This window comes from Opisthocomus hoazin, chromosome 18 (genome assembly GCF_030867145.1).
Source record: "Opisthocomus hoazin isolate bOpiHoa1 chromosome 18, bOpiHoa1.hap1, whole genome shotgun sequence".
NCBI lineage: Eukaryota > Metazoa > Chordata > Aves > Opisthocomiformes > Opisthocomidae > Opisthocomus > Opisthocomus hoazin.
In genome coordinates, this window is record NC_134431.1 from 13,552,375 (window position 1) to 13,623,548 (window position 71,174).

The 71,174-nt window shown below is 51.3% G+C and overlaps 1 protein-coding gene across 4 annotated transcripts; it reads right to left on the reverse strand.

Moving 5' to 3' along the window:
* Nucleotides 1–9,230: 9,230 nt before the first annotated feature.
* Nucleotides 9,231–60,397, reverse strand: PMEPA1 (prostate transmembrane protein, androgen induced 1). 4 transcript variants are annotated; one of them, XM_075438770.1, is made up of 5 exons: nucleotides 60,021–60,397; nucleotides 44,434–44,481; nucleotides 21,136–21,290; nucleotides 15,136–15,189; nucleotides 9,231–15,032 (listed from the first exon to the last, which is right to left on the reverse strand). In XM_075438770.1, the coding sequence occupies exons 1-5, from the start codon at nucleotides 60,121–60,123 to the stop codon at nucleotides 14,487–14,489; spliced, it is 906 nt and encodes a 301-aa protein (XP_075294885.1). In that variant the 5' UTR covers nucleotides 60,124–60,397; the 3' UTR covers nucleotides 9,231–14,486. The 4 variants fall into 4 exon arrangements, with proteins under 4 accessions (XP_075294885.1, XP_075294884.1, XP_075294886.1 ...); XM_075438769.1 differs by having other exon boundaries at nucleotides 9,231–15,035; XM_075438771.1 differs by lacking the exon at nucleotides 44,434–44,481 and having other exon boundaries at nucleotides 9,231–15,035.
* Nucleotides 60,398–71,174: the final 10,777 nt, after the last annotated feature.

The window sequence follows — 71,174 nt, forward strand, 5'->3', positions numbered from 1 at the left end:
ATCACAGACCTTGTAAGCTGTTGCCATAAACTTGCAAGAAGTACATCCATCCTCCACACTCCTGGATTTCATAATTTCAAAGGCCCAGACCTCAGCGCTCAATCAGTCGCTGAGAACCTGCTCTGCGTAATCCCCAGCCTTCAAAGGGGCCAAAAACTACATTCGCATGTCACTCTTGGTGCAAGCCAAGTCATAATCTCATGGCCACTAACAAATCTCACATGGGTATGTGCAGACAGAACCTGGCCCTCAAGCAGCCACTAAATGCAACCATGTCATCCACTGCTCCATCCCATCTAACTATGCTTTCAGCTCTTTATTTCTGGATTTCACACCTCTCACAAACAGCCCCAAACATGTTGTAACCTTTTCCATCACACAAGAAGTCAAACCCAGCTCATGTCAACAGCCAACTTCCCTGCATGCAAACTCTGCTTTCCCAAATGCACTGGCCAGGTGCCATTCTGGTGGGGTGTTTTTTGCCAACAGTCCCCCTTGGAAGGGCTGAGCCAGCCACTTGGCTCCCGAGGCGCTGCTGCTGGACACATCAAAGCCCATTTGCTCCTTTTGACTTGGCTCCCTCTCCAGTCAGGCTTTCCCGCCTTCCCCTCAGCTTCCGAGTAGCTGCTGGATTTTGACTATTTCCTACATTTCCTAGAGGAAACCCCTCTCTGCTTCATGCACTGCTGGGCTAAGGCACCCAAAACAGCAAAAGGAGGTGAGGGATGCTCCTGGGTGGGACACTGACCCTGCAGCTCTCCTTTAACATACCAATTTACACACCAGCTATGTGCAGGACTTTCTTTTATCCTCCTAAAGCAACCAAAATCTCTTGTCACCTTCGAGACCCAATTTGCAGCAGGGCAAGATCTCACCTGCCTAATATGAGAGGCAATCACAGCTTTTCAGTTCTACAACTTATTTTACACAGATTTTGTACTCTGCTCCCACTCATGCAGACTGTCGGTTCTCCATGTCAGATCTCCGAGGTTTCAAGGCAGTTGGTTTGGCACAGCAGAGACAAGGGCTTTAGAGCTGAGTACATTCGCCACAGGAGGAGCCATCGATCAGCTGCTAAAAGGCCCCTGGATGCTTCTCAAAGCTGTTTTACATACTGGGCCAAATGGTGGATTTGCTGATCTCAGAGGTGTGAAGACATCAAATATACCTTCCCAACCAAGGGAGCAAGCCATCAATAGCATTCTCCCTATGGGTACACTTATTCAGGATGGTAAGCAAACTTATTACACATGAAAGCCTGTTTATAGTGATTTTCGATACTTAATTCAGCTCAAGAAACAAAAATTAGAAAAATTAACCCCCTCCAGACAGCCATGTGACTCCTAGGTGATAACAGCCAGAGGACAAGCAAACGCATCCGTTGAGTCATTATACCTGCTGAAAGAAGGGGGGTTTCAATTATGCATCGTTGATTTTCTACATGTATATCTCCTGTTATATGGGGAAAATCAATTAGCAAGAGTCATTTGTTTCCAAATGCATTGGTTGGAGAGAAAGATTAGTTCAGAAACATTAATTTCTGGACAAATGTTTACAATTAAAATACAATTTTGATTCCACTCAGGCCCTATACTGTCAACCTGTATCTCAGCCAGATCTGGAGAAGAAAGGAGAGTCTCCAGGAAAGGCGGATCAGGGGTCGCAGCGGTGGGAAGTGCCACTCGTTGGTCCGCTGTGAGGATGCCGAGATGCACTAAAGGCCCAGGGCTGAGGGACCAGGCTGTTTCTGCAGCTGAACCTTGTTCCTCAAGAGACATGAGCAAGTCCTGGGTTATCAGGAACCCAGAGGCACAGAGGAGGACAGCACACACATATAGCATGTGGGGATGGAGGACAACATGAACCTCTGAGGGTTTGGGGTTTTTTTTCCTGTGTAGGACTGATAAGGCAGAATTTCTTTAAAAGCAGCATGTACCCATAACTGGATGATACTTGTGCCTTTTGCCCAAGTCCCTAAGTCAGTCCAGAAGCTGAAGACCAGAACAGAAAGTGAGCGATGGCCATAGTCTCCTGGGGGTGTCAGAAACCCCCATGCATGGGCAGCACACACAGAAGCAGCGACTCATGGCTGCGCTTTTACCCCCACCACAGCACTGAAACCAAGAGCAGGAAAGAAAAACCAGTGCCTTTTCCCATAAACCAAAACTTTAAGAGAAAACCCAAAGCCCATTTTCCAAACTCACACTTGGTTCCAGCAATTACTCACAGCTACTTACATTTGCTCATGACTGAGTGTGAGAAGGTCTCGATTCAGGGCAGAAACCACACTGAGGAGTGGGGCATTTTCTGATGAATTGGAAGCGCTGAGTAAACCTGAATAAATTGTTTAAAGCTAGTCGATTTCCTTAAAGCTTTGCTTCATACCGTGCTTTTCTACACCACAAGGAGTCTCAGTTATATTGCTTGGTACTGTCCCTTTGTTCTCCGACACAGCTACTCAAACATCACGCACCCCGAAACCAAAGAGTTTCCTTTGAAGCATCGCCAGGCTGTAGGCAACAACAACCACATCCTCATGCGTACATAAAGAGCAAGTGTGCTGAGGGTGCCTCGCCTGCCTCGAGATCTGTTGCACATAAAGCACCTGCCTGCATCACCCTCTGTAGGGGTTTTCTGCAATAAGAGCTGCTCTTCTGCCACAGGTTACTCATCGGAGCGAAGTTCTCAGCAGCAGGGTGCAAGTGCATCCAGGCACTGTGCAAAATTTGCACAAACTGTTTATACAAATATTTTATTTGGGCATTTACAGTAAAATCTGGGCTGGAGAGGGTAAACAGAGTTCCAGTTTCATGCCCCTCTTAACACATTACTGTAAATCTAGTCGTATTTGGTATTTTTTCCTTCAAGGGCAGGAATTATGCACCCAGCTGACCTTGCACTGGCGCAGGAGGAAAGGAAGCTTTCCAGACCTCCTATTTGCAAAGCAATAAAACATAACAGGGCTCAGAGATCAGAGGGAAAATAAATAGATCCTCTTGCTCACCCTCCTCCACTCCTCTTTTTTCCTTCCCCAGTTTATATTTAGCTCCGGCTCCTCCATGCCCACGGGAGGGCTGCCCTGGGAGCGGGGAGGCAGGGCACCAGGGCCAGGCTCTTGGGGAACCTCAAGCTTTCCTCGTCAGAACAGAAAATCAACAGACCTGCTCAGCAGAGCGGAGGGAAACAGCAGCTCTCACAAGAGAAAAACAGAGATAAGAAAAAGAAAGCAGCGGGGCCCATCAGGGTCATGCATCATTTGGTTTTTCACCTGATTCTGCTCATCTGAACCTTGCAGAGCCTTGGTTTGCGGTTCAAGGAAAAAAAAATTTGTCTGTGTGCACTGTGTTGGACAAGTACATTAATTAGTTGTCTGGAGTGAACACGTGCTTACAGCTCATTATCTTCCTTGATAAAGCCATCGGTATGCACTCACCCCGAGTTCAAACCCCCCAATCCAGCCCTCTCCTCACATTCACCAGCTCTGCCAACTACTCCAGACCTGCACAGACGCTCCTCAAGAACACCACAGAGCACCCCAAAGGGGTTGGTCTTGTATGACTACATGCTTGCGTGACTATTTTAGAGCTCCTACAGTGTTTTGAATGCCTAATTCTTACGCTTCTTAATGGGCCCAAGTACTAACATGCTGTAAATGCCCCTCGCTAAGTGCTACCAGCACTTGGTACTGAAGATCCTAACTCAGCATAGGGAGGACAGGGCCAGACTCTTTTCAGTGGTGCACAGCGACAGGAAAAGGGGCAATGGGCACAAACTGAAGCAGAGGAAGTTCCGTCTGAACATGAGGAAGAACTTCTTCCCTCTGAGGGTGACGGAGCCCTGGAACAGGCTGCCCAGGCAGGCTGTGGAGTGTCCTTCTCTGGAGATATTCAAGACCTGCCTGGACAAGGTCCTGTGCAGCCTGCTCTGGGTGACCCTCCTTCGGCACGGGGGTTGGACTAGATGACCCACAGAGATCCCTTCCAACCCCGAACATTCTGTGATTCTGTGAGCTGTGGCCACAGCCCACCATCTGATGGTAACAAAGGGAACACAACATGGCAAACCAAGAACACCCACTCGTGACGCTACAGTCACTGCCTGGGGCTTGCAGCCACTGCCACGGCCTGCTGGCGAGCGACTCAGCAGAGCCACTGTGGTCCCCAGGACAGCACAGCCCTTCCCCTCCTGGGTCAGGTATACCCACCTGAAAGGTCTTTTGAAGTAGCCCAGTAGCTTCTGCGGTATTGAGAAACAAGACATGACATCTGTGCCAAGCTCCCAATGCAGCAGAAGCCGCCTTCTCCCCCTCCATTTGTGCCGTGACAATAGCAAGGCCACAGCAGAAAGAAGGTGGGAGCCTGGTGCAAAGCCACCTGCCTCGGTGCAGCACGTTGCCTGGTGAGCAATGCGGCGGGGGTGCTTCCTACTGAAGTCTCCCGTCTCTTGTTTTAAACCAGGCTGCCTATTAGCAATGCACATCAACACCAAAGCAATAGCTTTGTACTTCAGAGTTACTCTCTTAATCAAATGCAACTTCACAGAGCCGCACGGATCTAATTGTTCAACGTCCAGGTTCTCTGCCTTTGCAAGAGATAAATACTCTAAGGAGCTGCTTTTTGACTGGCATCCAAAACTCACCACTGGCTGCTGGGACTGTGATTTATTGCTGCTGCTTGCAATCAATTTCAAGGCAACAGTGTGCATTTGAACTGAGAGTCAGGACAGTGCGAGGGGGGAACGAACACCCACCAAGCGCTGACAACTAATGAATCCTGGGCAGTCAACGCTCTCCCACTTTTCTGCATTGCAAAACACGCTCCAAGAATACGGCATGAAGTGCTTGGCAGCACCTCTCCTCTACCTAGTCCGGAGCCATCAGTCTGGTCAACCAGAGCTCTAAATTTCATTTATGCACCTTTTAAACCTTACCTGACAGCTGGATCTCCACCTGCAGAGCCAGGGAGGAAGCCAGGTAGCGCTGCAGCCACCAGCCCAGCCCACAGCCAGCATCACCCAGCAGACGAGGGATGCTCTCCAGGCAGCAGCCAGCCCTGCTCACACAGGGAGCAGCAGGTCACGTTCCTGGGGGGGAAGCAGCCAGGGAGGAGGCCCTGGAGCTGCAGTGAGCCATGTAGTTTGAGCCACAGAGGCAAGAAAGTGCCCCTCTGTCTCCTGTAGCACATTGCTCTGGGCATCCCTTGAGCCCAGCTCTGCGTATGCCATAAATCTCAGTCTCAGCCCAAACAGAGCAAGCGTTGAGGTGGCTGCTGTTTGAGAGGAACTGTCTTTCCTCTGCATCACCCAGGCAGCTTCAGATACCTGGGGCCTTGCTGAACCAAAACCCATTCCCACCTCACACAGCTGCAAAGAGCAGTCAGGAGACACCCTCTCCAAAAGCCCCTCAGCTCCTCCACAGCCAAAAGAAGAGAAAACCCCCAGGGCCAACCACCACCCTCCCTGGAGCTGCTTAAATTTGCCTCCTGGGCCATGGTGGGATTGTGCCCACCTGGGTCCAAGCCCCCAGCTGCCCTGCCTGCCTTTGCCTGCCTCTGCCCGCTCTGCCTGCCTCTGTCTGCCCACTTACCAGGCAAAACCCACGAGTCTCCCTGCGCTGGGTTCAAAGCAGAGGGACAAGCTGTCTGCAGGGCTCCTGAGAAGGGGGAAGAGAGAGGGGAAGCAGTTTTGACCCCATCAGTCCTTAAATGAGTGGATCTTGAGCAGTATTTTTCCAGCCTGATCATGTCTAGGAGCACAGAGCAGGAATTATTTCCTCTTTTCTCCTGTCCAGTCTTTTGCTTTTGCTGCTAACGCTGTTACACAGTCCTGTTTTACATCAAAGCAGTGGGAATTTCTAGACTATATTTTTTTAAAGGAAAAAAAAAAGGGATAGCAGCAACTGTTTGGAGTAAATTCCCATTACAGTCAGGATAGTCAACAGCAAGGATTCCTGTGAGAGCACATTGCTTTCTTAGCAAATCTCAGGGTAACCGATCAGTGCAATGCTTGCCACGAAGGAGAATTTGTGTTTCCAGCCTCCTTACTTGAGGGTTTCCCTCCCTGGACAGTGAGGTTCGTCTCAGCCGGCACAAGGGCTTCAGGGTCAACAGCATGATGCAAAAAAAAAAATTCCGATAAATCAACCTGAGGGAAAAGCAGCCCAAACATGTTAAAAAGCAAGGGGCTGACTCCAGGTTTCACACCTTCCATGCTTCAAAGCACCCCAAGCCATATCCTCCACCTTTGCTGGGAATCACTGGTGGGGACCATCCCCAAACCCCGGGACTGGAGCGGAACAAGCCCTGGGGAATATTTTGCTTTGTGGCCCCCAGGCGCAGGCAGCGAGGAGGTGCGAGCTACTGCCGAGACTGCACGAGAAATGAATCATCTGCCAGGGAGAGCAGGAGCAGGGATTAACGCAGCTCCCGAGCAGGGCGATGGCAGAGAGGAGACATCGGCAGACAGAGGGGAAGAGGTTGGGTTAGGACAAGCAGATAAAATATGGAGACAAAAAGTGAAAAAAACCCCAACCTACTGTGAAGTTCAGATACTTTGAAGTTGGAATTTACACCTTCCAGGGAGGGCCAGAAGCACTGCAAAAGGGTTTGGATGCTGGAAGCACAGGGGGAAGCTGAATCTGATTTCTTAAATCCTATTCTTTCTATTTGCAGCACAGAAATCTGTTTAAAATCAAAGGCTTTATCGCTTGTGGCTTCCAAAAGTCACAAAATTGTTTCTTCCGCTGCGCTGTGGAAAAAAAAAAAAGAAAAAGGGTTAAAAACAGTCTTTCGCCAATCAATCAGCCATGCTGCAGTGTCCCCAGATCACCTCATTAGCCACAGAAAGGTAGCTTAGTAACAATATTTCTCTGCCCATTCCCACGCACTGCGCTGGTTGAACTTGGCTTTTTCTCTTTATTGAAAAAAATTCCCCTTTGGAAAATGTGATTTCAGCCAAGTTCCCCTTTTCTGTGGGAAGATGTTGGTTTCAGCCATGAATCCAAAAATGAAAAATGTCAGTTCAACACAGCGATTCAGACCAGCCCCTGCCCTGTCCTCCGCCTTGCCGCGCCTGGAGCAAGGTGGATGCTTCCCGCTTGGATGCTTGTGATCCTGAGGCTGAGGCAGGGGCATTGCCCCCCTCTCAGAAACAGGGCAGTCTGGTGCTTCTTGGCACGTGGGATGGGAAAGTGGGTTTGGAGCAGCCCGAGCCAGTGCCAGGGCCATCAGCGTCCCACCACAGTCACCGAGCTCCTCATCCTGCCCAGGCCGTTCTGCCCCTGTCAGTCAACACACGGTGCTGGTAAAGCAAAGAAACTCAGCCCCGCCACGGGTTTTCGCCTTGTTTCTTCCTGTCCCACAAGACTCCTGCGCACAGCGTTACACACCGAGTAAGGCATTTGAGTTGTTATCTGTGCATAATATGAGATATCTGTATCTTTCCAGGATGGGGGCCTGGGTTTCCACCCCTACAAAGTTCCCACTGTGTCGAGCATTAATCCCGGCTGTGCTTGCACGCACACAGCAGCTGAGACAGGAGCAGGGCTAATGAAGATTGCAGCAAAGATAAAACTCGCGTCTTCGTTACCTGTTTGATCCCATGCAAGAGGGGAAGTCACTTGGTTTGGTCCATGCACTCAGGCTGAAATGCAGATTTTGCTTCCTAAAAGCTACTCCACAGCACATCACCCCCCCACACACCTCCCTTCCCCAGGAGCTGCCACCGGCCTCCTCACAAGCCTGCTTGAGCTGCCAAGGTACCGTCCCAACAAGAAACAGGACACCCAGTCCTGGAGAGCCCAGCTGCAGCACAAAGCATCACTCTTGATTGAAAACGGGTTAAAAAATTGAGCTCCAGAGACTCTTGTGAAAGGCAGCTGGTCCCTAAAACAGAGTGAGCAGGGCTCTGCTCCTTTAAAACATAGTTTAGAGGAAAAAAGTCTTCCTAATTACAGCTGATGGTTTGTAAACGGACTGGAAGGCATCCAATGCTGGAAGTGCAGAGCCATATTGAGCACAGCACGCTCTCCAGTACCTCTGACTGCAACATCAGCCCAACTGCTCTGTGACGCCTCGAGAATCCCTCTTGGACCTCCAAATAATCGCTCACCGATTCATCCTGGAGCCCAGACTGCTGGGGCCAGTGTCCTGCAGTCTAAAATGGCAATGAGAGCAGTTTAACACATAGTGCTGCTTATGAACCTCGCCAGCACAGCTATGCACTCTTCCTCCAAGCCGTACCCCAGCTCTCTGGGAACCTCTGGCTCCCTCAGGGCATGGGGACGGTGCCAGGCTTGAACACCCACCACTCGCAGGGGCCCTGACAGCAGACAGGGACGGTCCCCTGCCACCAGCCCCTGGTCATGTTACAGCTGCTGACACCACAGCGTTGTGAGTCATTTGGGTCTAAAGGTAGAAGGGCTCCAAACTGGACTTGGGTGGGTATTTGGCCCATCAGAGCCCATGGTCAGTTACTGGCCAGCATGCCCTGAAGCCAGGAGAGCCCCACCAATGAGCCAGGCAACGGCACGGCCTTAAAAGCAGCTGATTGCTTACCATGGGGAAAATTCAAAGTGTTCCAACCCAGGGCAGCTGCTTTCCAGTCCTGTATCATCCCAAGTTGTCTTTCCAGCAGCAACGCACAGAGGACACCAGGAATCCGACAAGTGAAACCACAACCAAGAGGCGAGTGACACAGTTCCAGGATCAGAGCCAGAGGGCTGGATTTGGGATTCTCCTTCCTGAGCTGCGATTAAGCTGCTTTCAGTCGTTACTAGTGATATTCTCCCAAGTGGCCATCAGCCGGGGCTGTGTTGCAAGCAACCAGCTGTGCAGAACATCCAGGCATCCCACTGAAGCCCACAGGAGCTCCTCGTGCTCACAGCTCCTGCAGATTAAAGCCAAGTTTCCACCACTTGCCCACCCAAATCAGCCGGAGGGGCCACTTCTAAAAGCCAGGGGCCACTTTCAAAGATGCTGCCACCTTAAATGGAGGTTTGCCATCAGCCAGAGAGCAGGGCTAGGCAGACCGAGGGCCCACATGGAGCTGCCAGCCTTCAGGCGAAGACCAGGGGTTAATTACTACACACTCCTTACTCCCCAGAGGCAACCCATTGTCTGGGTGAATCTACAGGACATCCTTCAGAAACAGAAAGAAAACCCCCTGCAAACAGTTAGGTTTTCAATCATTTTAATGTGATGACTGCAATTTGACCACAGTCTCAGAAAGGAGAAAGTCTCACAAATTATCTGTGCTTCGGATTTGAGTCAATTTACACAGTTCTTGTTGATTGACAGTTATTCAAGTTAAGACCTTCTGACCATCAGTCATGTTCTCGGCTGAAAGGCAGGATCGCAAGTGTTGGACATATTGGTGCAAACCAGGAATGCTTCTTCTGGGATTAAAGCTGCGACACCTGATCTCCTCTAAAGAAAACAGAATTGTACACGCACACACGCACGCATGGACCGAGCATGCAAATACGCCGGGAACCAGCTACAGCTTCACGGGAAAAAACACGTCGTGGCAATACAGAGGTTGGTCTGGTATTCAAAAGGCTACTTAACATGGAAGAGGGGAAACCACACAAATACCAAAAACTGAGAATATTCATTTTCCAGTATTTGAAAAGAAAATAGGAAGAGCTTTTGAAATTACATCGTGTTGGCAAACTCTGATTTTTGGGTAACAAAGCAAAAGGTGAAGGCAAATTTTCCAAAGTATTGTAAAATTTATTGTATAAGTATTGCAGCTTTTAGAATGACATATAATTGCCACTATTGGTTACTGTTACACAATAAGCGTTTACAACAGATTTTTGTAAATTGGCATCAGAGTACATATTCATACTAAAACAGCAAAATATAGATAAGTACTGCATTGCATGTGCTGTCAATAGTTTACATAAGTTTAAACTTCAACAGAACTCAGGATACAGGACTGCCTATAACAAACTCCAAAGCCAAAGCAATGCAACTGGAAGTTTAAGAAAATATTAATACAATGAAATGTGTCTATAAGGCAGGCAAATTAGGACTTTAATGTTGTCCTTCATGAGCTTCTATAGTACAGCAAAAATCTGAAGCGCGGTTTCTGGAAAACTTTGTTTTTCGTAGTTTTGTGTTGTACATAGAAAATCTCTGAGCGATACAGAGACAGAAGAGATTAAAAATTCATTCCGTTTTTCACCTAGCACTGTTAATTCTACACATCTGGATTCAGTCTCTTTCCAATCCGTAGTAAAAATGTTGGGCTTTTATTTCTTTATTTTTTAATATAGCAGTTAGTGCAATTTTGTAGTTCAATACACATATAAAAGAGTGATTCTCCAGAAAGCAATTGGATTTCCTTATACCCCCACTTAAGATAGAACGAATTTTGTGACATGTATGGAAACAACGCACTAGATGAGTAAAGCTGAATCTTCAAACCGGTGAAATCGAGGGTTGTGAAGGGAACGCAAGTTTTACCAGTGTCAGCCCCAAATAAAACCCATCCTTCCTCACCATCCTGATCGACAAAGCCACATTCCCATTCCAGGCCATTAAGAGCTGGGGGCACTTTCAGGATGCTGTTTGCCGTACTTTAAGCTAAGAAACACCGTGAGATTAACAACCCCTTTTAAAGCTAACTTGGCTTCAAACTTCGAGCAAAAAGGCAGGCTAGGACAAGAGGTTGCTAAGAATTAGCAATGCCTTGTTTCTTCTGCATTTGTTTAAAAAGAAATCATTCTTAAGGGGTCTGAATCTCTCTGCTGGCAGCTGCAAGATGCTAGCGACTGCTCCGGGGCAGGCCCGCAGCCCAGCTCCCAGGGCAGCGCTCTCCTGAGCTGCACCAAGGCCAGAAGGAAACGAGCAGAGACATCAGCAAGAGTGTGCAAAGCAAATTCTCTGCCTTGGCAGCAATACGGGACATGGGAGTTGGGAAGAAATGGATCCCGAGGCAAAAAGTAACATTAAATAGTAATAATAATAATAACAACAACAACAATAACAATAATAATATAAAAGAACAGACCATTATTTCTAAACACCCATTCAGAACTTGGAGTTGATCTGGGCCCCAGATCTGGTATCTGCACTTGAAATACACAGTTCTCAGGACTGCAAAGCAGAGGGATGGACAGAAGAAAGACAAAAGGTGACAACTTGGCTCTGTCGAGGTGGACTCGAGTTGCACCCGCTGCCTGGGACCCGGGGTCCCCCCCCTGGGGCTGCAGCTGCTCCCCAGGCACCCGCACCGGGAAAGGTGGCAGCTCGGTTTTCCTTTGTGCATGGCACGGACTGAAAGGCAGTGTTTGCAAAAGAAATTTGGTGCTGATGAGCCACCCCGCTTCACACCCATTAAATTCCCCAAACTAGAGAAAGAGGTAAATGAAACTGGACCCAGGAACTCAACAAACTGGTCACTGAACTGCAGATGCTTGGGGTGACACTTGAGAAATAAAAGCTCATGATGGGAGCAGACTGGGGAGAAAGAAAAAGATGGGGGAAAAGAACCCAGAGAATCGGTTGAAATTTTGAGGACTTCAAAGCATAACAGCCAGGTTTAATTGCACTGCATTTTCAGACCCTCTCCCAGTACCCCCCTGCGTCTTTCCAGACCCTACCCACCTCCCTGACCTCTCGATGGGGTTTGGTGGCTGGGTGACAACACGCAAGACAATCCCGACACTTAACAACCTCCAGTCCCCATGACACCTATTCACTGCTCAGTTTCAAACGTGTGATGCATATTCCACCCAAAACCTGCTGAGGTAACCAGGTTTTTTGTAGCAAACAAACTATTTCCGATCACAGAACAACACCCACCCCCCAAAAAAAAACCCTCCCCAACCCCAATAACACTATTCACGCATTTTGGCTCAAGAGGGCAGTAGATATATTTCGGTTTCTCTTTTGGTTGGTATCTCACAATATCCACTACAGTTTCCTACATCCCGGGGCAGGATGATGTGCATAAACATGTTCAAGTTCCCTTACAAAGAGTCGGAGAAGAGCAGCGGCCGAGGGAGCAGCCGGCGCTGGCAGGCACACGGAGCTGCTCCGGGGAGCCAGCAGCGCTGCCAGGAAAGAAGGGACTGGAAAATTGAATGCAAGGTCCAAAGGAGCAAGAGACCAGACGCTGGTTACTTGTGACGCTAATGATGATTTTGTTTTCCCCTCTCTAAAAAGGGAGGGTTACTGTTTCTTTAATAAGGCACTAAATAGACATGTTACATAAAGGAAAGATACATTTTAAAAACTCGTATAAATTCATCACTTTTGTACCTTTCATGACAAACTAGATTTACTTCTTTGCATGACTTTTTTTTTTGTGGCTTTTTTTTTTCTAGGTCATCAAAATTTAGGTTACACGACTGTAAAGCTATGAAGATTTCAAGAGCTGTGGAAAAGCAGTTTGAAATATTGAGAAGGTACAGGACTATTTCTAGGCAAAAACAAAATAAAGCAAAAAATAATGATCAAACTTCAAGTTCAGCTATTCACCGTCTTCTTTAAAATATATATAAATATTGTTCAAATGGTCAGAACTTCAAAACTGTTCTCATGGTTATTTTTTTTTTTTCAAGTAATAGAAAAGTTGCTTAAAAACAATAGTTATTGCCTTTATATCTTTCATTTATGTCACTCTACTAGATAGCATCCTGCGGAAAATGAGATCACACTTCCTTGTAAAACCTTCGCTCTCTACGGTTCCCCTACCGCCCTTCCTCGAGCTCGGAGAGACGGGACCGAGAACGGGTTTTCTCCCTTTTGCTTTCTCTCTCATGCGCTCTCAGGTTTCTCACTCGCTCGCTCCGTCACATACAAATGCACCACAAGGGCAAAACACCTACCAGACACCTACGAAATATAAAAATGTAAACAATAGCATAGTAAGACAAAATGCTTCCGAAACCAAGATAAATTAAAGACGCACAACGCCCGGCGGCGGGAGGGCAGGTGGGACCGTGCTGCTGCGGATGAGGGCATCTTCAGAAGAGGTAAAGGGGGGTTGCTTCTAAAGCGTTAAGCGTATTTCTTTAGCCTTTAATTAATACATCACAGGAGCAGATTCATTTCCATCTACTGTATCTGACACCTCTTTAGCTAGGGTAATAAAGTAAAAAACAGCGATGACCAGAGGCAGCCCGGAGGACGGCGGAGCTGCGAGACATGGCTGCGCCCGTTTATCCTGAATAGAGGTCTGGGAGGTTAGTACAAAACGAACGTGACTTTCACCACCGCCACATTTTTCAGCTCGTACTTTTGTTGAGATATTTAAACCCCGGCTGAGAGGCAGCTGGTGGGTACGTTACCATTTACTCACATTAACTTCCATAATCACTGCTTTAGCTCCAAATAGGGCCCCTTCAGTTGAACATTGAAAGAAATAAACCAAAAAACACTTTGTTCCTTCAGACACAGAAGTTTATTCTCATCCCCACCACCCCCCTCCAAAAAGTTAGAGGCTGTCCAAAAAAAAAAAAAAAAAAAAAAAAAAAAATCAAGTAATTTTTGTCTGCTTCAGTCCTTACTGACTCTCAGAAGCAGGGAGTTTTTATTTTACTTTTTTACTCCAATAATCCTACCGGATGACACACAGACACACACCAACTCCTCTTGCTTTGCAGGGAATGTATCAAGCCGTGACTGTCAGCGGCCACGCGCAGGGACTCTGGAAATTAAGGATTTGCATAAGACGCAGTCTCGCTCACCGCTCCTCCCAGGGCTGGCATCTCCACTTCAGTGCTTTTCCACCCCCTTCCAGCTACTTTGTTCTTCACTTCGACATATATCCCTTAACAGGTTCATGGTAGACATGATAGAGGCTTTGACCAACACAAGCACTGACATATTTATATTAAAAAATAGTGCAAAATTTCAACATTTATATAAATAACTCTAAACCCCTGCTTTTGATTTTTTTTTTTGTTTTTTTGTTTTTTTACAATGTAATACACGCTTTTTGAGTTGGCACTCAAAAAATTGCCATTTTTCTTCTAGTTCAGAAAACAATTTTTTTTTGAATAGGCCTCTTCTAATACAAAAATACTCCTGCTCCTTACACATACACTTTCTCTTATTTTTAATATATATTTATATATTTATATTGCAGATCTTTAAACAAAATGTTTTTGTGCAAATATTTTGTCTTTAAAGATACGTGAAATAATCAAACAAAAAAAAAAGCATTCACACAGCTCAACTAGAAACAAAAAAAAATGGACTACAGTTGATTTTTTTTTTTCCTTTTTAAACGTCTAGACACAGCTCAATAAAGAAATGTTTTTGCAAGCTTGGTAGGCTTGTGCATTCAGACCAGACATAACAAGTAAATATTTATACATGGAGAGATGGGGAAGGGTGCTTTTTTTTCTTTGCTCATCTTCCTCAGCTCTCTCTCTCTCTCCTTTTTCTTTTAATGAGAAGTGCAGAGTGTTTCATTTACTTTCTTGCTTTTTTTTTCTCTCCTTTTTCTCCTCCCCCCCCCCTTTTTTTTTTTTTTTAAAAGGGGTGCCCTTTTTGTTTCTCTTTCTCTTTGTTCCACGCGGTTGTGCTCTCAAGGCCATTGATTTGTGAATGATGGAGTCTGCTGCCCTCCAAGATGGAGGGCATCCCGTTGTTGTTCTGCTGGTGCTGGTAAAACGTTGACCCGGGGTAGTGCCCTATCACCTCGCTGTACGTCGGCGGCGGTCCCTCCATCCTCCCATTGCTCCCATAGCAGGTCGCACTGATGCCAGAGTTACTGCTGGGGGGGCACGGCCCCCCGTACACGGAGTTATCTATCAAGTCACTGTCGAAGATGGTTCTGTTGGGGGGGGCCCGGACTGACTCCCTGTTGAGCTCCATTTGCTGCTCGGGGTCTCGCAGCTGCAGCGTGCAGGGTCCCTGGTACGGGGGGGGCTCCTCGCCGTCCGACAGCGAGATGGTGGGCGGCAGGTCGATCTCGTGCTGCATGTAGGGGTAGGTGGGTTGGAATCTGTTAAAGCGGTCCCTCTGCAGAAACGACGGCACTGCCAGGCGGTCGCTGGGTCTCGGGGTGTAGATTTGCTGCTGAAAGGGAGAAAGAGAGACAAAGAGGGCGAGAAGCGTGAGACGCCGCAGCCTGGGACAGCGGGAGAGGCAGCGGCACCCGCGCCCGCATCGCCCTCACCTCTGGTATTCCGTTCCCCGACACGGTGCTTTCCGAAGGCCACAGGCTTCCCTCCTGCATTGGAAAGGAGAAGAGAGTGCCCAGTGAGTCTGACTGCCAGCCGCGGTCCAGCTCCTCCCGCAAACAGCTCGCGCCAGAGCCCAGGTGAGACGCTGCCCACCAGCGCATCCCTGCCCCGGCTGCGGCCACGCACGGACGCACCCTCTGCTAGGCAGGCAACCAGCTCTCCCAGGGGTATCAGCTACTACCAGATATGCTGGGTCTCTCACGGGTATAGGCTAAGGGTATTAGCGTACTGCCACTGAAAACAACATTCTGATTAAAACTTCCCTCCATTTTCACCTCCATTTTTATTTCATAAATCACTTGAAGAATGAATGATGAGAACGACACCGGCAAACAACGCTCTCCCAGTTGCAGACTTCCCCCCTCCCGCCCACACCCACCCAGCATGTTTCTCTCCTTGGTTCAAACGTGCCAGAGGAATATTTTTCAATTTGCGATCCATGAGCCGTGGGTGATTCACAAGACATCAGAAAATGCTCCATGAAATAATGACAAGATTTTTTTTAAAAAAACAAACCAAAAAAACCCCTCACACCCACATTCTGATGCACACAATCAAGGAAATCATGGGAAAATCAAGATAATAAGCGAGTAACTAAATGTTAAGCCTAATTTTGATTTCTCTAAAAAAAGAAAAAAAACAGAAATCTGTAGCAACAGGATGGTTCTAGAGTATTTTTGCCCCAAAAGGATAAGTGGTCCTTGGCTTAACCAGACTGAGGAACTGTGGTCTAAAGGCTTCTTTACGGTGCAAGCAAGACCCCGCGATCTGAACCCCGGCGCCAGGAACCCCAAGCATGATAAAGCCACGAGCCAATTTCCCCCAAACCATGAGATTAGTTTACAATTCATGATCAAAACAAACCAAGGTTCTTCCCATTTGCTGGTGATACTCTAAGCACACACAGTTCATCCCAGACACTTCTGCCTTAAGAACTAAAATATTTAAATATTGCCAATACTCACGCACAGCAACAGCCCTTGGGCAGGCAGGGCTGGAGGAACACAAGCCAGAAGGTTCCTAATTATAACCTGCAAGAGCTGGCACTTCTCAGTTCCTTGCAGGTGACTCTCCAGTTCTGGCACTAGTAGGTCAGGCCCAGGCAGAAGTATTTACCACCAGCAGAAAGCAAATGCCAGGGGTGTTTCTTTTTCCCCTTCAAGGTGTCCCATCCGAAGGCCATTCTCGGGCCCAGCCTACGCAGCAAGGCTTTCCGGATGAGCAAACCACAGGCTTTCCCACTATGAAAATACCAATTTCTACAATAACCGTGGTGACGGTCCGGGCAGCCTGGTGCCCCAGTGAAAGCCTGTAAAAAGCTGCAACGGTACCGCAGCATCACAGACCCCTTCGCTGATAAGGTCAGAAGGGATTTTGCTTGTCTGATGCTCCCTGGACCTCACCCAGCTGTGCAGCACATCTGGCCTCATACTAGGCTGCGGCACGTAACAGGAAACGTTGCTGCACCCCTCTGCAGCTACCCCGGTAAGTGGCGGAGCAGCATCTCCGCTCCCCCCCAAAGCGCCTCGACAGAGACAGACCAGGCAGTCCCCACAGCAGAGCCAGCCCCCAGCCCTGGGGCAGGAGCAACGCGCCCGGGCACCCCGCAACATGCATCCGACTGTCCGAACCGCAGCACCAGTGCCGCATTAACATCTCCAAAGAAGCCATCCATTACACACCCCACGCCCTCCTTCCCTCTCCCTTCCTTTTTTCTTCTTTATTTTCCCCAGCTTTGGAATGTATTTTCTCATGTGGCATCACACATGGTATCGGAGACGGAGAGAACCCCGCCAGGTTCCTGTTTTGGAAGCTCTGCACATAAACCTCAAGGCGGTCCTGTTGCTGGTGCAAGGAAAACACTGATTTATATGGAAATGAGACGGCCCAGATTCTTTTCGGTGTTTTTTAGTTAGCATCCCCTTGGAGCAGAGGTTAAGCGCTGCCATACTGGCACCCTCCCCGGCTGGAGCTAATGAACGCGCTGGCTGAGCTGTGTGCCACACAGCCCTTGCTGAGCAACGCCACGCCGCGTGCTATACAGATCTTCAGACTTCAGTGGGCAACTGTGTACACGGGCATCAGCCTTTTAGGCTGGTCCATGTTACGCGTGCCTCTTCCCTGCAGGGATGGTCTACAGGCAAATTCCCCCAGCACCCAGAGACCCACGAGGAACTGCATCTGCTCAGATCAAATCCTCGCCTCTAACCCCCCGCTCAGCCCTGGCGCTGACAGCAAAGGGCACGGGCAGGGTTTCCAGTGCTGCCACGTGCACTGCCAGCCCTTCAGCTCACCCCGAAGGACGCCGGAGCAGCGGGCAGGAGCGGGAAGCACTCCGAAAATTGTGTTTACTTTGCCATGCCCCCGTGGCAGACTTCCTGAGCAGCGAGTACCCCGCTGCCTTCTGCTAGATGTTTTATATTTAACTTGGCAGTGGGCAGTGCCATGGCAATATCCCATCTGCTTCCCCCTTTCCCGGGAGTGATGTCAGCCAGCTCCCACGACGGCGGCTGCAGCCCGGTGCTTCCCAGCGCGCGGAGCATCACCACGCTCGGCTGGGGCTTCCCGCTGCGGCAGGCGATGGCAAAGGCACCTACACACCCTGACGTGAGCTGCTGCACCCAAAACGTCCCCTACCACTAAGCACCCACCCACCCAAAGCCTGCACCCAATACCCCACCCAGGCATTCAGAAGAAAAGCTCTGGCTCACACATTAACTCATCCGTTTGTGCAGATGAGATCCAGGAACGATGCTCCAGGCAACACGTGGATGCAAGAGTAGCAAACCAGGAGAAACACCATTAAAATGGGATCCACAGAGAGGTAAGGAGCAGACAGGAGACCCGTTTTCTGTAGGAGCTGGATCCCTGCAGCTATTATTAACCACTTCTCCTGGGACTCCGGGGCTTGACCTGGGCATGCTTACACGCCCGCAGCTGACCGACCACAAGCACGCTCGCCGCTCACCAGCCCTCGGCCTCACACACTACTGCGAAGCCCACTCGGGCAACAGCTCCTCTCACCTAAAAATTCAACAGTGGGATTAAAATGGCTGGAAACCAGTAGTCAGAGGAGGGCAAAGCCTCAGAGAGAGAAGACAGACATACTTTTAGCCTTTGTGCTTTGGCCATGGGACGGCTACACAGCCCCACTGAGCCAAGCAAAACTGCGCTGCCCCAGGAGGGAGAGTCACCGCTGTAAATCCTTGTCCTCAGGGCTCTCCTCACTCACCTTTGATTTTCAGAATATTTAGGACTTGAATTCATCTCAACAATGGCCGAGTCTAGAAAGCTATGGTTTTCTGAAATGAAAGCTGAGATTCTGCTGTCTGATGAGCAATATAGCTGTAAAAGCCTCCACAAGTATTCTAGGACTCACTGCAGAACCTCAAATTACTTTTAAATTTCTTTTTAGAGATCAATCTTTGACTTTTATAGAACCGCTTGTTTTAGCAATGTCATAGAATTTTCTCTGTAAAGCTGCATGGTGCAGATTAATCTCTGAGCCTTCAGGAAGATTTCTATTTTCCACTTTGGGGGATGAAGGTATGCTTGGAAATTGCATTTAAACCACTTTTTCTCGGGGGAGTGGGACATCACTGTTCCTAAGGTGCAGGGACAGTGCCACTCAGTGCAAAAAAATTTTTAGTAGCGTTTCTCAAAGTACTCCTTATAGGGAGACAGAGTTTAAGCACAGTGAGAACAGTGATGGAGAAACATACGACGTAATACAACAATTCCTTGCTAGCAAGAACTACGCTTAAAAAAAAACCTTTAGGGAAATTAACTTCTCCTTCAGTTGTAATTTTTGAGCTACAACAAGAAAGAAGGACAACTCTGGCAGACCTAGCAGCATCCTGACCATGGCATGAACTACTTTAATATTTCAAAAGATGAAAAGCATGTATGCAGCTCTGGTGCCCGTCTGCAGTCACGACAGCAAAATTAAGTTTGGGATTTAAAAAGCCCAACACCAGTTCAGCGCAAGTTTAACGGATTACATAAACGGGTACCCAGTTCAGTGTACCTCTGCCTGCCAACCTTCAGCACTCGTTTAGACTGGAGCTGTTTTCTACAAAAAGGCATGCTGTGCTGAACCCAAAAGAGCTACTTTTAAAATCTTTGTCATGATTGATCTCATTGTAACAAGCTTCCCACTTCGCACATGAGGGGCTCCTCTTCCCGTCAGGAGGGTGCTCGGGCCACGGGGAAGCTTGGCTGCCACTCCAGCAACACGGTGCTCACAGCAGAGACGGGGCAGGGAGAAGGGGAAGAATTATAAAGAGGGGGGGAGGAAAGCCAGAGGTGCGGAGGTGAACCTTTGCTGAAAAGCCATTTAATTGCTAATGTGTCTGAAGACTGAATAAATAACAGAGCTGTTCTGGTGTGGAGACTGAGCCAGAAAATATCTGTAAATTTTGGCCTGGTGAAATTCAAGAGAAGAAATAAACTTAAAAAAAATTAAAAAAGGGGAAAAAAAGCATTAAACAGTCAACAATTTTTGATTAATCTGAACTTTTTGTTCAGCCTCCATGTGATTTTCTTCTTCCACATTAACCTTCTTTCTTCTTTTAAAAGAAAATAAAAACCAGGCCACTTCAGAAAACAGAAATTAGTACATTAAAATAAAAAAGGCTTGATCTGATATTTGCTTTGAAAATGTAAAATGAAACATTTTGGTATTGCTCAAGTAAAACATTCTGGACATGGTAAAACAGTAAAAATATCTGAAAATGGAAAAATAATCTTTCTGCTGTTTTCAAAAATTCATGTGCTTGGGTGCCTACATTCTGCTACTGCTAGAAGCAGGTGCACAGGATGGTAAGGAGAGACATAGGATTTCTGTGAGCCGGGAGCCGTGCAGGGAGCTGAGCTCTGATCCCCAAAGCAGGCAGGTGTCTGAATGCTCCCCACCCTCGTGCCAGCTGGTTTAACGCAGGATCACGCACTCCCAGCACTTTGACCACGTTGCATGGTGTCAATAAACGAACACGAGCCGGGCTCAACGCCGGGCTCTCTGGAGACGCCCTCCACAGCCCACAAAACAAAGGGTGGTTTAATTGAGCTTGGGGTTTGCAAGCTCTCCTTCCCAAGGGGTGTCTTCTTCACTCCGGCCTGATAAGGGACCTTTGTCTGCTGTAACGTGTGACAAGAGAGCAGCTACGGAGCAGAGGGACAGCCTGCGCCCTGGGCATCTACTGGCTGGACAGCCTGCAACAGTGCTGTGCTGGAGACTTAATACATCAGAGGTTAGAGAGCTGTCTCTCACTCAAAAGAAGGAAAAAAAGGAAGAAAAGAAGGAAAAAAAGGAAGAAAAGAAGGAAAAAAAGGAAGAAAAGAAGGAAAAAAAGGAAGAAAAGAAGGAAAAAAAGGAAGAAAAGAAGGAAAAAAAGGAAAGAAGCAGAAAAAAAAAAAAAAAGAAAAAAAGGAAAGCAATCCCAGTGTTTCATCTTTTTCCTGCAGCGAGCATGGGTTTGAGACAAGAGAGAGCAGCCCCACACCGAGCAGCACAAGGCAGCACGGGTGTGTGCAGCCTGCCCTGGAAGCCTGCAAAGGAGAGGATGCGAAGCAGTGACCTTAAAGAAGCCCTATCGTTTAAACAGCTTTACGATCCTTCAGGCTGAACACTAAAAAAAAACAAAACGTATAGGTACAAGATATGCCTGCACTGAAGACAGAACCCTGTAGGCAGTGGTGAACAGTACGTGCACCTTGAAGAGCCAGACGCATCCCTAAAAGGGCCCCCCCATAACAGAGGCAGAAGATGACACCAAGACCCAACCCGGAGGGTGTCTCTCCATGCAGTGCCAAGCGGCACATCGGCAAACACCAACCAGAAGAACAACGCCCTTGGCTCCAACGTCTCCCCAGTGTCACGTCATTTGTCAAATGGCGCAGGATGACGCGGGCTGGAGGAGCAGGGTGTGACTTACTGATGAGAGGTTCTCATCTCTCCGCCTCCCCTGGCTGTGCCGGCTGATGAAGGATCGCGCAGAGAGTTTGTAGTGGTTCAGCAGACACGTGATCACCACCACCATCACCATCATCACCACCACGATTATGATTATCTGTACAAACTCCAACTCCGCTGCAAGAGAGAGAGACAGACTTTAAGCCAACAGCAAAAGCAGCATGTAATTGAGCACAAGAACTAATGCGGCCAAGATGCCAATGACACCATCACATCCTTCCCCCATAAAGCTCTCAGACGTGGATATGTGGGCTCTGTATGCTTTGAGCCCAGCTACTTAATCAAAAAGCTCATTAATTCACTTTTTCAGCGTCACAGAAGAGTCTCTAAGAGGGATCTTTAAAGACAATTTGCAAAGCAGAGTGTTTCCAAGCTACGATGCAGACAGGACTTCCCAAAGCCCTCCCAGCTGCAGCGTGCCCCCCACCACCCGGTACAAAACCCGCGGCATCCCAGTGCCAAAGGCGCCTTGCTCCAAGCTGTGTAACAAGCCAGTGTTACTGCTTTTAATGGAACAATTTAACTAAATGCAAACTAGATTTCTGCAACTCTCTTCCCATCACCACCACTCCTTCCTCCAGGGAGGACCAGGCTGAAGACCTCCTCGGCACAGCCTCGCACCAGGCACATGTCCCCTCTGTCACAGGGGTCGGATGGTGGCACGAGGAGCCTGGGACACGGCAGGGCACAGTAGGCACTGGCAGACCCCTTTTGCCATCCCATCAGCCACAGGGTGCAGGCAGGGAGACCTCCTGCTTTTTGGGGAGACACCAAACAGGCACGACGCAGCTGCCCGCAGGGGCTGCATCCCGGAGCTCCAGACATCCCTCAGCTCCAGGCTCGGCCAGCTGACAGCGGCAGCTTGAGTGGCTTGAACTGGCATAAAGGAAAACTGCCAAAAATCGTCCAAACAAACAAGAACAAGCAAACAACAGACTATCCAGTTAACTCCGGAGGCACTTGGCAGGAGGCAGTAAGAAGCCACTCCTAAAATTTCCTAAGGAAATAATTCCTCACACTTCTCTGAGGCTAAGGAAAACTGAGTACTGGAGGCAAACATTGCCCTGGGGTCATTATTTCCATGTGTTTGGCACCCAGAGAGCGGATGCCGCCCCTGAACCACTCTTGGGTTGCCACCCCCGAGCCCCCTCATGCCAGCAGTGCCCAGGGCCAGGCAGCAGCAACTCCAGCACTCATCATAAAGGAGGAACCAGACCAGCAAAATTCAACAGTCCTGGAAATATGAGCCTTGCTCCTCAGAAGGGACAGCTATAAAACCCAGTTTTGGAAAGCTGTGCCCTAAGCTACCACAGATGCGGCCATCTGTATTTAATACGTACAGACACAGACACGTATACATCCGTGCGTGCATAGGAAGACCCATCAGCGCAGCATCACACTGCTTGGACCAGCTGGGGTGGCTGCTGCTTAGTCAGGCAATTTTTTTTTTTTTTTTTTTTTAATGGAAAGTTTTCTCCTGGCAGGTGGCATTTAAGTGCCAGTAAAAGCAAATAAATGTCAAGAAAACAGTCCAGGTGGTGAGTGCTGCCAGTTACCTTGGCACTCATTCTGCTAAACTGCAGCTATTTCTGCCATTGCCCAAAACGTTTAACCAGCTCTGCCCACCACCTTCAAAAAGCAGAATTATGCTGTGAAAGCAGGAGCCTTATCTGTCACTTAAAGTGAGATGTATGAGTGACCTGGAGCCCATATACTTACAGCACCCCTGAAGCACAGCTGTCTACACCAGAAGATTGCACATGCAGTGCGAAGAGAGGGATTAAAAGCCAAACGCCGCAAAGGAGTTTTGCCTTAAAAATGCCTTTTAGCTAAAGGCATCTTCTTAAAAGAGGAGGTCTAGGTCTTTCACAGCAACCCCAGCAAGGTGCCCGAATGCCTGGAAAAAAAACATGATCCCAGCAATTTATGATCCATCCCAAAGTCAGCGGCACAGCTTGCCCGTGGGAACGACAGGCGACCGGAGCCGAGAGCTGCCACGGGTGCCCTGTGCTGGAGGAACAGGCTGAAACAGGAGCTCGTTTCTTCTGAACACAAATCAGATTAAACAAACACCCCCCCCCCCCAACTTAAAATGGCTGGGAAAAGAGAATGACAAGAAAACACTGAAAAAAAGGTGCAACGTCTCTTCCCATGTCATCCTCCCTACGTCGGAGTGTCCCTACACAGCCTAAAGGCACGTCCTAGTGCCAGCCGCACCCAAGGGCACAGAGACCATCCCTGCCGACTTCCAGCATGCGATCAGAGGGGTGAAGGCCCAGGACCCGAGCCAGGCATGGGACAGCCCACAGCTCCCCCGGGTGCTCTCCAGGCCACCCCGAAAAGTGAGACCCCGGGGGAGCCCTGACCCAGAGCTCCTCTGTCCCATCTCGCGCGGGCAGCAGAGCCCACAGGCAGCCATCCAGCTTGGATGCGGAGCCCGCTTTTTGTGGAATTCATTACAGAAAAGAAAAAAACAAAACACAAAACAACGAAGGTTTTTAGGAAGATGAGTCAATTTAGCCTCAAAACGCAGCATGTGCTTTGGCCACGGTAAGAAAACACAAGAAAAAATTTGAGGCCAGGGATGGAAAACTTCCTTTTCTCTTCAAAGAGGTTATATTTCCGAAGAAAAACAAGACCAAGGTAGTTATAAAGGAAAGTTCCTTTCGCAGGATGAGAGGTCCCTTAAATTAACCAAACCTTGCTAAGTTGGTCACGGTACTTCTGTGACACAGGTGAAGTTTTTGCCATCAGGAGCGCTGGGCTAATTCCTTCCTAGGAAGGAACACACACGAGACGCGTGTCACTTACAAACGACCTAAGCCAAGTTTCCTGCACACACAGACATCCAACAAGCAGAGCCTGAAGCAGAAGAAAGGGTGGGAATTCCGTCAGGATCTGGGACAACACACGGGCGCCTCATCCGTCCCCATCCAGCCCTGAATGCTGTTTATTCTGGCTCTAGGACTCCTGTCATCAGGGTATTACAAAAAGGTTGCCAAGAGGTGCAGTAATAAGGCACAGTATCATTACCAGAACAAAGGGGACGCTTCTCCTGACCCATCTCTCCCTCCCTGTTCTCCTGGCGCTGGTCATCTGGGTGGGCTGGACCCCAACGGGGACCGCAGGGTGAGGCCAGGAGGTGCAGGCAGCGTCTGGCCATGCATCACGCCTTGCTCTCCAACCCCAAAGCCAGGTTATTTCCATGTGGAATCTAGTCTAACCTTATGGCAATCCCACTGGCATTACCAATAGAAGAGCGATTTTAGTATCTCGCTTTGTGGGAGGAGGGAGAACAATTAAGCTGCCAATTAACATTCTGTAAACAGGTCTGGTGAAATGTGTCCGAACGACAAAACCCGAGCAGCTCCCCCTGTTCACGCCAACGGCCCTGCTCTTCTCCAATCTCCTTCGTTAGCACGGGGAAGCAAACAGCTCAATCACTGCAGCAGAGCACGTCTACCCTTGTCCTGCAGCACAGACAAGGGCTCAAACGTTGAAGCATCGCATCTGCCCCCATGTCGTCTTTGGTGGTGCTGCTGACACTAAAATTGCTTCCCAATGCTGTATGTATACACGAGGAGGCCAAACCCACCGGGAAGCTCAGCTCTGTGCATCAGCAGGAGCTCAGGGCAGAGCAGAGGGCACACAGTGCCCCGAGGTCTGCTCATCTCCAAGCCCAGCCTGCGAGGAGCAGCACAGCCTCGAGCGCCTCGGGGCAAACACGTCAGGTGTGCTGAGAGGAGCTTTAATCCCAAGAACGCTCATGTTGCCCAGTCTGGCCTTTGGAAAAAATAAAATAGCAATCAAACCAAACCAAAGTCCCCCACACTCAATTTGTGCTTTTTAGGTTTCCAGAGACTCATATCCACTCGAGGCGCTGAAGTTTCTGCCAGCTCTCCCTCTGTTCTAACTTGTCTTCGTGGGCTTCATTTGCAGAAGGGGGAAAAAACTCCAACACACTGGAAAGCTGGATATACTTGGTAAGATTTTATCCAAGCAGCTCAGTTAAACTAATGAAGAAGGATCATTAAGAACCCAAACTTTGAGTTAATACGTTATTATACAAGTGCAATTCAGCTACTATGCTAATAAAAAGCCTTTGGGGAATGAAGAACAAGCCAAACTGCAAAGCACATGATTTATAATTCTACTGGTATTCTTAAAAGCACACACACAACAAAACAAAACAAAAAATACTCAACACATTTTGTATTTGGCTTCCTAATCATTGTCACTTTTCAATTAGGAGAGACCTCATTCCCTTTCTCTATGTAATTTTCCCCAGGGGAAGTGTTATAAATGCACTAGGCTTTACAAGATGGGCATATTCAGCCTCCAAATGCAAAGTAAGGTCACACTAATTTAATTTTGCATAATTTTTACTCCAGAATACGTTTCAAGCTAACAGGTTCAGACATCACGTTTAAGTGACAGAACCTGCTTTTCTGTATTTTCTGTCTAGACGCTGCAGCTCTGGGAGTCGCTCAGCACGCGTGCAACTGTTTTGCAACTAAGCGTTTTTCCCCCAGATTCTCACAATCCCGAAACTGGATATTCATGATCAAGAACAATCACTTGTCACGTCCCATTCTTCAAGTTTGTGACTTGTTTGCCACTTCAAACCCCATGTGGCCTTGAGTCAGGGTTTCACAGTAGATTAGAGCATTACATTAATAAATGATAGGAGCGACCACTGCTTCCCAAAGCCTGCGGAGCCGGAAACACGCAGGCTGCGGCCACTCTCCTGCTCCAAGGGCTTTTTGGAGGAGGGCAGCACACGTCCTCGCTGCCCAGCCACCGGGACACTAAGGCTCTAAAGCGTCAGAAATTTATGGAAACGGCAGCTGGCTGGCAGCTGGCGCGGAGGCACCGCAGCAGCACGGCTCCCGGGGCACCCAGCCCCACTCCTCCCACCAAAGCCCACATTCGCAGCTCGGTAAGAGCAGCTGTGGAAAGGTGCACCGTCGAGCTTCCTCAAGCGCCTGAAAACTAAACGCTCAGCACCCACAGGTTTAAAATGTATTAATATTTTTCCAAAGCAGCAGAGCTACTTGAGCCAATGGGGACCCTGGAAGCGCTGAGCCTCTGCACACACGCACGGTTCACAGCGGCCGCAGGGGACACGGGGCTACGATATACTTTAAATGTGTTTCCTTACTTTTTACAGCTATACTACAGTTCATAAAATGCTTACTATAAACTTTATTAATGCTTTCCTTCCACAGAATATCACTGCTGAAGACAAATTCTCCAAAGTATAAAGAGGAAAAAAAAAAAAATACACCTGCATTTTACTGCAATAATTACAGGCACTCCAGCTATCACTTACAAGTGGACAGAGCTTTCAGACAGGGTCTCAGCCAAGATGACCTTTGCTTTCAGCCGGGTAGAACACACATCTGCAGGTCAAAACAGTTATCTGTATGCTTCAATTATCATTTCTATATATACTTGAATTGCATACCGTGTGAGAAGCGATGAGGAAAAGTGAAATTACTCGGGAGATAATGGCTAAGCAGAACAAATGCAGCTGCACTAGCCACAACTCCTAAGAAGAAAGTTGAAAAAAATATATGCCAGTCACCATAAACACTGCAGTGCACTGTGCTACAACCCAAGCCTGTTTTGCTGTGACAAAATTAAAGCAAGCAGAGAATCCCCTGCAGAACATTTTGCTTCTCCTGTGTTCACTTTCACTTCCTCTGGGTATTTTTATCATTAAAAACCCCTTAGTTCTGACGTGAAACAGATTGCCGGGACAGTTCAAGCACAATGAGTCCGATCATAAGCTCACACAGACTATCAAAAATATGCTCTTAAGGGTGTGGAGAAAAAACAACTGCTGCTGATTTAATCTTCTGGCGGACATCGGCCCCATGTGAGGCAACCCAACGCCCTGCTTCAAGCTAGGACGGGACACCTCCCCAGCAAGCCTCCCTGTTGAAAGTCAATGAACCATCAGTTAATTTTTACCCAGGAAGGACAGGACATGCACCTCAGCTGCTGGATGCTCCCATGACAGTCCCTCAGCATCAGAGCCACATCATCGCTCATTTCATCAGCTTCCTTTGGGAAAATAAAGCTAAAACTGTGTTTCGAGGTTGCTCTGTGTGCCTGACAGAGAGGAGAGTTGGTAACAGAGGCAGGCAAAGCCCTCGCTGGGCTTTGGGAGTGTTGGGTACAGCCCCATCGCTATGGGGAAACTTCCAACGTTGCCCCAACGTCTGCAATAGCACAGGTCACAGAAAAGGCAAAAAAAGTGGGTTTAAAATGAAAGCTTAACTCCAGCGGTTCCCCCTAATCTAGAAACTGATGTGAATTTGAGTAGTAGAAAAATACAAAAGGAAGTGAGTAAGACTCAGGGAGACTAAAAAGGGGCTGAGAACAACGCAGATTTTGCTGTTTCAGAAGTTTCAGAGAGCTGTGGAAATGGCATTTCCGTGGACTCGCCGCTGTGCCATCCCTGCCCACGTGGGCACTCGCCCCCAGCAGCCAGGCTCGTCACTGGGCACGACGGGTGTCTCACCCAGCCTCGGGTTTTGGACCTTGCACTGCAGTGGGCTGTCTTGCTGAAGACCCTCCACAGACACCTGCAATCCGAGAGAACAGAGTCCTCGTCTACATTGGGACTTCACTCTGCAACCCAGCTGTATGGAAACTTCCAGACTGGCCATTTTCCATCATACACAGGGACTATTTTTAATTAAATGTCACTCTTGTTCCCAAAGAAACATTCTGTAAGTGCCTAATAGAAGAACCAAGGAACCCCACCATCCACTGCGCCTTCACCTCCAGTCTTCACTTTCTCTGAAACAACCTTTACACCAAGAATGAACAGGATAGTTCTGTACAGATGCCTCCTGCTGCACAGCAAGCCTCAATGAACCAGGCAGAAACAGGTTGAGACTTTGTACTTCAACAGGAACATTAGAAAAGAGATGCAGTCAGGTCTTGTACAAACCTGGGCAGCATCTCTCTAGCCTCCAGAAGACGGAGGCTAAGGATGATGTCTAAGGACAGGCAGCCCCAGCTCCATCCTGCCCCTGCAGCACCCCCGACCTGCCTGGCAGGGCCCACAGGTGCCCACGCAGGGTCTGAGAGCAAGGCTTTGCTCACAGCAGTGAGCACACCGGCAGCCTCCCTTCCCAACTCAGGCAGCAGAGCCACAGCCTATGGATGAAGTCCATGAACAGATAAAGCGGGCTGGCAGTGGGGAAATGATGTAATGAAGGTCCTCGGAAAGCCAAAGGGACAAGCAGCTGGAGCAAAGCTTGGCATGGGAGATGCACCATGGCGAGGCGGAGGAGTGCCCGCCCCAGCCCATGGCACCTAGATCAGCTGCCAAGCTCCCAGCCCGTCCACCGCAGACGGACAAAGCCTTTCCCAGGTCACTCAGCCCAGGAATGAGACCTGGCTCTGACCCAGCCTTGCCAAGGAACCCAGTCCCTTCTGGGACTGCAGGAGAAGCATGGCCCTTGGTGCAGGCACGGAGCCACTGCGCTCACCAGCAACAGGAGGCAACTGGGTACAAACCTATGGGCACGAACGGGGAACCCGCAGCACAGGGCACCCAAGCCCTCAGCCAGCAACCAGCCCTCAGGCAAGCACATGCCTGCTGTGGGGTGGCAGTGGGGTACCTGCCGGCACCGTGCGAAGAGCTGGGTGATGCTTAGAGCAAGTGGAGCTGAGAAAAGCATCTTGCTTTCTGCCCCCGGGGCCCTTGCTCCAACTACGAAGCAGCAGATTACGCTCCTTGCCGCACACGGCCGCTTTGTAGAGTGCCTGTGGTTATTTACGGAGCCTGGTTCACACAGGTGACTCAGCACCATGATTCAACAAATTCCGGCAGAGAGCCCACAACGACGTGGAGTGGGGCACCTCGGTGGGGACTGCCCCACAACAGCGCCCAGTGAGCAGCTCCGGCCTCCAGCACAGCCCCCAGGGACTGGGGACATCGGGCCATGTCTGGTCCTGAAGCTTATGAAATGCGTAAATGAATCGCTGCCTACCATCAGCTAAATATGGTGGCACTGTAATGTCACACCACATGTCCCAGCTTCTTCCATAATCCTTGGGGATTTAGGGTAAGTTCAACTGACTGCAATGCTCCGTCCTCCATGCACCCCTCCTCATGCCTCGGAAAGGAAGATCTCTAAACACACACACACACAGAGTCTTTCCAGACCTGGTAAAATGAATCAGATTAATTAATGAAAAGTGTTCACAAATCTGCAGCGAGCACTTTCATCCCTGGTTTTCCATTAACACCTTCGATATCCACAGAACTGCCCTGGCTGCGTGACTCGGAGCAAGACGCAGCAGAGATGTGCACAGCCCTGACTGCAGTTCCCTTTCCTCCCAATTTTCCCATCTTTTCATATACCCTCACCCTTGGGCATCTTCTTTTTCAATAGGTTCCTTGTAGCCCTTGATGGCAGCACTCTAGTGACATAAAAAAAGCATGTAAAAGACATAAATAAGGGTATAGCTACTTTTTGACTGAGCATGTGCAGATGGGGCTATTCAAGAGTGATCAGGAAGGCGGTGGGGAGAAATCAAAGTCCAAATCAGACTGGTACTGGCAATAATTTGAAGCTTGAGCTGAAGAGCACCCGCGCATCCTTCCTCCCTGACTGTGATTCCCCAAACTCTGCACTTAGAATCTTTGTGGGATACCAAGCAAGGATGCTCAAGGATTTCAGCCCAGAATGGTTTTAAGCCAGTAACCTTCAAGGCTGCTCAACAAGCTTGTGCAGCTCCTCAAAGAGCAAAGGAAAACAAGTCTTGCGGCCAAGGTCCCCCTCTTCCAGCATCCGTAAGTGTCTGTCAGCACCCAAGACCTGCGCTGCTTCATCAGCATCCTATCGCAGGCATCATTCTCATCTGCTAGTCTGGAGGTCCCTGCCTGCTCTCCTACCCACCCAGGGGTTTTGACAGGCTGAAGAAAGATATGACCCAGCATTTTCTCCAACAAACCTGGGCTGCCGTCTTCGCACGAAACTTATTGCCCATGGGTAGGTAGAGACACTGCCCTAAACAAGAAGTGATGGGTCTGACTGTCAGTCGTTCTCAGCAGCCGCATCTCTGGCTGAAGGCAGCAGCAAGGCCAGGGGCTTGGGCACCAGCAGGCTGCGGAGGAGGAGGAGGAGGAGGAGAGACACCCTTATCCATTCTGTCAGCTACTTGACAGCCCAACCCGCTCCCCTCCCCGGTCTTCACTGACATTTCAGAGCACCACAGCTTCAGCAGTGCCCAGAGGCACTATAGAGAACAAGGAGACACACAAGGACAGTCCTTGCCACGAACAGCTGAGAGCCTATCACTACCTTCCATGCCCCAATAATTAGGTCACAAAGCAAGTCCTAATCACTTTTGGGAAATGAAAGCTGCGGACACCCTGTACTGCCTTGCCTTACACATGCCGACACGCCGTCTTCTCGAAGCAGAGAACCAGAAAGGCCAGAGTTGACATTACTGAACTGGTCTGGAGCAGGCCTGGACCCAAGGAGAGTCCACAGAGCTGGCCCGAGGTCTGCCCGGTCCTCGTGCACAGTTTAGAGCCCTGCCTGCCCCAAAAACTTTCATTTGTGCCTGTCGGCTGCGAGTATACCTTCAAAGAGCAGTGGACAGAATCACAGAATGGTTTGGGTTGGACAGGACCTTCAAGCTCCTCTAGTTCCGACCCCCTCGCCATGGGCAGGGACACCTTCCACTAGACAGATGTTACAGCACAATCAGGGCACATTTGGAGCAGCATGTGGACCCCTGGAAGGGCCTGAGGGTTAAACGTAGGAGAATCAAGTCCAGCCACAGCATGGTGGTTGTGCCAGATGCTCATCAAAGCCTCTGTAAAAGGATGTGGGTTAAGCAATGTAGCCAAAGAGTGGACCTCATTTTTTCTACTCAAGGCTAAAGAATGTGAATTTGAGAAGAGCCATATGAATCTAGTCACCCTTCCAAGCCATGATTTTAGTACGGGATAAACTCAACTCCTCAGCGAGCAGCTGCCGGGGCTCGGACTCTGCAGCAACCCACAGGAGAGGCAGCCAGGCCAGCGCGGGGGCCATGTCTCACCGCGGCCCCTCGCCCTCCCCTCTCCATCCACACAGCATGGAGGAAAACACCCTGGCACAGCAGCAACACAGCCCAGTGCAAGCAGCTCTACCCTGGCACATCCTACACAGGGACATGCCCATTATGCTAAACATTACATTTGAACGGCTCTAATTTAAGCAAGAACCAAAACAGCCCCAGGCAGCAGCTGGAATCCAAAGGCTGCCAGACAGGGTGCAGCACCAAACACTGCTCCTGGTTTACAGAGGCCATTTCACCCACCAGATGCCGAGCTCCACTCATTAAAGAGACCAATGTTCTCCCTCTCAGAGACCGTGGACAGGGAAGAAGAGATGAAAGAACAAAGAACTTCAGACGGCAGATTACTCACCCTCCGCCGCTCCTCTGTTAGGTCATCTTAGAAACAATCAGACCAGACAAAGTCATTGCTGCAATATTTGTGTATTAGCACTTATCTGCTACATTTATCTTCTAAATAATACCTCCATAAAACCACATACGAAGGGCTCATCAGATTGTCAACAATTATATTTGTTTACAAGGCAGCACGGGAAGTACTGGAGATAGATAGAGAACATGATCTTGATTTTGATATTGCCCCTGCTGGCACCAGTCAGCAGCACCTTGAAGCTGGAGCCACAGCAGCAATACCGAGGCATCAAAGAGAGCAGGATCAGGCCCGTGACAACAGGCAGGACAGCTGGGAAGAGCCCGCTGGATTTGGTCCTGCTTCACACACCACCAGTACAATTAACAACTAGACTGCATTTCTAGATTCAGCATGGCCGGTTCTGATGTACACAGCAGGAATAATGGCGTGCGAGCTAGCGATGACAGGCTGAGAATGGGGCAGGAGGGCAGACAGCAAGCGGGACTCAGAAAAGCAACCAGTTTGAGAAAAACATTGCTGGAAAACGGGTGATGGGGCCCCAAGAAGTCATGTTCATAGTGTCATTCCTTGGGCCATAACTATGCATTTAATATAGTTCGTTTTCTTCATTTGTCACCCTGGGTAACCAAGCATCACATCCTCTGAGTCACTGGCAAATGATGGCCTCATCCTGCACCCCCACCCCCTTTTTTTTTGTTTGTTTTAAAGGAAATGGCCCCATTTCACGCTTATAGCCATGGACGGATTAGATTGGTCGGGCCTCAGAAATTTTTTTAGTCCTTAAAACACAGTAACTGGCCCAATCGCACTGCTGTGCCTGTTTTCGGAAGGTGACCTTCCCAAGCCAGCATGGCCACGGCGGCAGCTGCAGGGAGTGGGAGCTGCACTCGGGGGCCAGAAAGGCAGGATCAGCAGGGCAGCACCCAGCTTTTACGAGGAAACTGCAAACAGGAGAGCTGGGGTCAGCAGCTCTTTCAGCTGGGACACCTCCTGGCTCTGAGCAGGGTCCTGTCAACTGGAGACTGTTTAGAGAAATTCCTGCAGACATTAACCAGCTTCCAGCAATGAGAACTAATGAGGTTCTTTGGGACACTCAGACGCTCTAAGATCTTGCATACGCCAACCCCTTCTCTCCCTTTTTGTGCCCATTTCTCTCACCCTCCCCTTTTGCAGGGTTTTGAGACAACATATTTTATGCACAGTAAGCCTGATCCCAGCCTGCTGAGCTGACTGGAAGGAGTACATTGCTTTTGAAGGTACTCCCAAGGGTAAGGACAGCTAAACTGGATTAAAAGAATACAGTAATTTTGGTTCTGCACTTAAAAGATAAGCAAATTTGCTTGCTCACTAGAAAATGTTAAGCAAGGCTCACAGCCCCCACCAAGCTGAGAACAACCAGCGCATCTCCTGCTTCCCGAGAAGTGGCACAACGGCGTCAGGCCCGGGCGGTGTCCAGGCAGGGGCGCGGGCAGCGCGTTGCCCGCCCTCCTGAACACTGGCATCCAGAGTGGGACACAGGAACAATCTGTTCACAGGACACTGTTCACAATCTGCCATCATAAACAGCACGAATCAGAAAAAAATCCACCTAAAAATGAGTGAAAAAACACAGTACACAATTATCTGGATCAAACCCTCCCAGCCAGCCCTGAAAGACCAAAGAGATTTTGTTTGTCAGGGGTATTTCTAGCGCTAGTGAAAATAAACACATTAATAAATAAGTATTTTCATATACCCTGGAAACACTCCTGATCGATATGTGGCTTGCTACCACAGAGGTGTTTTTTTTTTCCTTCCACCCAGCAGAAACTCCTGACAAAGGAAAGCACATCTCATTTATGAACTTAGCTATAAATACTTTTGCTAACTGCCATTTAGGAATTTCATTTCCTGCTTGAGCAAGTCCTGTTGAAAGAGGCAATTACCAAATTTGTTTCTAGTTATAGAAATAGATGTTTGTTGCTGCCCACATCTGTTTCGACAGACAAATTGCCAGTCGCGGATGCTCTGAGGAGCAAGTGCTCCATCCAGGGAGAGCTCTGCCACCTCTCCAGAAAGCTAACAGCAATTACAGGGACTGGGTTGCCGATTCCGACTTCGTTTGAGCCCCATCTCCCGCTCCCACGGAGCTGCCTCGCACTGATGGCACCCGCAGCTTCACATCAGCCACAGCCACCTGCACCACGTCACCCAGTGCCGGTCACCGACCACTGCTGGCAGTGCCGTAGCCTGCTCGTCCTCCCGCTGCTGCGGAGACGCTGAGGGATATGCATTTCGTTAGTCTCCAGGCCCATCAAAACAAGGCAACTTTAATTCTGCAGGTCACGAGGATCCAGTGCGCTGCATTTGTTGTGTGTGCAGAAAGGAAGGGAGCAGCAAAGCATCCTCCTCGCCTGCGAAGCAGTGAGAAGGCACCGGCTTTCCTGCTTCACGTGGGACACCCCACTGCAAAACAGCCAGCGGTGACGGTGCACGAGTGTGCAGATGGAGGTTCATGGCTGTCACGAGCACAGACCACAGCCTCTCCTGGCTGCATGCTGCATTTACCGGGTTTCACCGGGTCTCCCTCCCTGGCACCCTCCCTTTCCACTTCCCTCCACCCTGGCTGTCCTCTAGCAAGTTTCCACTTCCACTTACTCCTGGGAAAACCGTTCAGCAGCTGATTCCGAACACGCTCAGCATGGTCGTGCCAGAGCCAGCTGCGGGTCAGGTCCCCAGTGCCAGCACCCGAGCCCCGGCACAGTGCCCGACAAGTCCTGTGGGACCCACGCCTGGGCAGGGCACCCCGAGAGGGACACGGGGACAAGCAGCAACGCCCGTGCCTCTCTGCCACAAGCACAGCACCTATCAGCTCACACCCAGCGGTGTGATGCGGCGGAGGCACAGAGAAGCCACAAAACACCGTGAGCTGTGGCCGGGGAACCTCTGGCTTTTTCCTGCGTGAATCAGCATGGCTCCCCACACACCGCCTCCCTTATCAACCCGGCACAGCCCCGAGAACCCATCGGCATTCGGGAGAGGTGCCAGGGACCCCACCGTGCCCCGTCCCCGGCGCTGCAGCTCCTTCGGGGGCTCCAGGATGTGCTCCCCTGGGCAGCAGTGCCGCAGGGGCTGCCCCAATGCCCGGCTCGCAGACGGGTGTCGAAACACAGATTGAGAAAGTTGGCCAAAGCCACACGGGTCATGACAGGGCTGTAACTGCGACCGGATTTCCTCAGCCCTGCCCAGGGCCGATCAGCAGGACACCTCTCCCTGTCCTGCCTCTCACCCAGCACAGTTCTCGTCTGTATCGTTGTGCAGCTTTTGCTGATAGAAGGATCGACCTTTCACAAAGTAAGTCACTCCCACAGAACAAGGACAATCTTAAGTTATAGAGATCATTATGTATTGCAGGAGAAAATATGCAAAAGGCATGCAAATGCCCAGACACGCACACCGCGTTCGGTCACTGCAATATTCAAGCTCAGTTCTTGATCTGGTCTGAACACCACCAGATGGGAGCGAATGCATGTGCAGGCTCTCGCACAGAGATGTGAAAAAACGTTTTATATTTATATATACACACACAGCAGAGCGAATGGAGGAGGTGAGTAAAAACGCCCCAAATCTGAGAAAATTAAAGGTAATAAATTTACTTCCACTTCAGCTGTAGCAACAGCCTGAGAAAGGTTTTAACTCCTACAGCAGATATGCTGGAAAGTCGAAGTTTCGTTGCGGCATTTTTCACTTGTGAGTTTTTCAGCAAGCACAAAGCAAGAAGCTGTTCCCCCCTGTGAAACCCAGCGGTGTTCGCTCGGCAGAGGTGGTTTTTGGAGCCAAGAACGGGGCTGGGTTCCCATGCCCTCCCCTCGCCTGGCCATGGTGGGACGAGCCTCCCACCCCACTCCCCATCACCTGGCACATCTGCGTCCCTCCCGCCCGCCCCATTGTCCCCAGCACCCCGGTCCCATCCCCACACCGCCCCAGATGGCAGATTGACGACACGGGGCGACGGCGGAGAGCCGACCCGCCGGGTCAGCCCTGACAATAGGTGCTGGGGGCGGCTGGAGGGAAGAGGCCGCGGGGGCGAGGAGCCCCCCGGCTCGCCCGTCTCCTCCATGCAGGCCATTCCTAGCCCGGCTTTTCAAGCCACCTCCGCGGGCCACCAGCCACCTGCCCGTGGCGACGGGGACGCTCGGGGCGGGTGGCAGCCCGGCAGCTGCCCTCGCACCGGGGCCGGCTTCGGGAAGATGGGGAAGGGGGGCAAGAGCACAGAGGGGAGGATTATCCACGGACACAGCTTGTCCCCTTTTCACTGCATTTAACAATAAAGCAGTAGCTATAGCAACGGGGTTAATTAATGCATCCGATTTGCATAACTAAAACTCCAAACCCATTCAAACCTCGCTGATATTTTCATTCTTAAACCCGGCCTGCAAGGCTGTGCTCTTATGGCCAGGGGAACCCAAACAAACACAGCCGCACGCAGGGATCGCTGCAGGTGCGGAGGGACGCAGGTACACACGGGCATCGCACAGGAACCCGGAGCACCCAAAGCCACCCCTCCGCTGCGGGCCCTGCAGCGGGACCCGCCGGTCAGGCTCCGAGAGCCACGGGCTCCGCGTACCTTTATTCCCCCAGCAAGCGTTAGCATCTGCAAATAAGCACGTGGAAAAGAACAGAAAAATGGGGACTAAAGCAATCTGCAAAAAACAAATCAGAGGGGGAAAATGTGCTTTTTCGGAGATGGAGGGAGTAAAGCGCATTCCAAGACAGAGGGGGTAAGGAGATAGGCAATGTAAAGGTTTCAGACTATCATATAACCAGAGGGGGAAATGTCTTCTCACCACAAACATGCATCTGCATGATGTCTAGACAGTCATAAAAAGGGCAATTAAAGTACTGCAGGCTGCAGTAAGCTAATGTCTCCTCTCCCAGTCTAAACAGTTGAAACATACTGTACTAACTTTGAAAAAAAATATAGGATAGAGAGAGAAAGACAAGTTTGTAAGGAAAAATGTTTTGAAATTCAGTTTTAAATAAGCCAGTAAATTAATTCAACCTTGTCAAATCATTGCCTTATAACATATCAAATATTCCGCCTGCGTCCTGTCTAGACTGCGATAACAAAGGGCATTTAAAGCCCTGCAAGATGCGCTGACAGAGTAGCCATTTAAAGATGCAGTATTGCTTTCTCCATCTAAAACGATTTGTCAGATGGAGTTAAAATGAAAATGATAAGTAATCACTCTGGTTCACAACCATTTCAAAAGAAAAAAAACCACAAAAACCCCACAGCTCATAGATATAAATCCCACTAAAATCATTCCAATGTATCATTCCAGTGGGATTTGTTTGGGGTTTTTTTATGGCATTTGCTTATTTTTTTATTTTGTTAATCTGAGATGTTGCTAGCTTTGCACAGCGCATGCATTTCTAAATAGGAGTGTGTTAAGTTTTAAAAAGCCAGCTCCAAGTATTAATTGATTTATTGATATAAAGCAATGACTTGTGCAGAAATGCTATTATAACCCCAGGGGTTAACAACGAAAAGGAATTTTTTTTAAATTTACTTAGAAGCAAAAAAAAATAAACTATCTCACATGAGAGAAACTGGCCAGTCTCCACCACTGATACAATTCAGCCTGGGCTCACTGTCCTCAGGAGAGCAAGAGAGAAAGAAAAGTTAAAGCAAACTGTGTGCGTGTGCACAGCATGGGTTTTTTATTGAGAAAGGACAGTCTTCTGGAAAAAGCAAAACCAGATATAATCCCGCCTAACAGAAGAAACATCTCATCCCTTCCTGAGCTTTTTCAGCTGTTGGAGAACCGAAGTCTCAAAAAAAATACATATCCAAAATATGTGATCAGGCTTAGCAGGATGGCTAACGCTGCCCACGATGGAGCAAGGCCCCGCCGGCCTACAGCTACCCTACAGGCAGCCACTTTTAACGCAGGGCAAGGCTGGCGTTGAAAGACTTGATTTTGTTGTGACCTGGCATGACCAGAAGCCCCTGGCAAGCCAGTGGGGCTGGGACGTGCCCAGCCCCGGGTTCCAGCCACACCACACGGTCGCTTCTGGGGGGAGGCACGGTGGGGAGAGTCACCCCTGACGCTCAAAGTCTGCTCCTCACCCTACAGCATCCCACCACCGCCACCTCGTTTGCACCTCCCTCTGTCTCCCCACCCTTGTTTCTTAATTATTATTTTAATAAGACTGTTTCCAACTTCACTGCTCATTCCGCAATAGCCCAAGGGCTACAACTGTTCATTAGACAGAATTTCTGCTTTAATTGCACTGACACAGATGTGTAGGTTATCTGGAAGAAATTACTAAAACGAGCAGTAAAGAATGGGGCTGAATGCTTTTCTTCCCTTATGGAGAGTTTAATTTAACATTATTTCCCCACACGCTCCATACAAACAGCATCATTCTGTGCATTGTGGGTTTGCAGAGGAATTAATCCCAAACTGCTCCCGCTGCCAGGGTCTGTACAGGTGCGCTCTGCTCCCATGCCGCATAGGACTTCCCCGCAGGTTTGCCTCCAAGGGCTGCAGACGCGGTGCTGGAGGGGCCCGTGGCCACCCAACCCACCGGGCTCTGCAGCGCAGCCTCTCCACGGGCAAGGCCGGCGGTATGGAAGAGGGGCAAGTGGCTGACACCCTGCTCAGCCAACGTGTCATCACCACCGGTGGTGGGATGGTCCGTATCCACCCCGTGCTCCCCAGGCAGCGCACATCGCTGACATGCACCTGAGAGCAGATCCAGCCAAGACCACCAACAAAGCTTTAGGGAAGAAGTTCAAGCCGTTGCCTTGCCCTGACCATACCGCGCGGGTTTTGCCATAACAAACACTCAGCTGCAGTCACCCTGCGCGCCTGTGTTGTCACAGCTTCCAGCGACTCCAGAACCACCAGCCCTTGGCAAGATGTGGGAGCACCAAACCCCGGCGGGGCAGAAGGCAATGGCACCACTGCCCAATGGCTCCTGCCCATCCCCGCAGCACCACTGCGGGTGCCAGGACCAGGGTGGGAAACTGGCTCCCTCCGTGCCCCCCCACCCTCTGCAAAGAGGGAAACTACCGGACGCAGAAAAATGTCATCTCTTCTGCTCAACAGCGCCCAGGCTTCGAACCCGCCACGGCTGCGCAGCTGTCAAATCAGCCCTGGAGGTTACATGAACTTCCTCTGCGATTCCTGTTGGCGAGAGCCAGACACATAATAGCCTTGCATTGACAGAGAAAGAGTTGCCAGTGTTCTTCCTATTTAAAACCTCCGTTTGAGCTTCATACACCCGTTCTTCATACACGATACACATGCACTTACACACAAAATGCAGGAGTGAGCCAGGTCCAGAAGCGTTTCACTTCACCAAGAGCACTGCCTAACAGCGATGTCAGGTTTTGGCTCACTGTTATTATTTAATAGATATTAATTCAATAATAAGAAGTATGAACCTGCCAATTTTATGTTGTGTCTTCTCACCAGAAAGGAAAAAAAAAAAAAAGGGAGGAAGAAGAAAAACTTGCAACCAAGTTATTTATCGAACTGTTCCCTGCCCCTTGCCTCCCCCCCAGCAAAGGGCTGCTCTCCTGAGCAGCAGCAGCACAAAGCCAGGGTGAAGGCTGAGGCTGCCGGAAAACTGAGCCAGTCAGGGTGGGCTGGGGCAGGGGGGACAAGCAAATGCACATCAAGGGCACAAGTCCCATCTTTGAATACATCTACAAGCCCTCAAAAATGTCTCCTTCAGCAGAACTAGTATTTGATTTAAACGAGGTGAAAAAATGTATCACAAATGCTTCATGTCAAAAAAGTCTATGTTATGGAAAAAAAAAACAATACAACTTTCCTTTGTTACTAGAGGGCTTATTTGCTTTGTAGCTGCTGAAAACCTTTAAAATTCCACCATTACATTTTAACAAAACCCTGAGACTGAAGCATCTCACGGGCTAAAGTTCAGAAGACAGAGCACATCAGTTCCATCCTTCATCTGCAAGTACTTTGCTCAGGCCTGACTTCGTTTTGTATCTTGGTCCTCGATGCTTTTTGGCAGTTTGCTCCAGACTTACTGGCAAGGGCTAAAAGGTTTCTATTTAGCTGGTGTCAGCTGAGCATCTGTGCCTGCAAGAACTGGAGTGGGGGTGATCCCGACTGCATTTCAAAAGCACATTTCTTTTTGGGAGCTGCCACCATAATTTTAAATCTGAGTATGTCTGGGTAGCAGGGTGACTCCCTCTGGAGGGGTCCCCGCTGCAATCCCGAGTGGAGCACCCGATTCCGGGAAGGATTCCGGCCAGCCGAGGGAACAGGATCTGGGAACGCTCCCTAACCTGTGACCCTGACAACAAAAGGCAGGGAGAGCGTCTAGACCTCCCGTCTGCCGCGGAGTGAAGGCGAGCATTGTGCTGCCTCGGACAAGGCAGGCACACAGGCGCTGCGGGACGGGAGCAGCCATGCGAGCCCCAGCTGCAGCCGCGGCCAGGCATCGCCCCCCAACGCAGCCCGGCACGGGGGGAGGCCACGCGCAGCCCACCCCGCCTCGCCCGCACTCGCCTTAGCAGCGGTTTTCAGGGCAGCTCCCAGTTCCCAGCATGGCTGGACCCAGCGGAGATGGAGGAGCTCATTGGATTTCCAGCCTGACCGGCCCTGGGTTTCCCTCTGCCTCCCCGTATTTCCCACACACCATCCTCATGCGACCAAACGCAGCCATCCCGCAGTTCCAGCTCCGTGCAGATGGCCAACAGCAGAGAAAAAAAAAAAAAATATGCTTCCTTCCACAGAGCCTTTATTTTCTGCTTTCCCTGCCTGTCTCGGTTAAAAGGGGACAAACCAACATGTTCCCTTTCCACCAAGCCTGGAGATCAGCTCAACGTTCAGCAAAGCTGAAGCCAAGACCCAGCTCTACCATGTATTTCTTGTGTGACCCCGGACAAGCCCCTTGGCTTCTCAGCATTGTAGGGCCCCATATACAAAAATACAAATACCCTAAATAAATGCTAGTGCTGATGGCAGGTTACTGCCAGGGAACTGCATGCTGAAAAAACGAAAGAGCTATTAAAAGCCCTCCTTCAGCTCTGCCAGAAAGAAAGCACTACTATCCAGTACTTAAAAAGACGTATTAAAGGAGAGCGGGCAGCCGGGGTTTAAGGACACTCTCGGCAGAGCGGTGAGGGGAAGCGCTCCTGGCCAGACCCCCCCACGCACCCTCACAACGGAGTTTTCCCCGGGGGGTGCTCCCATGCCCCGGCGTGCCCTTGGCCATGCCCTTGGCCATGTCACCAGCCATGTCACCATGGGCAGCAGGAACAGCACCCCCGAGCATTCCCAGCAGACAGCAGGGCTGGTCCCACACTGAAACACGCCAACCTGCAGATCTGAACTGTTGGCAAAACAAAAATCGTTCGTTTCACTCTCCCCAAAGGAGAGAGAACTACCTCTTCAAAACTGGGTTTTCTACCAGAAGACGAGCTCCAACCCAGCTGTACAGAAACCAGAGGACCCACAGGCGCAGAGGTGGCGGCACCGGTGCGGTACCACCCTGGGCACCAGCAGCACCGCTGCACATGGGACCTGCAAACCAGGGTGCAACCAGCTGCCAGGGAACCTCCATCCTCCTGCTGCCCCCATACTGGACCTCCAGGGTTACAGCCTGAAGCCATGCAAGACCAGCCCCAGCAGCTGAGACAGTTCATGTAGCCATCAAAAGACCACACCCTTCTGAGGAGAGGTGAAATACTAACAGCTGATGGTGAATATACTGAATTCAGATACAGAAAGCAGTTTTATTATCCTGGTAGCCATCTGATGTCAATCCTTCACCAACACACTCTATCCCATCCATACCTTTCTACCTGAAAAAAAAAATGAGGTCAGGGAGTTTCTTCTCCCCCTGCCTCCATCGCTTCCTACCCCATTTCCAAAGCATCACCCCTCCTGCAGCAACCCCTTCCCAGGTGCTCCAGGTCCCCGGGGCCACCCAGGCACCGGCACTGCCTGCAGAAGCAGGCGCTGCAGCAGGACGCTGTGCGGTGGCACCAGGGCGAGATGCCATGCGCCTGCAGCGTCAGCGAGGTCCAGCCCAAACTTCCTTGCAGCTCGGCACCTGCCACTTGTCTTCTGACAACTGCGTGTGATTTATTTTTGGTACACACACACAGGGAGAGCGACAGATCCTACACTGGGATTTTATCAGCAGTGTGCAGCTATGGAAACAAACCCATTCAGACTAATATAACAAAATGCCCAAACTCACAACAATAAAATAAAGAATGACGTATAGGGGCATTTTCACAGGGGAGCTTCTGGGAAACAGGAGGTCTGCGTGTCCGCTCCGACAGAATTCACCCAAACCTCTCAGCAATCTGCGGACACAGCATTTTCACCTAGTTACATGTTTTGCCTTGTGAATTTTGTTTTGTGCAAACCCTCCACCCTGCCCGTTGATTTTAAAGAGTGCAGAGATCTTGTCCCCTCCTAAATCAGATGAGTGGCTCCTTGGTGAGGGTGTCTCCCCCTCACCCTCCCTACCTATTCCCAGCCACCCTCTGTGAGAAACCGGAGAGCTGACACGAGACCCAGCAGAAACTGCTGCAGCCCTTTTTGCTCCCCGTGGGGAGGACGTCAGCGCCTGCGCGTGCCTCGGTGCACAGCCCTGGGCAGAGGCTGCAGCTCAGCTGAACTGATCCCCTCTCAGCAGGTGGAAGACCCACAACCCACTTAGAGAAATTCCAGAATCTAGCATCCACACCGGAGACATCCAGGACAATGGTGGAACAGTTTAAAATCCCAAGGGAAAAAAATTTTAAAAACTCTAAAGCTAAACCTCCCTTGAGTTGGTCTTGGGTGCTGCTCCCTGCCCAGGGTTTGTGGTTGACCCCCTGAGTGCAGGGCTTTAGCCCGGGGATGGGCACAGGCACCTCTCCCCGGGTGTCCCAGCTCTGCAGGCAGCACTGCGGTGCTCCGGGGGGGAGCGGGTGCTGGAGGTGGCGAGGTCTGGCAATACTGGCCCAGGCTGAAGCTGCAGACAAGGACGCAGACAACAAAGGCAAGGCAAAAAGCATTTGATAGAGGCAGCCGTGTCTGGCAGACCGCGGCTTTCAGGAGCCCAGGGAGACTTTCTGGGCATGCACCGACATCTGCAAACGCAGCTCCTCGCTGGACGCACAAGGAAGCTACCAGCAAGACGACTGAAGTGTCCTACACCGTACTGCAAATAGTATCCACCTAGTAAGATTAAAAACCCTTAAAGGTACAAAAGTGTGGCAAAGGAGCAAGCAACTGGAGACTGCAGGGAACAACTCTACAACAACAAAAAAAAGTATTCATTTTCTGTTATTTATATTCTAAGAAAACCGCATATTTTCACTTGCACCTTTGCCTCCCTCCCTGAGGCACGCACGTACACACAAAATGGGACAGGGAAGGCCAGGGAAAGCAGGAAGAGCAGCACAGCTAGAACAAATCCCTGCTCACACACTTCCCTAAATCACAGGACAAGGAAACGGGTGCAAGTTTTACAACAGTTGAGCAACAGCAAACACCTTTTGCTTGAGTGAAAATGCTCCGAGCTACAGGGCTCAGAGCAGCGTGACACAGGGGCTCCCCCCGCTCACCCGGCTTATCTGCTGAAATCTGTTGTTCCAGGCATTAATATAAAATAAATATAAATCAGTCACTGACTGCTGCAGGACAGTTTGCCTACGGACTGGCGTGAGTAGCCCAGCACCAGGGCTGCGCCTGCTCTGCGCACACCGGCTGCTCCCGGCCTCAGGCTCCTGCTGCTCCCCTGCCCAACGCCCGCACCATGAAAACGCTGCTCGTGGGACCGGTCGTGGCTTCACAGCTTTTTTTTGCATAAGCAAGGACTATTTTGCTGTGCAACCAAATTGTGCCATCGGGCTTGAAATAAAGTAACTGAAATAATTCTTTTTTGTTTTATTTTAGATTATGACTTTTACTAGTAGATGCTTGATAAAAGCCTAATGAATGATTTGCAAGTACTATAAGCACGTTAAAGATCTGAGTGTGGTTATAAGCCAAGCTCATAAGCTCTATTGACTTTCTAGGCTTTATAACAATTGATTAGCCATTTATTAAAATCATTTATTCACCACTTGTTAACGCTTTATTTCGTTGGTTCTTCCCCAGCAGGCTTGGGACACCACATTTCAGTAAAGACGCCTTACTTTTGAGGTACTCTCATACACTCAGTTCTAAATTGAGAGAGAGACCCATACATGTTATGACAGTGTCTTTTTGAACCAGCAAAGGCTCTTCTGCAAACAAGTTCAGCTGAAACCCAGCAGCCTGGTTCAACAGGGCTCCTGACGCCTGGTTTTGTCCATCCTGAGCACGGGCAGCTCCTGTTGCACTCAACAGAAGTCTGACATGCCATGATTTACAAAGCTTCAGGTTGTCAAACTACTTTAACAATATACAGTGAAAGGTTTTTCCTCGATGTAATGCTGCTCATTAGTTTGCTAGAGTAACAGCAAACAGAAAAGTACTTGCGCTTAAAAAGAAATTCAGCTTTTGAAGATGTTTCTACATTGAACAGCAGAAGAAAAAAAATTCCAAGATTACCAAAGCACAGTCTGCTATCAGAAGACAAAAAATACTGGGTTTGCACAATCGGCCTCTGAAGACAGGGCTGCATCCCCTGCTGCACCCCGAACAGCAGGTGCCTGCTGCTCTCTGGGCAACGGACCACCCGTTTCGTCAAGCGAGCAACCAGGGTGTTTATAGTACAGCAGCTGCAATCATGCAATCAGCCTTCATAATTAGATCTTGGCAACTCTTGAAATACTTCACTTACCCAGTTTACCTGGAAAGGTGCGACCTAAACATTCAGTGCCTGGAGACACTTGAAAGAAAAACAGAAAGCATCCGTCAGTGATGGGAGCCACCTCCGACCAGCTGCACCACACACCCCAGCTCCCCTCCTGGGGACACGCTCTCGATGAGCTCCCCCGTAGCCAAGCCCGGCTGACATCTGCACCCAAGCCCACCACCTCCGCAGCGGGCAGAAGCGCTAGAAGCACCACAGGGCGGGTCTCAGCACTCCTGGTAACAACCCCACGCACTTTTCCCACACCAGAAGTTGCAGCACAAGGTCCCACTCCTCTCCAGCCATGCCATGCCACGGCCTTCCCCGGGACTGCTCTCCTCCAGCACTCGCTGCCAACTCGCCTCACGGCGTAAATCTTCAGACTTTTGAAGGTCTGCAAAACTTTTGGGGATCATGCAGCCCACCCCGGACCCTCCCACCACATCTGACAACACCAACGGCTTGTCCCTGGCAGCCCTGTGCGCTTCGAGGCATCAGTGGGCTGTTCCTCACAGCCGTCTCCTCGCAAACACGCGCAGCTGAGCCCCATGTGCTGCTGAGCTATGGCCAAAGCTTAGGGTTTCCCAACACCCCATCCCCAGTGGTGGGGGGAAGCCGTGGGGTGCCGAAGACGAAGACCCACAGCAGCGTCCTGCCCAAAGCCCCAGCTGCAACACCCAGCAGAGGCGTTTTTAAGCGAGAAACAAAGCAGCAAAAAGCTGGGAATAGAAGACAACCCATGACTTCTCTCTTGCCATCAGTGAGCAGTGCACAGAATTAACGGAGTGATGGAATGCGGGCCCCCCTGAGCCCACCGGCACAACCCCCACGCCAGACGAGCGGCAAGCCACCGTGGGGACTTCATCGGAGAAAACCCGTGTGCGGGATGTTTTTTATGAAGCCCATAAGAACTGTCTGTCACCGATAATAGCTAATTGGTACTAATTAGCACCTGCCACAGTCTAATGCCAAAGGAGTCCTACTGGCCTATAAAAATGGCCTTTAACCCGTGAGGGAGGGAGGTTCCCAGCCGCCAGACAGCCCAGCCAAGGCCTTGGGCGCTCACACACCGCCCACGCCCTGCATGGCTCCGGCCTCCACTCCCACTGCCACAGCTCCTGCTTCTGCTACCACTGCCATGGCTCCGGCCTCCGCTCCCACTGCCACGGCTCCTGCTTCTGCTACCACTGCTATGTGTCCAGCCTCCCCTCCCGCCCCTCCTGGCTCCAGGTCTCAGCACAGGAGAGCAGACTGGGACACACAGAGGTTACATTAACACACTATTCCTCCCATAACAAAGTTTTAAAACGGTACTTTCCACACACCCAGGAGGACAGAGATAAGCAACTTCTTCAGCCCGGGAACAGATTACAGGTCAGGGGAGTCACTGTAAATTACTGCAGCAGCTAAATAACTCGGGACACGGAGGCTTGGAGTCAGCTCACTGATTTTAAGTCAGGCTGATTTAGAGGAACGAGTCCAGATGTATCGCAAATCAATGCTCCGCGCGCGGGAGGCATTAAGCAGTGGCCGTGCGAACGCGCAGCGTCGCCTGCATCGGCACGGGCAGCCTCCGCACACGGACAGCCCCACCGTCCCGCTGGAAGCAGCACCGACTGTGACGGGAAGGAAAAGAAAGGAATTCTGCTGAGCCAAACACCAACGTGTGGCAACAAGCTGAGACCTCCTCCTCCTCATCCTCCTCCTCGCTCCTCCGCAGCCAGCTCGCTGCACAGAGCCTGACAGGGGTGGGAGGCCAAGGGAAAAGCAGAGCCTGAGAAAAAGTTACAGCCAAAAAGGGTTACGAGGCCCAAAATGGGTAGTGGGCCAAAAAGAGGTGGGAGGCAAAAAAAGTCGTGGAGACCCAAGGGAAAAGTAGAGGCTGCCAAATAGTGGAGGCAGATGTGGGGTGGGAGGCTGAAACGGGGGGGAGGGGCAAAGGAAAAGCAGAGGCTGAGGAAAAGTAGGTGCTGAAAACAGATGGGAGGACAAAAATCGTGTGCGAGGCCCTAAAGGAGCGAGAGGCCAAATGGGGATGGAAGGCCAGAGGCGGGAGGCCTGAGGAAACACAGGAGTTAAGAAAAAGCCAAGGCCAACAGGGGCGGGAGGCCCAAGAAAGAAAAGTAGAGTCTAAGAAAAAGTGGAGGCCAAAAAGGGATGGGAGGTCAAAAAAGGGTGGGAGGCTGAAGGAAGAGTGGAAGATGAAAAGGGGTGGGAGGCCAAAGGACAGTCGAGGATGAGGAAAAAGAGGAGGTTGAAAAGGGGTGGGAGGCCCAAAAGGGAAAAGTAGAGGCTGAGGAAAAAGCAGAGGCTGAGACGGGGTGCGGGGCCGCTGCTCGCTGCTCTCCCAGCTCCCCTGGCTCTCCCGTGCTCACATTTGGCCTTTTGGTTTAGCCACGCATTTTGCCAACTTTTTAAATGCAAATGAGAATTCGCACTTAAAGTCAGTGCTTTAAACTTGACCAGAGCCACCCTCAGCTCTCCTCCCTCCCCCCCTCCATGCAGCATCACATTTTTTTCTCTATGCGCTCAGCAGCAGGGGATACAGGAGCAGCTGAGCCGTCGGCGCACCTTCCCTGCGGATCGGTGCCCGGAGCCCTGCTGCAGCCGCAGCCCTGCCAGACGACTCCGTGCGAAGGGCGGCTCACGCCGTCTGCCTACCAGCAGCAAGGAACCAGTAATTACACTGGCTGGACCAACACCTGCTAGTGGTTTTGTCTTACACTGTTTGTGCAGCGAAACAGGCTGCCAACAAAACAAAGATGTACTTAGTCCCAACAGGTGAAAACATGAAACAGGGAACGGAGCTGCTGCCTTGGTCCTACAACGCCTGTGTGCAACACAGGCCCGGAAATTATTATTGGTTTAGTGTGCAAAAAGGCTTCAAAAGCAGGTAAAAGCATTGCGTGCCCTGAAAAGACAAGTCTTTGCTGTGGGAGAAGGGAAGAGTCAGTTTAGAGCAGAAGTGCCTGTTCCCATGCCATGTCCGCACGGGCAGGGGATCAAACCCCCCCAGAGCGTTTCTCACTCACGGAGCCGGAGCTCGGCAGTGAGGTGGGAAGGGGAGGGCAAATACCCTGAAGGAGAAAGGGCAAAGACCCCGCAGGAGCACTCAGGCCAGCCTCAGCCTTCGCTGCCTTTCAGCAAGGCAGGAAAGCCAGGATCTGCTCCTAATTGCACCAAGTCACACCCCAGATACACTCCTCCATCAGCAGATGGAGACGATTCGCCCTGGAGTAAGAACACCAGCCCCACCTCTCGCAGCATATTTATTGAAAGCCACTAAACATTAAACAGAGGCAAAAAGTGTATCCCAGCAACATCTGGAATTTATCCCTTCCTCCTTCCGCAACAAAAAAAAAAAAAAAAAAAATCATGCCCTATTCTTTTTGAGAAAGAAAAGTGATTATATAGAATTATAATGCTGGAAGAAGATAGAGAAGAGCAGAGATTTGCTTTGAAACGCTGTCTGGACAATTAAAAAGGGCTAGTTTCAAAGAAGCAGCAAATCCTATGTCAGCTTTTTCCACCCTGTCTCACAGCGCCAGGCTTTCCTCCCATGTGTTGGCTAAGACACTCTTAGGAAAGCAGCAAGCTTTTTCATCCTTTCAAGACCTTTAGTAAGCTACAAAGAAAACCAGCTCTATGTCCTAACTGGTTGAAGATATACCAAATAAAAAAACCATTCTTCCAATTCCTGCCAACAAGATGCAGAGGACTTTTAAAGCTACCAGCTTTCCAAAAGAGGATGGGTCAATCTTTACCCAAGAGACCTGACGCTCTGTCCCTCCAGACCAAAAAACGGAGAGGCTTTAAATAAAGAAACAGGAAAGACCATCTGGATTAATACGTGGATGGATGCAAGGTCAGAGCATGATATCCTCTGCCTCCCCAGGCTCCCGATCCCAGAGCAGCTGGGTGACAGCCCCATGGCATCACCTGGCCTCTCATCTGAGGGAAACCCTCCCCGTGCTCCCCCGAGGCGGGAAGCAAAGCAGTCGCTCTCACGCCGAGCCCACACGCTACTAAATTATACAACTTTAACTGCATTGATCAGTCTGGAAAACAAAGCTGCAGCTCTTGGCATGTGCACGGTTAGGAGGGTACAGCTATGAGAGTTTCCCATTTTTCACCTGCGAGTAGTTGCAATCACAGCAAGCGATGTCCCTTCCCCTGCCCAGCCCTGGCACCAGGCAGCTGAGTGCTGCGGGGAGAGACCGAAGGGCAAACACTGGCGAGAGGAAACCGCTGCTCCAGACACCGGTCAAACGCAGCAGAGCCTCAGCAAACGACAGGGACGTCCGATTTTGCAAATGACGAGAAGGCTGTTCCTAGAACAAGTCCCACAGCCCGGGCTCCTCCACCCCCATCTCCTCGGCTGCACGTGGACTGGATGGAGGATTTCATCAGGACATTAAACTCAGAAGCTGTAAAATCACTGTGCAAAAAACCAATTATACCTATTTTCGTAACAGCCAATTTAAGCTCGTATTTAGGTCCCCTCACCCCCCTATGTTACATAAAGCATTTCTTCCACTTGAAATGTAGCTTTCTAAAGGCCATTTTGCTTAATTTAATAGATGCTCAATGTGAGTCTACAGATCTCTGGAAGCGTAACCAAGGAAGACACATGGCTGCAAGACAGAGCATGATCCCTTCCAGAGCACACAGAAAGAACAGGAGGGGATGAAAAGCATCTCCAAACCCATGAACCTGCTGTGACTGGAGTGCACTTTTGGTCTGAAGAGCAGCAAAACCCCAGGGTCAAGTCAAAAGAGAAATTCCCAAACATCTGCATGCAGCTGTTAACCCCCTCGAGCTCAGCGCTCCGCAGGCTGCGTGGCAGGACGGATCCTTCCCTCGCTGCGTGACCAAACTAGCTGAACCGGGCCCACTCAGGCACATTTCTCTCAGATTTGGAAGAGCTAATTTCTGAATTTAAATTAAATAAATGCAGTCATCATTTTTCTTTGCCCTTTTTTTTTTTTGTAAAAAAAAAAAAAAAAAAGCTGCACTAATAAAAAGCTCCTAGTGAATCTATGAAATTGAGGTTGTCCATTATGTTTAGCGTTCCTTACAGTTCAGGCCTGGATGGCAAGTCAGTGGATGTTGAGAAGTATTTATCAAGAAAAGCCATGAGAATGACAAGGATTAAAAGCTACCAGCAAGACAGAATACGTTTGTAACCCATAGTTTGCTCTGCACCTTGCTCGGAGCACACGGGACCCCCATCATCCTTACTCTCGAGCCCATCTCTGGCACATCAGCCGACAGCAGAGCCATCACCTGCACCCACAGCAGAGCTGAAAAAGGTGCAGTTTGTATACACCACTAGAAGTAAGTCACACGAGAGAAATACAAAACACTCACTGCTTTACACACCAGTGATCAGTGTCATTCAGTGTCACACACCTCCTGTGTGTGTCTGAGCACGCTGGAGAGGGAGACACTGAACTCAAAAACACATCTTCCAATTGAAGCAAAGTCCCATTAGAGTAACAGCAGTGTAACAAGAAAAGCGATATTCTTGTTTACTGTATGGGAAATTATTGCAATTTAAGATAATTTTATTATGAACGGTGTGAAGCAAGTGTCCATATATCATGTTGTTCCTGAAGTGTCCTAAAGGCAGCATCCAACAGGCCAAGGTACTTTCACAGCTCAGTGCTGAAGAGCCTAACCTGTATATGCTGGTCTAAGCTATAGAAGCCAAGCAAGCACCCTTGGTAAGGTGGAATAATGGTGGAAAGAAGGAAAAAAGCACAGAAAGAACAGGACCTGCTCCTCCAGGAAAGCAGCAGAGCCATTTGCCTTCAGCAAAGCCAAGCCCTTGCAGCCCGGGCCAGCACCAAGGACACTGATGCTCTCCAGCTCTTGAGGAACCTGGTCTCATTGCACCGATATCTGTGAAGAGCACAAGGAGATCCAGCCTGGTTTCAAGTCTGGAGTGTGCACCAACAACAAGTCCAGCCCTGGGTTACTCAAGCTCCCGAGCTGTGGATTTCATCCCCGCAGCTCGAACAGCCGGCCCGTACCCTCAGCACCGTGGGAAACACGGCACAGGAGGCCCGGGGCACAGCTTCGCTTGGGGAGCAATTTTTTAATTAGAAATAACAATATTAATCATAATATTAAACAAAAATCAGTAAGGGGAAGAATTTCCAAGCTTGCTCAGCACAGAGCCCAACACGCAGCAGACCCGCCGGCAAGTGGGCGCAGCGGGCAGCTTCCCCGGGACTCGCTCTCGGCAGCCAAAGCCACGGGTGCGTCGCACTCGGATGGAGAAGGCAGCGAGCAGCTTCCGGAGGACGGCTGAAGGGACTTGGGCTTGGAAATGTTAGTCTTAACACTCAGCAGTTAGACATCTTTTGGGATTCATCCAAATGGCACTGCTTCCTTCCCGCTTGCCCTGCAGGTAAATCTAGCATGTGGCTTACACAATCTGTTGACTTAAATAAAGGAAGGGCAGAAGAAAAAAGCTGTTCAGACATCAGGAGATGCTCATCAGTCCTTTGGGCAAAAGTCTGGGTCACTTCCCACCCTGCAGCACGCTCCGCGTGTCGGCCAGGGCCCCATCTCGCTCCGTGAGAGCACGGGCAGCGAGGGTGCAGCAGAAACGGTCACAGCATTCCGAACATCAGCAAAAGGACAACAATGACACACTGCCAAATTCTCCCATATTTTTGGCCAGCAGCGATGCTTAAATTCATTTTACAGAAATTTGAGTCCGTGCGCTCTGTGCTCCAGTCAAGCCCTTTGAAACCAAACACAGGGGAGCAGCGACCGCACGAGAGTCCCTGGGCTCGGGGGGACGGGGATGCAGCCCCCACACCTCACGGCACCGGCCCACCCGTGCCTCCAGCTCGCCTCTGGAGTAACGCTCATCCAGCCTGCGGACGCAGGACATGTCTAACGCGCTGTGAGACCACCACGTGCTCTGCCAGCACAAGGTCTTGCTGCACACACGTGCCTCAGGTGCAGAGCCAGAGGCAGCGTGCCAGGCGGAGGAGCGGGCAGGCGCTGGCAGCGAGCAGTCCGGAGCGCGCCGCCGGCTGACTCGCCCATACGCCTCGGGAGCGCTTCTTGCCCTGCTATTTCCTATCACTGGTCTCAAACTCCCTCCTCCTCACCATCAACTCAGGCACCCAAGTGCCAGGTCCGGGGCCCGGCTCCTCCACCCCGAGCACGGCAGGGTCAAACTGCCTCCCCCCAGAGCGAAAGACTAAAATCTGAACAAAGCCATTCTGACGCGGCCGCAGCCAGGGCTGCTTTCTTATCAAGAGTTACAAAGGGGAAAACTAATTCTCACAACTGGTCAAATGGGATGGAAGTAGCGGAAGGCTACCTCGCAAGATGCAGGTCGTCTTCCCTCTGAGATTTTAAAGTACTGAAGATGAATTCTGAAGGAAAACCGACTCACCTGACCACCACTGTCTCCACTAAGATGTTGCACAGCCATTGCACCTGGTGTGCAAATGAGAAACCCAACCACTGACCATCAGTAGCAAGTTAATTAAGTATTAGGCCAAATTCTACATGTAAAGCACATAATGACTGAGGTCTGCAATAGCAAAGAGACGGACTTTGCTACTACAAATACTCATAGTGCAAGTTAACATCTAAGTCTCAAGGAAGGTAGAAGAGACTACCAGTGCCGTTACGACGGTGAGCTCCTTCGGAGGCGAGTTAGACACTCAATCCATCTCTCGTATCAGACCCATGCTACCATTTAAATGGGACCTACTGTCGTGATCTTTAGCAATGAGCAGATGTGGTTTTGAGTAATGGTTAGTGTTACTGAACCGGTTATATTCACTAATGTAATTGACACCTATTCCATCATCCTTAATACACCCACTTCTTTCTCCGATACCATAAATAGATTAGAAAAGTTTCTGCAGATGGCCATGACCCCATTTGTTTGTGCACTTAGCCATGTATGAATCATTCTTGGCTTGTAGCAGCACTCTGGAATTACTGAAAGATAACTAGTCGGCACAGACACCAATAAATGAATCATGCTTTCCACAAGACCAAACCTTTGGGCTTTTACAGACTCCAATTACAAAGTAAGAAGAAAAGAACAAAGAAATTACTCAGTCTATTTGCACAAAGTCATGCAAAGTTGATTCACAGTTTTACAGAATTATTACTGACAACCATTCGTAGGGTTTAGAGTAACAAACCAGCTACTTAACATATTGGACAGAATGAAGAGATGGAAAAAAAATCCCCAGACCCGCATATATTCTTGAAAAGTAGTATTAATTTTTGTGCAAGTATCCGTTTTCACTCTTGGTATGCTCTAAGCCGGGGGGTTAATCAGCTTTCATTCTCCAAGGCTGAATTCTGCTTTGCTGGGCTGCTTGGGCCAAGTTTGCAAACGTGGGAAATCCTGTCGCACCTGCTGAAGTGCACAAACCTCACGCCAGCAAACCATCACAGCCAAAATCCCTCAGCACTGCGGGCACGAGCAGGGTCTCGTGAACGGAGCAGAGAACTGCCATGTGCAAAAGCACTTGCATTTCTAAATACACGTTTTTGAATGTATATTGCAAGTGAAACATTAGCCAGTCTGAGGAGTTTGATTAAAGATACGTGTGCGACCGAATACACTGAACACAAATGTGTGAACCATGTGAAAGCACTGGGGACATCCACCAACACGGACACCTTGTGAGGCAAGTTTCAATAGATGTGCAAGGTGCCTTTGTGTAACGCCACAACCTGTGACGACACTAACACGCACCACACAGAGAAAAACACACCCTCTGTTAGATGGAGCACAAGCCCAGTCTTGTATTGATGAGAAATTGGAAGTCTGACTTCTCAGAGAGAAAAAAAGGGGATGCTGCATCGATTCCAACCTTAGCAATGCTACCTAGCTGTATGCAGTGAAAAAGCAGTGTAAAGTTTAAAAAATCTGAAGGTGATGGTGGACTTGGTGCCAAGCTGAGCTTACAATACGCACCAGCGCACTGGCTGTAGCATCTCTGAGCGTGATGGCTGAATTCACAAGTCTCGGGGTGACGCAGCCTCACATGCTCCAAATCAGCATCCTGTACCAGAGAGAGATGCAGAATAACACGGGTAACGTCCAACTGAACAAGGTCACTGATGGTTTGGAAAAGGCTGTAAGTTAAATCTATACATGATGCTGTCTCAGGCCTTGCAGTGATGCTACCTTTTACATGTAACGAAGGCCCAACTTCACTGGCTAATTGAGCTCGCACACGAAATGCGTGCCCTCTTCTACTCACCAGCTGAACTTAGTCCACAAGCAGAGAGCTCCCAGCCTGGGACAGCTTAGAGTCACAGCTCAGGAGAGCAAAAACAGCACCAGAAGAGCTACCACACAGCTCTAAATCAATCTGGGAAAACTTGCTTATTTGTCCCTCACCCTTAAGGCTGCTGATTTCCCAAGGGAGATATAAACCCTACCCCAACCTGGCTACAAGAAGGAAAGGCGCTACGCAAGATTTAAATGAAAACCTTCATAAACGTTCCCAATTCCTACCCTCTTTCCTACTCTACCCATACTACATAAATTAACGCAACAAGCTCTCTTGTATAAGAATACGTAGGCAATGACAACCTTCTCCCTCCAACAAGAGTTTATCTGAGGATGTGCTGTAGATCGAAGGGGAAGAAAAGGGTTCCCAGTAACACCACTGCAGCGGCACCAGGCTGTCTTTAGAAAGCCTCAGTCACTAGAATCAAGGTCTTCAGGTGCAGTGCAAGACCAGAAGGATGCAGATGCTAAACAGTAACTCATCCTTTGGGGGGGTGGGGGGGGGTGGGGGTGGGGGCCTAAATCAGGAACCTGCAATATTAGGTGGATTCTTAGATAAATACTGTACAGCATACTGCAGCATAAATGGTAATGCAAGTTTAGGTTTCACACTGGAGATATTTCAAAAGATTTGCAAAGCTTTGATAATATTTAACATCTCTACTAATTTCCTTTTTGGTGTAGTCATAAATTTACCACAGTAGCTAAAAGATCTGGGATGAACTACAAGTTCTAGCTGGCTCCGAAGCCAACAAGAATAACGTGTGCTGTTGCTATTTTCTCTCAAAACATACCTCTGCAGACCTGACTTAAAATGAGAAAAGAAATTGTGAAACTGTCATTACAAAGAGCATTTAAAATGCACATCAAAGTGCTGCCTCAGAAGCTGTATTCCTTGCCAAATCATCAAAGCTCTCTTTACTCTCAATAGTTCCCCGAATCCACTGATTTGGATGATAAACTCCTGCAGCTGAAATTTATCTGCTTTAAAAGAAAAACCCAAACAAAAAGCCCAAACCCCAAAACTCCTTTCTCTGGTTACCAACTACTTCATCCACCAGCTCATTTTGAACTATTTTCTTGTATTACTAAACCAACTTTCACAAAGGCACTGACACCCGCGCACACACACAGACGCTGCCTCGGTGCTTTCCCCATGTTGGGAGCCTGTCAGCTCCCCGCAGCGCACAGGCGTCCGGCCGCACCCCGCAAGCACCGAAGCCTCAATGGCTCCGGCAGCCGCTCCTTCACGGCAGCGGCGCGCTCACGCGTCGCTCCTCAGGGAGCTCCAGGACCACCACCACGCTCAGCGCGGCGAGGAAGCAGCCACGCAGCAGCCCACGCGCTCCGCTCCGAAAGACAAGAGACGATGGGTCAGATGCGGGAGCATCGCGCCGAAATCCTCCCCGTTCCTCGCTGGGGCCGGGCTCGGCCGTGCTGCTCGCAGCCAGGGCAGGTCTCTGGTGCGTTTCCTCACCCAGGACCTGCCCAAGCGACCTACCTTCCGCCACCCAAAATAATTATAAAATAATCACCCGGCAATTTAGCCACACAGACAGGAAGAGCACTGCGTAAAACATCCCTGTCGACACTAATGATTCCTTTGCTTTATGGACGTCTGGAAGCGTGCTCATGGTGTGAACCAAGTTTCCACTTAATTGCAGCAAAGTGGCCCTTGTACCTCTTTCCAGCCCGGCTTTATTGCTTCGATGGAGCACGCCAACAACAGATGCACCGTGTGCCGGAGAACTTGAGGGATCTGACACTGCACACCACGCACGGGACCTCCCTCCAGGAAGCAAACTGGCCATCAGTTTTCACATGAAACACCACTGCAAATCAATGACCTTTTTTAGCTAATCAGGCTTACCAAATTCTGACGGCTGCTATTACCTGAGACAAAACCAACAGACATGACTGTACAATGAGTTACTCAGGGAAGAAGCTGGATTGTAATTACTGTTATTAGTGACACCAAGTATTTTGGTACTTCCCTTGGAAAGGTCTCCGCACAACTATCCATTTATAATTTACGTTTACAAATTTATTCTAAAACTGAATTTATCTAGCCACCAACTCTCAGCCCAGGAAATCTAAAAATATTAGTATACGTGGTGAACAGCAGCAAACAAAAATAAGTAAGAACATACATTTGTAGGTACTCTTCTCTCCACCTGCAAAGCAAGCACCAGTAGTTCGGATAATTCAATACCCTGAAAATTCAGAGGTGATCGCAGACCCTAGCTTGGGAATTCCTGGCTTCAGTGAAAGGAATATGGTTGTTATTTCCTACACACCCCGCAGTGCCAGCCCTCTCACAACCAGGATCTGAAAACATACTAGAAAATAAAACGCAGGCACCCAACGGCTCATCCAGGGGGTAGGGACACCTTCATGGCACAATATAACAGGACTTGCTGTGTCAAACGTCCTCCTCTGAATATAGATGCTGACTGAAAAGGAAGAATTAGCCATGTCACGTCTCCACTCTGCACTACACACGATCACCTCCGGTTATCCAGGATCACCTCTGGGGCCGTGCGTGCCTGGCCGGCCCCGCCGTGCAGCACAACGCAGTCCAGGTGTTCACCCAAAGGACAACAAACAAAGTTTGACTATTTTCCTCCCATTTCCTCCTCTTCGTCTTTCCATTCTTCCATTCAACACTGATCATAAAATGGTAAGATTAAAATCCCTGCCTGAGGGCACAACATAAACTGTACTTTTAAGACCCCATGCTCTCCAGGCTCGGGGAATTAGGACTCTCCCTGCTGCCCTCGGTACGAGAGCTGGGACCGCAGACTGGCAGAGTCCCTGGGGACAGCCAAGGGCACACACGGACAGTCCTCAGGCCCCGTAAGCAAAAGCCATCCGTGCTCCGCTCCTCCTGGGCCGTACCTTGGGATGCTGATCTCGGCAAAAAGCTGTGCTTGTCACGGAGACACGGCCAGAGCCAGACACAGGGATCCCCCCGGTTCGGCTGAAGTCAAACTGAGATGCCACAAACTGAACACACTCTGCGCAAAAGCTCTCTAGCTTGCTACTACAGCTCTGGCCTCCCTCCGTGTCCCTACCCCCCAAGAAAACTTGGGGGGGAGAATAAAGAAGTACATGGTTATTACCCACTCTGCCCTGCAAGAAGCCGTAACTGCCATTGACACAGTGTCAGGAAAGAAACGTATCTGCCAAAAAAGCAGTCTGAAGTGGAAAGGAGACGTGATCCCCGGTTGAGCCATCTGCATTTGGTTTGTTATTAAACCAAAGAATGTGAAAACCTAGAAGTCCTGGCTTGGACAGAAACCCGCTCTCAGGGCTCGCTCGCCCCAGCCCGCCGCCGGCCAGGCACACCGCTCCGACACCGGCGTCAGGGAGCTGCTGCCAGCCGAGGGGAACGGCCGCATCTCCTCGGGGAGATGCGACGACACCTCCCAAACTCCCCAGCGTGCGGGCTGATGTTACTGCACAAGCAGAGCTTCTTCAAGAGCCACCTAGCCCGGGGCACCCCTGCCCTCGCACCCCAAGTCACCCTTGCGCAGGGACCCCCGGGTCATGTGGAGCCAGGACCACCGGGTGCTGTGGAGCCAGGACCCCCAGCCTCGGCACCCAAACCCCGGGAGTGGTCCCTGGCAGAGGCCGAGCTGCCTGGGGCGAGCGAGCGGGGAAGCCGGCAGGGAGGCAGGCACGCTGCCCCGCTCCGCTCCCTGCGCCAAATAATTAGTTATTTACAGACTCTTCCGCCACAACAGCCACCCCTGACCTCTTCCAGCCAGCCGAAGCGATTAGAGACCGCTGCCGCAGACGGCTGGCTGCCTAAGGCCGCCCGGCATGTTGGCACTGCAGCCCCGGCGGGCGAGACGCCGCGCCCCCGCCCCCAAAAAGCCCGTTTCTAATCCTAATCTGGGAGCGCCACGCGCAGAAACCAGCTGCTTCCTCCACCGCAGCGCCGCAGCCCGCCGCACGCAATAAAGCCTGCAAAGAAATATTTCGGGGGATCAGTTGTGCAGTGAACCTAATTAGAGGGTTAAATTAAAAGAGTTTACAGTTACACCACTTTCCTGAAGCATTCCTGTGTGGGAACTTTTGGGTAGAAAATTAAACAGCATCTGGTGGTAGCTGCTCCGAGGTTCCCTCAAAGTCGTATTAGAAAGATAAATAAAATCAAGCCTTTGGAGGGGGAAAAAAGCTGTATAATGGATTTCTCTGAGGGAGGCTCAACTCTGTGCTCTCCACTGAGCCCAGGCGGAGGGAGCGATCAGGTAACAGCCCCTGCAGTGCAGCCAAAGCCCTCCTGTAGCTCCGAGGTGAGCTGACGCTGCCCGCCATCGGCAGGAGAGAAATAAGTAACGTCGGCGACCAAGAAACCTATCCGAAAACGAAATCAGGAAGGGCAGCACTATGGGAGCTCAGCACGAGGGAATGGGGACTCGGTGCTCGAGTGTCAGGAGCCAAGCGCGGCGTGGCTGACCCACGGGGACAGGCGCGGTGCCGGCAGGGACGAGCCGGGAAGGACCTCAGGAGCCGTACGGCATCAGGCACCACGCACCCGCGGCACCCATCCCAATTCAGACACAGCGTCCTCCAGTGCACTGCACTGTCCCCGGCCTCTCACACCCCCCCACCCATAACTGCCACCTGCCTCCTACCCAAGCCTTTCATACGCTGAAAAAATGGGGAAAAAATTACAAAATATGCTCCTTCTAAAAAGCCAGGGAACGAAATTAAAAGCCTGAGTTGTTCCAACAAAACCTCATGCCAAGAGTTAGACCGGAAAAGAAGCTTTTTCTTCAAAAGACATTACCCATTTTAATTCACGACTTTCATCATAACCACGAGCCTTGCTCAGACACAAAGTCAAGTCTCCCATCCCCGCAGTTCTGCCGGGCACAGGCTACACTCACCGACCAGCTGGCACAAAAAAGACCTGCATCTTCACTATTCATACGCTGCAATTGGTAGGCACATCTAGCCTGGCCTGTTAAAGTCAGGAAAGAATAATGGTCTGTTCAGTACCGGTAGCGTTCATAAAATCAGGCAAATCCAGCTTAGTTTTGTCTGAACACGAATGAGATTAAATCAAGATTAAACGCGCACACAGTACAAAGGGTATGGTTTATGCTAAAATTCAGAACGAACACAGTTTAGTGCCCGGTACACAGATGCCTACAGACCTTCTCCGGACTCCGGCACCTGAGTCAAACACCGAGGAAACCGGAGCAGGCGACGGCGGGCGGCGCTGGCCTGGAGCCCCCCCAAAGCACCAGGGGACGGACGTCAGCTCTCGGACGCGGCCCCGCGGGGGGACGGGGCCGAGCCCCGCGCCGGCAGATGCGGGCACAGCTCGGCCGCCGCTGCCCTGCCCGCCCCGGGCGCCAGCCCGCCCCGTCCCAGCGCCAGCCCCGCACGCAGAACCGAGACTCTCCCCAAGTTTTCATTTACGGGCCGTTTTGCACCAGTCCGGGTAGGGCTTCGGTTCCACGGCACAGAACAAGGCTTAGCGAAGCGGGGTACAGCCCCCCCGGGCCGGGATGCCTGCAGAACCCTCCCCTCGCAGAGAACGCCGCTCGCTCTGGGCCCGCTCGTCCCCCCCCAGCAGCGATCCCCCCCCCTCGCCCCCGCGCACCCCGTTCCCCAGCGGGACAGAGCGGGGAGGCAGGGGGTGCTGGCTCAGGCACCGCGCTCCCCGCTGCTCTGCGAGGGCTGGAAAATAGTGATTAAATATAGAAAGGCAAACGGCCCTTCGGGACAAAGAGCCCCGGGCCGGGGGCGGGGGGAGCCGGCCCCCCAGCACAGCCCTCCGCGGGTGCCCGGCCCGCAGCGCTGCGACGAGGGGAAGGGGCTGACACCCCCCTCCCCCCCCCCCCGCCCCGTGGTACGAACACGCGGGGCAGGGGCGGCTGCGGGGGCCGAGCCGGGGGCAGCGCCGGGGCAAAGCCGGGACCCCGCAGCCAGCGCCGGGAGGGGGAGGGGGGGGGCGAGGAGGGCGCAGGAGCGGCGGCGGGAGGCCCGGGGAGCCTGCGCCGCCCGGCCCCGCACCCTCCCGCCGTGCCACCCCGCACCGGACGCCCCAGCAGCAACAGATGAGGAGCGGAGCCGGCACGGAGACGGGGGGGGGGGGGGGGGGGGGATCACTCCGAGACCGCGCATCGCAGCGAAGGGTCCCGGCGCCGCCGGGGGTCCCCGCGGAAACTCCCCCGCCCGCGGAGCCGCCGCGCCCGCCCGCACCCACACCCGCACCCGGGGGAGCCGGGGCCGGCCCCGCGGCGGCGGCAGGACGAGTACTTACTGATCTCCATGCTCTGGAACAAAGACCTTTTGCAGTTACATGTGCAGGACACATTGGGCTGAATAGCTACGGCCGTGCTGTTCAGCCCCATGAAGTTATACATTTAAAAAAAAAAAAAAAAAAAAGGAAAAAAAAAAAGAAAAAAGCTAAAAAAAAAAAAAAGAAAAAAAGGCGACGGCGACACAAAGAACTTCACGGCCGCCGAGCGCTCCCCGGGCAGCGCCACATAAAGCCGGGGCTCCTCCTCGGCGCGGGGGGGCGGGGGGAGGGAAATGCAGCTGCGATCAAAAATTGGAAATAAAACCCCGGCGCGGCGCGGCGCGGCCCCCCCGCAGCGGCTCAGCCCGGCCCGACTCGGCCCGGCGGCTCCGCGCCTCCTCCGGCCCGCGAAGCGGCTGCGCTGGGCCCGGCCGCGGCAGCCCCGCACTTTTGTGGGGCGCGGCGCGGCGGGAGCGCGGCGGGAGCGCGGCGGGAGCGCGGCCCGCCCGCTCCCCACTCCGCTCCGCTCCCGCCCCCCGCGCTCATTCACGGCCACGGGGACGCGGCCGCGCGCCGCCGCCAGCCGCGGGCGGGCGCCGTGACGTCAGCGCCAGACGGGGCCTGGCCGTTCCCCCCCACACCCCCCCGCGCGCGCCGCCGCCGGGCTGCCCCGCGCCGCGCCCCCCCCCCCCCCCCCCCCCCCCCGCACCGCTCCCCGCACAGCGGTTCCGGACGCAACCGCGGGGTGGGTCAGGAGAGCGATGCGGGGAAGCCCCGAGCGCGGGCCCGGCCGCTCGCTGCTGCGGGGCCCCGCGGCCGCTCCGGGCAGGGGAACCCCCGGTTTCTCGTCCCGCCGCGCAGCGCGGTGCCCTCAGTCCCGCCCCGGACAGGTGGGAGGGAGGAAGCCGTCGCTTCTCCCCTGGGTGCCGAGTCTCAGCCGAGGCAGGCTATAATATCTGTATATTGGTTTTTTCTGGGAGCAAAAAGCCGTGCAAGCGGGTTTACAGTGCGGATGCCGACACCGCGTCACCGCGGTGGTGCAGCGCAGCGGCTGCGGTGCGGGGCGAGCCCCGTCACCGGGCGCGGAGGACGGCCCCGGGTGGCCTCCAGCCAAGCGCGTTTCCCTGTGAGTGGGGTCGGCTCCGACCCAGGGTTCGGGAGTACCCGAAGAGTCCCCAGCGACGCCGCCGGGACGGCCACGCCGAGAAGGGCGTCACGCCAGGACCCGAACCAGGCGGACGGCATCGAGCAGCAGGCCAGGCGTGGTGGCACTCACCGGTCAGCTTTAACCTTCATTTCCCCCCAAAATGCCATTTATTTCCACGTGACTGCCCACAAACCGCAGCGAAATGCACGACTGTGCCCGTGGCCCCGTCCAGCCCCGCGACCGCCGCTGCAGGGCAGGAACACGGGGTTGCCAGGCCGTTGAGCCGTCCACTCTGCCGCTGGACAGACGGCAGCTCCCACGATGGCTCATCCCCCAGGAACACCGAAGAGGGCCTGGCGGCTCGGGCAGAAACCAGCTTTGAGAAGTTTGTGCTTCCCGGTGCGGAGCTGACGTGAATTGTCGTGCGAGTGCCGGGGGAGCAGCACCAGGGGCGGTACCAGCGGTGGGGGTCAGGGTGCAGGGAAAGAGGGAAAATCGTCTGAAAAAAATCTACGCTGGAACTGGAAATAAAGCATTTCCAGCCCTATTTTTATGCGTGGTTCCCAGCCGCGGTTTCCTCACCGGTGACGCAGGAGGGGTAACTCCTACCTGCCTTTTGGCCGGTGCCTTCAGGTTGGTCCCGGAGTCTCAGTTTCCTTTGTGCCAGGCAAACCTCCAGAAATGCGTCGTGCGGGCCGGGAGCGGCGTCACCCCCGCTGCAGGGACGTGGGACACGCGTGGGCGGGAGCCCGCGAGCTCCAGCAAGGCCAACTCCACAGTTAAAGCACAGCACACGCGCGGTCAGAACTCTGAAGACAAATGCCGGTTCAGATGGCTTCATCAATCAACCCACTTTTATTATTATTTAGCCGGAAATACATTTTTTTCTATTTACAACACTTGGCAGCTGAGTGTTAAAGACCCTTTTCCAAGGGACCTCGCTTGACTGGCCAGACAAGGTGGCCACGAGCTAAGCTGAGCCCACCAGCTTGCAACTAACAGTCCTTCGCACTTAAAGTACGTAGCCCTGCCGTTAGTAAGCCCGGGTGAACACCACGCGCTTCCTCGTGTCGCGTGAGACACCGGCCAGCAGCGGCCTGCCAGCACCAGCCCCCCACCCCTGCCAAGCCCTCCGAGTTTCTTGGCTGCATGGATGTGGCCATAGTTCATGTTTGATTCTGAATTCTTGTATTTAAGACACAGACACGGGACATCCTTAAATGGTCTGAAGTGTGTATATGCAGCCTTAAGTAATATATCACTCTTCTTTGAGAAGAGGAGGCTGAGGGGGGAGCTCATTGCTCTCCAGCACTACCCGAAAGGAGGGTGAAGTGAGGCAGGCGTTGGTCTCTCCTCCCAACTATCTAGCGATAGGACGAGAGGCAACGGCCTCAAGTTGCGTCAGGGGAGGTTTAGGTTGGATATTAGGAAAAATTTCTTTACAGAAACAGTGGTCAGGCATTGGCACAGGCTGCCCAGGGAGGTGGTGGAATCCCCATCCCTGGAGGGGCTCAAAAAACGTACAGATACGGCACTTCAGGACATGGTTTAGCAGGCGTGGTGGAGTTGATGGTTGGACTCGATCTCAGAGCTCTTTTCCAACCTTAATGACTCTGTGATTCTGTGGCAGGTCAGTTCGCTGCCTGGTGGGTCGCAGAGCCCTTCTCCACTCTCTCTGCTGCAACAAGCGTGGCTTTGCCCTTCAGAGCTGGGCACAGCGTCACCCGTGGGCCTAAGGACCGGGAGCCGGGGCGGCACATGGACGGCACAGCTGGAGGCCTGCTCGCGGCAGGAGCCTTGGTGGAGGCATCTCACGGAGCCTGACCAGCGCCGATGGCGGAGCGCGCCCAGGCCAGGGGCAGCCGGAGCCCGGGCTGCCACCAAGCCGTGGGAGAGCCGGCTCCAGCGGGGAAGGTGTCTGCCCGCGCTCCGTGAATCAGCCAGCTGGTTCTAGCGGGAGTTTCTACGAGTTTGCAAAGCTTTGGTGGATGAAGGCTCCAGTTTCAGACGCAGGCTGCTGCAAGTTCACACATCTTCCCAACCTTCCTTATGGAAAAAACAAAAGAGAAATAACTGTTTGCAAGTCAATGCTGGTTTAAAATGCCCTGTTTACCACCACCCCGATTTCATCTGAACGACTCATGTGGCTTTAAGAACAATCAGCATTTTTCCACCATGATTTAAGAACAAATAATTAAAGTCATCCCAGATAGGCTTGTAAAAATTAAAAGTACATCAGCTAACTCAAAGGCTTCACCCTGTTCTTCGTAACAACGCTATCCACCCTCCAGCCCAGTGCCGTTTGTCAGGGTCTTCTGTAGCAGCAGTGAGCACCGCTTGGCTGTGGGATGCTTCCAGAACACACTCTGGTCGGCTCTGGCTCCTGCGCCGTGTCACAGATCAGCATGTTTCAGTTTCTTTTTATGTTCTCCCTTGAGACACCTCTGATGGCTCCGGGACGAGCCCGGCACTGCAAGATCTCCCTTCGCCTTCTGGTTTTGCCACAGAATCTCAGGGTGAGCCGGGGCTGCGCGCTGGGCCTCGGGCTCTTCAGCCGTGGGAGCGGACACGCAGGAGCTGCAGGAACACCCGAGGCCCTCGGACAGACCGAACGCCAGCTACACGTCGGTGTGCTCTGGCGAGTTTTGGGCTGTGATACAATTCCACTCGTTGCCAGACCAGAAGTCAGGCACTTGCCTGCGCCGCCACATTTAAATCTTTCCGTTTGTGCCTCACTGCAGCATTAGTTACAGGTCCGCGCGACCCCGCAGAACCACGGCGGTGCAGCGCCAAGGGTAAATTCATAACGTGCTTGGAAAGAGAGATCCGTGTGAGAAATCAGCAGCCCTGAGAGCCAAATCATTTTCTTCCAGAAGCAGTGGAGGCCATTTAAGGAAAAACAAAAAAAAACCTCCCCAGCTCCCCAAAGCTTTGTTAACTAAACAGTTGTTCATTAAAGAGACCAAATACTTCACAGCATTAGTCTTTGGATTAATGTTAAATCAATATGCACTAACGCAATAGGGCAATAGTTACCATGGTGAATAATTCTATATTTATTTTCAAGCAAGTCTTATTTCTAACAATTCCAGACATGGTTTCCACTTACTGGTGACTAACCTCTTCAGTTTATTTTTTTTTAACTGTTTGGTACCAGAAACTCGAGTTTCCTCCCCGACAATTTGAACAAGATCTCTGCCACGAGGGAGAACACTGCCGGGCAGGGACGCAGATGCTCCCAGCGGTAGCTCAGGGCTTGTCTGCCCGTAGAAGTCAGCGCGGCGACACCTCGGGCATGACGTCGAGCGACCAGACACCGCGAACAAAGTCTTTCGCAGACAAGTCCTTGTGCTTGCTTGCAACAGCAGCCGCATTTTGTCTTCCGAGCCTTCACCCCAATGGCCAAGCGCCAACAACCGACCCAAGTGCTATCCCACCCCAACAGGCTGCAAAATGCCCCCCCCTCCCCCGGGACAGTGACCCTGGGGAAGGAGCTGCTGCCACCAACCCGGGCAGCCGGCAGCTGCCTCCCGGAAGCTGGTTTCCCACCGCCGCACTGGGTTGGGTCCTGGTTTAGAGGTTTTGTTCCCAAGCACGAGGCCCCAAGAGCCAGCGAGGGTTTTGTTCCTAACGAAAATTTTCACTGAAGCCACCAGAACGTGATTCCAACCCGTTCCGTCTCACCGGGGCCGACACCGCTCCGGCTGGCACCACGGGAAGGACCCCGCGCTGCCTTACACTGCACTGGGGGCACCGGCAGCAAACGCATCGCTTCACCACCAACATAACGGCCCCCCACAGCTGCCAGCCGAAAACACGCCTGGTGCTGGGCACACCGGGCAAGGCACGGCCGCGCTCAGGCCGGAGCTCGACACCCGCAGCAGAGCGCGGCCGCCGCCTTCTCTCGCCGCACCCGAGGTGTCCCCGGGCCGTCCCGCACGCCGTGCCCACGCGGGAGGTGCGGGCTGGGCCCGGCGCTGCAGCGGGTCGCGGCTCGGGGGGCGCCGGGCAGCCCTGCCCTGCCCGGGACACGCAGCTGCCCGGCACCAGCAGCACTCGGTGTCCCTCGGGCGGGGCGCGGGGCACCCAGGGGGCTCACGCACGGCGGCTGCGGGGGTCCCCGCGGCTCCCTCGCGGCCCGCAGCCGCCGCTCCGCCTCCCCCCAGCAGCGCCAAGACCAACCCCCTCCCCTGGCGGGCCTCGGCCCCTTTAAATCCCCCCAGCCCGGCGGCCGGTGTCACGGACAGGCGTTCCCCCGCCCCCCGCATGTAAATGACGTGGGCGCTCGGCCAATCAGAAGCGGGGAACCCGGGCGAAAGGCAGCCAGTCAGCGGAGGGAGGCGGGGCGCGCCCGGTCATGTGGGCTCCGACTCCACGTGGGGCGGGGCCGTGACCGCGCGGTGACCCGGTGCCACCACAAAGGCGCAGCTCGCGCCTTCCCGCGCCGCCGCGTTAAAGGGCCCGCGCTGCGCCGCCGAGCCGGGGTGTCGGACAGAGCCGCAGCGCGGGCCCGATCCGCTCGCCGGGCGGCAGCGGGCAGAGCTCGCGACACGCGTGTGCGTGCGCGGTGGCGGGCGCTGGCGGGGCAGAGAAACCCGGGCAGAGCGGGGATCCCGGGGCTCGGATGCCCCCGTGAACGCCTCTCCCGTCAGGCGCCCGGCTCGGCCGCCGCAGCGAGCTCGGCGCAGCGCTGCCTCGCGGACCCAGGCCGAGCCAGCGCTCCGTGCGCCGGCGGCCCGAGGTCCGACAGCCGGTGCTGCAGCTGCAGACTGACCTCCCCTTTGGTGTCAAAGAGAGTTGGGGCAGCGTCCGCTCCCTAGGGCACTGCGCCGGCCCAGTCTGGGCTCCCAGGGGAAGCACCGAGATGAAAATGGGTCGTTTCAGTCCCGCTCGGCTGCAGACGGCTGAATCCTCCCCCCCAAGGCTTTATTTTCTAACTCCAAAGAGACAAAACGGACAATCTGAGAGCCTGATTTTCAAAGAGGAGGAGAAGGAAATGTTTTCACCTCGGATGAGAACAACCTTAAAATGTACATCTGACCTCCTGGGGTTCCTTGGGGTGTCATCGCCCCAAACCCAGCGCGCTGTCTCGGGGGGTCAGGTGCTCCGGGCGTTCTCGGTTTCCCCAGGCGTACGCCAGGAAGAAGAGAGGCACCGAAGCCTTCGTGTGAAGCCAGACCGTCAGCAGCAGCCACTGCCAGTCTCTGAACTTGAAGCTGGCCAGAGCCCACTGTATATTGTATATCTGGGTATCGGTGTTGTGTACAATAAAATAACTGAACATAGGATGTAGAATTAAAGCATCAGCTACTGCTCCATTACCAATAATCTCTGGTTTTACTGGAACATTTAAAAAGCCAAATTTTTATACTTCTTTCTCAAATCACATGGAGTCTTGCCTGAGCCTGGTGCTGCTTGGCACAAAGAGCGCTTACGGGCACATCTAATTAAATCGTATGAATCGGGGATATTGAATTGTGGAAGGGGTTTTGTTGTTGTTGTTGTTGTTATTGCAGTTTCAGATTTCTAATGATTCTGATAATCTGTGAAATTATTAATTCTAAGGTTTAAGAGAAAAGGTGAAAAAGACACCTTTTTGGGACTCCAGGGGCTACATGTGAATCTGATTTTCCAAATGAAAAGAGTTCTAATATCAGTTAAAACCTAAAGGCTTCACTTTCGGAAATCTTTTATGCTACATTTTATACAGCTAATACATCGCCAATGTTTCCAAGGAAACCAATGTGCCCTGTTCTCACTGAACCAAATCTCACTACTAAAACAATTAAAAACTTAATCTGGGTTCCCTCCCTTCCCCCTCCTCTCTCCTTTTGGTATTATCATATGCATTTTAATTAAAAACACAACTGTGATGAATGTTTTACACACACGTAGGCTACACTGTCAATTACCTAAAGGAAGCTTGACTCCAGAGCATAATAACTGGGAACCATTGAGCAAAAACAAATTAACAGGAGTCTTGATGAATCAATTATAGCCACTGCTCGTCTCTGAAGGCTACTGGCCATAGCTGGTGGAAAGGAGTTTAAAACTCTGTCAGGCTGTGAAAAATGCAGGTTTAGGTATTAGACGCAGCTTAGGCAAATTCCCGAATCTCAGTGTGGCAGCCCTGGCTGCGGAAGCTCTGACTAGCCCAAGAGGAAAAGCCAGCTCCCCACGGGCACCAGCCCGCGGCTGTTCGGGAGGACTTCTACTGATTTCTTCTGCCTGGTGACCGAGCAGTGGGTTTGAAGGTCACGGCGGCGACAGAAGGCATCCGTTTCACAACACTGCTTCCGCAAAGCCGCTGCACAACGCGCATGGCTCTACTGTCCTGGTGCTCCACTGAGCCTACAGACACGTCGGATGCCATGGGACAGTTGTCCAAAGGCTGAACGCAGGCTCAGAGGGGTCTGTTGCCTCACGCTCAGCGGGTGCACCCTTTCTTGGTGCCTTTTCAAACGTTAGCTTGTGGACTGCTCATTCATACGTCTGCACCCGAAGGCCCAGCTGCGGAGATGAGTCAAGCAAGAGGCCCCGACACCTCCACCTGCACCCACGCACCCTGCGATGCAAGCGTGCCTGGAGAAAGTGGGGTCTTGAAAATCCATCACTAATAGCGGGCTTTGGAAATCTGATGGGGTTTTACAGCAGCCATCAAAGTGTCTCGCTCCAAAGCTGGGTGTCTCGGTGGCACAGACGGGGCAACTGGTGCCCTTCTTTTGAGGAAGCGCCTTGCTCTGCCAGGTTTCTGTGTGTGAGATTTTGGGGGTGCTGGCCTGAGGTGACAGCCCAAATCAGTGCGAGAGGCACCTTCCATAGGCCAGAGCACGGCACAGTCCCGGGACAGAGAGCACCACTGCTGTCCTCAGGAGCTGGAAACAAACAGCAACCCCTGGTGCCAGCACCAAGGAGCTTAAAGGCTCGATGCAAACACACAGTTCAGGCTCTGTGCTCAAAGTGTTCCACTGGTTTGATCTGAAGAGGCATAAGGATCCAGCCGGGGGGCTTTGGGGTCTGTCTGCTGAGGAGAGGGATCTGCAGGTCAAGAGGCTCGTGAAAAGAGGAAACCGTCTCCAAGCAGGAGAAGTGAATGCCACCGGGAAGGCAGTCAATACAGCCCCGCTCTTTGTTTCGCCCGCATTGTGTTCCCGGCTCTGCCTGCTGCAGATTGACTCGGCTTTTCTGTTCCCCTTCTGTGTGTGCGCCACTTCCACTCCAGTGACAAGGGGCTGAGCACGAAGGAAGGGAGCAGCCGGCACAGAGGTGTTTCATGTGGATCCAAGAGCTAAATCTGGCCCTGGCTTGTGTGCTGTCCCGACTCCCCAGGGAGCAGGAGGGAAACGCAGCCAGAGCCGCTTCCTCCACCATTGTCTGAACACTTGGACATCCTTCTGCCCGCGCTGGTGGAGGGCAGGGGACAGGGACAGGGTGTCTGAGGAGCTTCCTCATGCCCCTGCGCAGGGCTGGACGGGGAAGCTGGAGCATAGCACAGGCTCCGTCCTCCCTCCCTGGGATTCCCTTAGGCATTGGGTTGCCCAGAAGATTTAGGGAAATGAATCTTGCTCACTCCTTCACACACAGCTTTTAGGGTACTGCGTGTTGCTGTGTGCTCTTTGCAAATGCAGTTTCCTGTGAAAAAAAATCCCAGCCTTGCTAACATCCCACATGTAATGTGATACATTCCCATTCATACACACTTCCCACCACTCCGACACGCAGCACTGTACAACCAGAGAGACAGAAAGTGTACGGCACGTCTGCACTCAGAAATACTGAATTCCGCTGGTGTGCAGGGGGTGACTTGGGGTTATTGGGTGTGTTCCCCCCCCCCTCCAGAAGAGTTTGGAAAATTACTTTCCACCATCTGCCCTGCCAGAGCTAGGAAATATTTGGAATACATTCCATTCTCCTAATGAACACGCAGCAGCAGGGGTGCCGCAAATAAGAGAGAGAAAATCTTTCTAATGAACAACAAATGAGCTAGAAATCACATCTACATAGCTTCAGCTTTTGTTGCCTATAGCTTTAGGGTGATTCATGGAGACAAAAATCAATGAATGTGCTGTAGACCCAGGTCTAGCACGGCATGCAGAAGTCTTGCCGTGACCCAAGCCATATTTATTTTGGATACAAATACAGATTCTCGCTAACTTCCTTTTCTTTTAATTGAAAAAAAAGTAGGGAAATAATTTAAGTATGGTTCCTACAAGTCTTGTTAACGCTCTTCAAAACGTGTTGAATTTATAGGATACTGTCAAATGCATACTAGTAATCATGACACAAATCTTGTTGCTCCCAACTGGTGTATAGAGCTGTATCATGTTCTTTTTTTAAAAAAATACTAATGTGCTCAAACTGAAGAAATCACTGGTTCTTTCTCAGCAGAAAAGGGCCAAAAAGCTCCTCTTGATCCATGCTCTTCAGAGATGGGGATAGATGTTGCTGAGCATGGCCAGAGGTGTATTTCCAGATCCACCACACTAGAAGTTAGGGCTTCTCTCAAGTACTGTGTGTGCCATTATGAATATGCAATTAGCTGGCCTTCTTTTAAGAGTTTTGCCTGCTGTAAACCATCCAGACATAAGCAAGTTTCCACCCAAGGCTTTTGGTGTCAGAAACTTGGACACACCAAGTGGAAACCTGAGTTCAAGGCTCAGACGTTGTGCAAAGCATGGTGTGACCCATCACAGCTGGCCTTAGTGCAGGAGAAATGTGAGGAGTAAGGCTGCAGCCCATTCCCATCCTTACTGGCAAAACCTCTGATCAGATACTGGGACTTTTCCTCATACCTCCCTACGGGTCGATTTATTTTCTTAGCGTCCGCAAGCTCTAGCCCAAAATACTCATGGAGTGATGAGTGCCAACAGAGAACTCGCATCATCAGCTCCAAAGCTGAGGCATCTCTCAGCTCCTCCATTGAAGGAAAAGCCATGAGCGCACAGGGAACGTTTCCAGCCTGCGTTGAATGTCACCACACTGGCCACAGCAGGCCAAAAGCAGCACAGCCAATTCAGGCAGATGTGGGTATGAGAACAGGGGAAGGTCTCAGTCCTACAAATATAACCTTAGAAGATACTACTGACACTTCCACACTACTATGAAAGCCTAGATTGAAGCCACACTTTTCCTCTTTGCTAGAGCACCAAGTTCATCATAGAAAACATCACCAACAGGAGAGATGGGAAACTACGTAGCAAGAAATCCATCTCATCCTGCCCTGACCGGAGGTTTCTGAAAGTCTGGAGCCCTGCACAGAGCAACGCAACACACAGGGGAGACAAGTGATGGCCAAGGAGGCATTGCTCTACAGGTCCAACAAAATTCCTGCTGGTCTCTGTGTCCTTCACTGGGTGCAGGAAGCTCGGGACAGAAGGCATTGCACTGGCTTTCCTCTCTGCACCTGGCATTTTCACCTGTTTGTGTGCTGAGTCCTTGGTGCATGCCCTCATTTTCTTGGAGCCTGACTCTGCCATTCCTTCAAGCATTTAACCTGCAAGAAAGTCAGCAGTTTCCCCAACAAGACCTTACATGACCAGGCCTCCTTATTTAATATCATCTCCTGCACAAATGTTCACCTTCTGTGTCTTCCATTCCTTGCAGTTCCACCCACCTGGAAGAGCAGCTGCATCCAGCATCCCAGACTCATGAAATAGCCACTCGGTTCCCCCTTGTTCTTGGTCTCTCACACTGAATCACACATTAAAAAGGGGAAAAAAAAAAAAAAAGAAGAGAGAGAAACAGAACGTTCCTACAAAAAAGCAATTTCTTGGCTGGCCATTTTTTTTTTTAAACTCCCCTCAATATGGCAGGAGATATTTATGTCTGAACAAATCCTTCTCCCTCCCAATCAATCCAGCTTCCCTTGCTTCTGCAGTGCAGTCACACTGTTTATATCAGTCTGTTGCTGTGAAAATTAATGTGACAACACAAAATGCAACATAATGACTAAAGGTGTGTGAAATAGTCCTGGAGAAATACGAAGTGACTTCAAACGCAAGGTATTTCCTCCTTCCCCTTTCTCCCAT

Coding starts and splice junctions, on each gene's coding strand:
- PMEPA1 (XM_075438769.1), bottom strand. CDS start 60,123: ATGTATAACTTCATGGGGCTGAACAGCACGGCCGTAGCTATTCAGCCC. Junction 21,291..44,433: donor CACCTTTCCAGGTAAACTGG/GTAAGTGAAGTA, acceptor TCTCTCTTGCAG/CGGAGTTGGAGTTTGTACAG. Junction 15,036..15,135: donor CGGGGAACGGAATACCAGAG/GTGAGGGCGATG, acceptor TCTCCCTTTCAG/CAGCAAATCTACACCCCGAG.